A 72,089-nucleotide genomic window follows, 5' to 3' on the forward strand; every position below is an offset into this window, starting at 1 on the left:
ATTATTATTTATATCCTTCAATGGATGTTTGTTTTTTCTCTTGTATGATTGCATTATACTACGCTTGTACTGACACGTATACCACCTGTATATTGCCGTGTCTTCTTGTTTGTTTGTCTTGTTTAATGTGTGCAAAATCAATAAAAATGATTGAATTTAAAAAAACTATGAAGAAAGTGCAGTATCGATCGGTGATTAGATTCTTGTTTTTGGCTGGGAAGATGTGTGAGAGAATCAAGGAAATATTGAAAGCAGTTTATGGGGACCTTTCACCTTCAAAGAAAACCCATCAGATATTGGTTAAATTAATTTAAGTGTGGTCGTACATCTGTCCTCAATGAAGAACATCCAGGTCACCCAAATGAAGTGACTACAGATGAAATGGTCAACAAAATCCATGATATCGTATTGGCAGACTGGCGAGTGAAGATTAGAGAGATTGTTGCGATTGTAGGCATCTCATTTGTTTTTTTGGAGACAGTGATACAATAAACAGGGTATTTACAGACAGTCAAAAGGTAGGAGGGCCCTGCTCGTAAGCTTCTATAATAGGTGCAGTATGTGCGGTGCTCATTGGCCCTTGGGTCCAGGGGGAAGCACACTGCACATACTGCACCCAAACATTATACTTACCCCTCCAGAGTCTCGGCAAAAGAGAGACAAATCACTAGATAAATGGCTTCCATAGCCATTTCAGAGTGATTTGCGCATGCAGACTGGATATGTCCCTGGGAACAAATGAGATATGAGATATTTCATAGGAAGAGAAGATTTATTATAATAACTACAAATAAAATGTATCAATTAGTTGAAAATTGGGGTACTTGTTACCTAGAACGGCACCCACGATTTTGATCCTAGGCATCGCAAGGAAAAAAATCCCGTCGGTCGCATCGCATGCGTCCAAAAAATTGCATGCGATGCGACCGACACGATTACCGCGATTTTACATAGGGAACAATGTTAAATGGCCCAATTGACCCGATTTCACATAGGGAACAATGTTAAATGGCCCACAGACCCCAAATAGCTACCCTGAAGTGTGAAATGGCCCCCCCAATTGTTAACGCCACCCCACGATCAACGTCAACCCGAACCGTGGCGAGCGCAGCGAGCCCGCGAGGGGCGGCGGTACGCGTCCTCCGACCTTTTCATACCCCCACTATCCACGTCGGCGTGGAGTTGAGAATAGAAAATGTGGCGAGCGCAGCGAGCCACCGAGCCCGAAGCGTGGCGAGCGCAGCACGCCCCGCGAGTGGACGCGGATACCTTCACAGGTATCCGCGTCCCCTCGCGGGCTTCACAGGTATCCGCGTCCCCACGCGGGGCTCGCTGCGCTCGCCATGCTTCGGGCTCGGTGGCTCGCTGCGCTTGCCACACTTTCTATTCTCAACTCCACGCCGACGTGGATAGCGGAGGTATGAAAAGGTCGGAGGAGTGGCATTAACAATTGGGGGGCCATTTCACACTTCAGGGTGGCTATTTGGGGTCTGTGGGCCATTTAACATTGTTCCCTATGTGAAATCGGGTCAATTGGGCCATTTAACATTGTTCCCTATGTAAATCGTGGTAATCGCGTCGGTCGCATCGCATGCGTTTTTTGGCCGCATGCGATGCGACCAACGCGATTTACCTTTTACCATTCATTTCTATGTGAAATCGCGGGCATCGCATGTCATTAAAATGGCCCGCGATGGGCGCCATTCTAGGTAACAAGTACCAAAATTGGTTCTCCTTTAGCCAATCTCAGTCATGATCTTAAAAGAGATATTTTAATTCAGTGTGATGGCCATAATTTGCCATTCTGGTACAGCATATGAAAGCAATCAATATAGGCACACCCTGGTAGTATATAGGGGTGATTGATAAGTACCCGTGTTTGAAGACATCTTGTAGAGTTTTATTTTGTTTTTTGTTCGACACCTCAATAACAAATACAATACTCTGATTTCAGCCTGAGTGGTTAAATAGATATCCTGTTTATAATCAGCGTGGTGGGAGTGTACATTTCACTTATTATAAGACCATTACGAATATATTCCTATTCCTTTATATCGAACACCTACCCGAATGGAGCCTTTGGGTATTTCTGTTGGCAAAACCTATATAGGAATTATTATTTATATCCTGCAATGGATGTTTGTTTTTTCTCTTGTATGATTGCATTATACTACGCTTGTACTGACACGTATACCACCTGTATATTGCCGTGTCTTCTTGTTTGTTTGTCTTGTTTAATGTGTGCAAAATCAATAAAAATGATTGAATTTAAAAAAACTATGAAGAAAGTGCAGTATCGATCGGTGATTAGATTCTTGTTTTTGGCTGGGAAGATGTGTGAGAGAATCAAGGAAATATTGAAAGCAGTTTATGGGGACCTTTCACCTTCAAAGAAAACCCATCAGATATTGGTTAAATTAATTTAAGTGTGGTCGTACATCTGTCCTCAATGAAGAACATCCAGGTCACCCAAATGAAGTGACTACAGATGAAATGGTCAACAAAATCCATGATATCGTATTGGCAGACTGGCGAGTGAAGATTAGAGAGATTGTTGCGATTGTAGGCATCTCATTTGAATGTTTGCAGAATATGCTACATGAAAATGTGGGCATGACCAAGCTATCGGCAAGAGGGGTGTCGAGTTTGCTCACTGTGGACAACAAGCGGAATCGAATGACAACTTCAAAGCAGTGTTTGGACCTGTTTAAGTGCAATCTGAGTTTCTGCACCGTTATGTGACTGTTGATGAAACATGGATTCACCAATACATGCCAGAAATGAAGGAACAGTCAAAACAGTGGACTTCACAAATGGGTGTGGATCGTTTGGTCTACAACAACTAGGTCGACAAGCATTGGGTTGACACCACTAGGTCGACATGCAGCAAAGTCGACATCGGTTAAGGTTGACATGGGTTAAGGTCGACATGGGTCTAGGTCGACATGTGTTAAGGTCGACATGGGTCAATGTTGACATGGGTCTAGGTCGACGTGACATTAGGTCAACATGGGCTAGGTCGACAGTCAAACGGTCGACATGGGGTATTTCACTGTTTTTTGACCCGAATGTCGACACAGTCTACATGGACACAGTTTGAAGTGCACCGCATTCCCTCGCATCGTTCGCTTCGCTCGCAATGCTTCGCACACTATTTTGTTCTCCCACCACACCCTAGAGGATGGTAGAGCATGAAATACCGCCTGTTGGCACATGTCGGCTCAAAAAACAGTGAAAAACCCCATGTCGACCTTTTGACTGTTGACCTAGACCCATGTTGACCTTGACCCATGTCAAACTGTCAACCTTGCTGCATGTTGCCCTAGTGGTGTTGACCCAATGCTTGACCTAGTTGGTCCGAATCCCTTCACAAACTTGCACCAAACATGCACCAAAGAAGGCAAAGATTGTTCCATCGGCCAAAAAGGTTATGGCCACCTTCTGGGATTCCAAAGGTGTAATCTTCATCGACTATTTGGAAAAGGGGAGATCTATCACAGGGCAGTATTATGATGAATTATTGGGCTGATTTGAAGATACATTGAAGAGAAAAAGGCCCTACTTAGTGAAGGAAAAAGTGGCGTTCCACCACAACAATGCAGTGGCACACTCGTCCCACGTTGCCACAGTGAAATTGGTGAAATTGCACTATGAATTGCTGCCGCATCCACCGTATTCTCCAGATTTGGCCCCCTGCAACTTCTTCCTATTTCCCCCCCAAAAAAAGGCTCGGCGGATAGAGATTCACATCGAACGAGGAGGTCATCGCCAAAACTGAAGCATATTTCGCAGAGTACGACAAATCCTATATTTTGGAGGGCTTGAAAAAGTTGGAATATCGCTAAATAAATCAAAATCCACCCCAATTTATTTTATTTTTTTCGCCTAACACGGGTTCTTATCAGTCCCCATCTATAATCAAATATAGAGAATAATGAGAAACTGTGTATGGAACCTTCAAGAAATTAAGGGGACAATACTGTATGCAATTTTTTTAAGTACGTTTGAAGTTTGAAGTAAGCCTGTGCAGTTGAGGTGCTCAGGCATTAAGCCTTATGAGTCCCATACACTATGCGACTTCTTGCCTCGCAGAAGTCATATACAGTCTCTCTTGAAACATCCAGGACCTTCCCAGGCGGCAGGATCACATGCAGTACCTCTGCATAAGAAGTAACGCATGTGATCCCTGTTTCCTGCTGCCGGGAAGGGGCCCGACCTGGAGATTTTACATGCAGCACATATGGTCTCCTAATCCAATGCGCACAGGACCACAAATGATCACACTCATGCTATTTGGGATGATTTCACCTGCATTTCTTAGCCTGATCCGTCGGAATCAGGTGAAATCGGTCCCAAATCACATAATGTATGGGGGCCTTTAGGTTGGAGACTGATCCCTCTGTTGATATGACGTGCAAAGATGGCCCATACCCTACTCACTATTGGTGATGTTTTAGGATAAGTACTGGGCATTTATGTACAGCCATGATGTAAAGCAGCACATCACCCTGCATTGATTCAGCCCCACAGAATGATGTATTTAACATTAAGAGAGTAAAAACATTTGTATTTCCCATAGAGGTTAATTTACTAAGATGGGAGTTCTACTCAAGATGGGATGTTAAGGATAGCAACCAATCAGATCCTACTTCTTATTTATTTAGCACCTTCTAGAAGATGATAGAATCTTATTGGTTGCCCATAGCAACATCCCATCTTCAATAGAACTCCCATATTAGTAAATAAACCGATGACAGCATAAATCACTAATATCCACAATAAATCATGTATACCAGGGGTTCCCAAACTTTTTTGAATCACGGCACCCCGAAGCATCAGAAATATTTTTGCGGCACCCCTAGGCTAAAGGTTTCTCATTAAGAAAGTCAGAAACAAATATTAAGTTAGATAAATTGTATTTATATCTCATCCTTAGGGTCAGTTATGTGGTAATGGACAGTATTTTCTTCTGTTTGTCCATAATTTGACTATTATATTGGACATAAATAACTGGAATCCCGACTGCCGAAATCCCGACAAGGGGGGGACGTGGATCGCCCCCCCCCCCCCTTGCGGGCTCGCTGCACTCGCCACGCAGCGGCCCAGTGCCTCGCTACGCTCGGCACGCTAATTTATTCTCCCTCCAGGGGTGTCGTGGACACCCACGGAGGGAGAAGGTGTTGGGATTTCGGCGGTCGGGATTCCAGCGTCAGGATTCTGAACGCCGGGATCCCGACCGCCGGGATTTAAACTGCATCCCATTTAAAATGCTACATACTCCTCAGCGCTATGAGGTGAAGTACCACCACTGACCACTGGAGGCCACTCAACAAACCCTATTACTACTTTATGTGCTATAAGATAGAAAGCGAAAACAATTTTGCAGGGACACTGTTCTGTTTCAAACTTGCTGGATATGGAGAGAGGGAACTGTGAAGACAGATATTGGAGGTAGGAGCAGATTAGGGACTGGGGGTGGGGTGGAGAGATTGTTGGCTAAAAACGGTCACAGCTCAAAGTAAAAGTAAAAACTGTCACAGCTCAAAGTGAAAGTACATTGCATAAGCTTGACTGTCTGTAAATACCCTGTTTGTTGTATCACTGTCTCCTATTCCTCCACAATGGAATATGCTGCGCCTATATAAGAAACTGTTAATAAATAAATAAGCTGTGATTTTGGCGGGCTTTTAAATAGTGGGTAGAAAATGCAGCAGAATGACAGACTGAAAGATGACCGAATGATTTGTATTATAACTTTTGTTGTACACAATTTGTTTTAGTTAAATGCAAGATTAACTAAGCTCTATTTCCAGTTATAATAATGTAAATTTTGTCAGTATTTCAAACATATTATCATACAAATTTCAAAATATACAAATATTGTCCTTTTATTCCAGGCTTGCCTACCCTCCCAGAATTACTGGGGGGCTCCCGAAAATCGGGTCCCCCTCCCAGCCCCGGGAAGGTGGGCAATCCTCCCGCATAGGCCACGCAGCCCCCGCCCCCCCCCCCCCCCCTTCCGTACTGCCCTAAATACCAGATTCCATGGGTCCAAGGTGAGGGGCCGGGCTAAAATGCCGCGAATTGCGGTGTTTGCCTGTCATGGGGTGGGGCTTGATTACGTGCGACTCGCCCCGCCCCCTGAAAATACTACTACTGGCTTCTCCCCGAGAGGTGAAAACAAATGTCGGCAACTATTTTTTACACATAGGAAATGTAATGCCTGATATATATAACAGACAACAGATGTGACATTGTAATCATGCGGGGCCTCTAACCTCGGTGTAACAACAAGCACCTTCTCTAGTCTGTCTATTTCCAATTCTGCATTCATTTCTTTCTTGCAATTTGTAATCTTTCGTCATCACCCGGCTATTTTTCAATTTCCGTTACTCAGTCATCGATCTCTGTTAACTTTGCAGTGGTGTAGTCCATCTCATTTTTCTCACGCAGGTCTTTATCTTCTGCCCCAGTTTATGTACAATGTCTTTATGTGTCTTCATTTATCTTCAGAAGTAAACCATCTGAAGCATATCTTTTCTGGGATTTGGTTAAGGTTCAGCGCCTGCCGTATTCCGCGCATCCATTTGTAATTTCTGGAGAGGTACCAATCTGTCTTCATATTCCCCCTATTTGATGGTAGGAAACAGAAACAATTAGTTTCTTAGCCCTAGGAAGAGCGGAAAATACCCTTTTACAACATTTATTAATTCAACGTTTTAAAATCTGCCTGCAGGACAATAATGTAATAGGTGACTTGTTTATTAATAGAAGAAAATTCTCCTTTTTCTAATCCTGTTCTGGCCAGAAAACCTGAGTAAGAGACCCGAACCAGATTTATCTTGGCAATATGTTACCAACGAAACCACCCACGTTTTACTATATGAAAAAGTCTGCAGAATGCTTGCAAAGCTGAAACAATATTAATGACAATCCAGCATCACTGACATTTTTCTGTTATTTTAAAATGTAGATGATCTGAACGCTCTGAAGTCTCACTAGACAGTTGTAGTTTTAGTGTTTAGATCCAGCTCTGACCAGGCCCTGATTCATGTGATATACAATGGAGGTACAAGAGTCAGCGCTTTAGGTATTTCAGCACCGCCAATATTTGTGCTGGCGCTGCCACTAGGCATGTTTTTTCCAACGTTGGACTCCTAGGATGACTGTAGCTTAGAGCGCCAGAGCATGGATACAGCCGCAGTCTCACTGTACGGATAGCTTTGTGTGATGCATAGCTTAGTGGAACAAAAGGTCTACTTTTGGGAAGTATGTTTTGAATAATCAATGGAAGCAACACACGATTCAGCATCATTTTGTGGAGCAAAATTACACTTTTCAATGCAAGCTTACGTTATAAAGACTGTAAAACTGATCCCCTACACCAGGCATGTCCAAACTATGGCCCTCCAGCTGTGGTGAAACTACACATCCCAGAATGACTTGCCATAATTTTAGCATTCCCTAATAGCAAAACTGTGGCAAGGCATGATGGGACTTTTAGTTTCTCAACAGCTGGAGGGCCATAGTTTGGACATGCCTGCCCTACACATTATATTGTGTAATGCCAATAAATCATAAAATGACCAGCATGGCCATCCTATAGTTCTTAACCATCAGTTCTTGGGTTGGTTTCCAATTGAAACTTAGTTCCTTCCATCTAGAGCAGGCATGTCCAAATTGTAGACCTCCAGCTGTTGTGAAACCACACATCCCAGCACGCCTTGCCAGAGTCTTAGCATTCCCTAATAGCAAACCTGTGGCAAGGCATGGTGGGATTTGTAGTTTCACAACAGCTGGAGGGCCATACTTTGGACTTGCCTGATCTAGAGGAACACCTGTACTCTAATGATATTCCTATGCTTAGGCATTTCTATAATGCAGGCATGTCCAACCTGCGGCCCTCCAGCTGTTGTGAAACTACACATCCCAGCATGCCTTGCCATAGTTTTAGCATTCCCTAATATCAAAACTGTGGCAAGGCCTTCTGGGATTTGTAGTTTCACAACAGCTGGAGGGCCGCAGGTTGGACATGCCTGCTATAATGAATGCACTGTGTGCGCAGTGCACATGGGCCCCTGTGTCCAGGGGGCCCACACTGCACCCACATATTATACTTAACCCCTCCAGAGTCCTGCGTCGTCATCTCTGCACTGCAGACACAAATCACTGCTACAAGTTATTTTCCCAATGTGTACTGGAGATGTCCCTGGGAACAAGGGGTAGGCGCCATGTTCCAGTAGAACTGTGCATGCGCAAGTAGACTCTTGCATAATGCCAGAGTCTACTCGCCGTCAAAGAGGAGGACCACAGCGGAGGCTGCACTAGGTCCTCTCATCTCTTAAAATGCCCCTGCTCCTATATACCTCTCAGAGCCGGTGCTAGGGTGTCCGGCGCCCTCCTGCAAACCATAAATTTTGTGCCCTTTCACATTGCCATTGCAACAAGCGGCAGCCTGATTGTGGGAGCGTATGCAACATGCGATCCTATGGAGGATCTCGGGTGCATGTACATGTATGCATACACCATCTCACTGCTGTGTCCGCAAAATATTGCAGGCACTACAGGTGCCCATACATGCTGCGAGAATCGCATACGTTATGGGCTAGATTGCATCGCACGGCATGCATGCAATGTGTGTGCGATGCGATCCGAAAGCAGTACAAATAGTATGTGCAGCACACACTTTTTGTACTGTGCGATGCCCACAGGAGCGCACATCACACCTATTGCAGTGTGTATGGCCACCTTTAGACACATAACCCAGCCCATTATTTAAAAGTGTCTAAATTAATATAAAAAATCTACAATTATTAAAAAAATTGTTATAAACATGTATAATAAAAGACTCACTGTTCTTTTGCTGTTTAACTCTTGTGCAGTCCCTCCTCTTCTATCTGCGTAGGCAGGACACTGAGGACGCCATTACACCCCTCTTGTGGATGAGGGGGAAAGGAGGGGAGAGAAGGAGGAGATGGAAGAAGAGGAGAGGAGATAGGGGGGGCGGAGTGTTGAGGACTGGCAGTGGCACTGGCACAGCACACTGAGAAGAGGGAAGGAAGGGCAGCGCTGCTGCCTGTTCGTCATTTGATTGACAGCTGACAGGCGCAGGGGGCAATGGGTAGGGAGCGGATCCGAAAATGACATGTCATCCAGGCATTCACAAACAGCACTACATACCTCAGCGCAAGTGTCTGTGAGGAAGAGGGGGCAGGTCGCAGGAGGAGCACAGTGTGTGCGCGGTGCAGGGAGCTGCTCAGCCTCTCCATACTGCCGCCCGCTGTCAGACAGGCGGTGCGGGTGGCGTGCAGGAGGCAGTGACCGTGAGGGCTGAGGCAGCTTTAGCAGAGCAGGGAGGGAGACAGGGCTTTTTCAGCATGGCGCCTCCCTGCTTTGCAGGAGCTGCTGAGTGGGTAGCGGCGGCCCTGGTACCTCTTCTCCAGTGACCTTCACTCCTTAATTGGGTCTCCTTCTGCCTCTCTGCCATCTAATCCTAGATGTTAAACCATTTTCTCAAACATGTCCTAAACAGACCTCATTGTCTTCCGTTCATCCCCCTCTATTCTCCTGCCCTGCTGTCTTGAAGTCTGCTGCCTTTGGGAATTTGTCAACTCCTTATCCTTCAGACGTTAGGACTTGCTTCCACTTTTCCATATTTTGAGACTTTTCTGGCTCAACTGTATCATGATTTATAGTACTCATCCATAAATATGTGGCTTTCTGTTTCCCTATTCTTTAAATTAAGAAAACGTTTCAACTTTTCTTCTTTCTGTAAACAAATGAGCAGCCGACAGCAATTAATAAACTTTACATGTAAACAGCACAAACATCAACATATCATAAAATATTCATGCCATAAACAACCAAAGAAACGACATGATTCATCTTCATGCAATTTTCCCAATGTGTTCAGTATTAAATATCTCTTATGAGTTTTCAAAAACATAGAGCCAATGAGGACACTAACTACCCCATTAAAAGCCAACATAAACTTAAATGCAATTTGGTTTACAGGCTAAAAGTTTTAATAGCACTGCTAACCTTTCCTAGCAGTTTAGGATAATAATGTAACTACCTTGAGTATCCTGCTAACAGCATTCATGGGGATTAATACAGCAAAGTAGGTAAAGATGCAGCACTTTGTTTTATCAGTCTCTCCTAAAGTAATCCTTTAAGATGCTACAAGTCTTTCTCCCTCCCCTTTACATAACGGACACAAAGGAATCACTGATGAGTAATGTGTGTTTTTGATACAGGGATGCAATTAATACAGACGTGATAATGGCATTGATTTTGGAATTGTATTGATGCGGATGGGAAGCATGAGATGGAATATCAAAAGTCAGAGCAATGATAAACTGGAGGGGAAAGTGTGAATAGATTGTGATTAAACAATGAGGTACTGTATACCGAAAGTAAATATGGAGCAAGTATATAGCGATGTACAATCAATTTACAAGCAGGACCATGTATGTATGGATATGTAAGTGCTCCCAGTGTTTTTTTTATTGCTTTCCTTTAGGTGATCTAGTTTGTAAACAACAAGCACTACATCTGCTGTCTTTCACTCCTCCCCCGATTTTAGCTAGATTCGCCACTGCCTGTAACTGTGATGTCACATCGCCACCGCCAATGACTGTGATGTCATATTCTATTGGTAATGCTTTATGTCTCCCCCTGTCTCGTCAGATATATCCCCTACCCAGCTACTGTGCAATGAGAAAATGACCTTCAACTCACATTTACCACCAAACAATGGGAATAAATCTACCTTTCTTCCTTTTCAATATCAAAATGGGGTATGGATCATTGGATAGACACCAAATGGTTGACAAGCATTAGGTCGACACCACTAGGTCTGAAGGTCGACATGAAAGAAGGTCGACAGGGTCATTGGGTCGACACAAGCATTTGGTCGACATGGGGGTTTTCACTTTTTTTTTTACCTGAACGTGGACACAGTCAACATGTGCATCGCGTCCCCTCGCCATGCTTCGGGCACAGTGCCTCGCTATGCTCGACACACTATTTTATTCTCCTGCCACGCCTTAGAGGATGGTAGGGCATGAAATACCGCCTGTCGACCATGTCGGCTCAAAAAAAAGTGTCGATCTTTTGACTGTCGACCTTCTCCATGTCGACATAATACTTGTGTCGACCTAATGAACCTGTCGACCTAACCCATGTTGGCCTTCATACATGTTGACCTTCATACATGTCGACCTAGTGGTGTTGACCTAATGCTTGTTGACTTAATGCTTGTAGACCTAGTGACCGTATCCCATCAAAATGTACTAAGTGTATCATAATACACATTCAATTGTTGAAGAAGCTACTGTATGTTTGCCATTTGGAAGGTACAGTTTTAAACTTTTCTGGGATTGCCCTGGGATTAATTGGGTATGGGCAAAAAGCTTGGTGAACTCCTCCTGAGCACATCTAAACCTAAAGGTGCCCATACACTATACGACTTCTCCCCTCCGGAGACGTCGCATCCAATCTCCCTTCATCGCACGTGGCACTTCTGCATACAATGTATTGCATGCAATCCCCTTTCTCATCCCCTTCCACCACCCCCGGGAGGGGGTCTGACAAGGAGATCTTACATGCAGCATGTATGATCTCCGGCTCCGATCCGATGCACATGGGACATCAGATCGGATGTCACACACATATGGGCCGATTTCAATGGATTTCATGGCCCAATCTGCCGAATCTGGAGAATCCGGCCCAAATCGCATAGTGTATTAACACATTTGACAATTGCACTTCAACAAATGAATTGCTGATGGAAACAAACTATCATGCAATCAATTAGTGCAAGGCATCAGTTCTCTAAACCTTTTGTTAGATGGTAGTTTTACAAATAGCCAATGTGAATGACGGGGTCTCACATAATACTGCAGTCAATTTACCTACAATCAAAATCCCGACGGTCAAAATACCGACAACCGTTGACTGACGGTCAAAATACCAACAAGGTCAAAATACCAACATTTAAAATACTGACACGGTTAAAATACCAACATTTAAAATACCGACACGGTCAAAATACCGACACGGTCCAAATACCAACATTTAACTTGTTCATACTTTACCATCCCGGTGGACATGGAGGGGGAACATAATAGTGTGCCGAGCGTAGTGAGCCATGCGAGGGGATGCGGTACTACGTTTCACTGTCCATGTCGCACGACATGTGCCGGGAGGCAGAATTTCATGCCCTACCATCCGCTAGGGTGTGGAGGGAGAATAAAATAGTGTGTTGAGCGTAGCGAGGCACCGTGCCCGAAGCATGGCGAGCCATGCGAGGGGACGCGGTACACTCATGGATTTCATGTCGTCCTACGTCAACATACAGACCAAAAAAATTGTGAATAACTTTTGTATACTTTTCGACCCGTGCATATTTTAAATGTCGTTATTTTGACCTTGTCGGTATTTTGACCGTGTCGGTATTTTCAATGTCGGTATTTTGACCTTTTCTGTACTTTTGACTGTAGGTATATCATACCGAATCCCAAGACATTCTTGTCCCCTCTCTTCCCCGCAGTACAATTTCCAAACCACACAATTATTCCATATGTCAGAACACTCCCAATAGTGCAGCGATAGAAATTCCCGAGAGTGTCTCTACCCACAGCTGCCACCTTCAACCTTCTTCAAATAGAAGAGTCATTGCTGGACCTTTCTTTAAATGACAAAAAGTTTTGTTGACCACTTTATATTATTTGAGACCGTGGTGCTAAGAAACTTAAAAGATTCGACTATCCCAATATTAGTCTCCTCTATTGTCACTGACAACTTGGCAGGGCCAATACTCCTTCTAAAATCAATTATCATTTCTTTTGTTTTGGCACCGTTCAGGACAAGCTGATTTACACTACTCCAGTAAACTAACCTGGCTATATCAGTTCTATAAAAACTCTCATCCTCATTTCTGATTAACCCCACAACTACTACAAGTTACCGTGTCCATTAGCACAGATGGCCTGCAAATGCACATAAGCGAATATGCACATGCGCAGGCCATTACCATCTCTCATTGATACCATCATTCATCACTCATTTCAGAATGACTAGAATCAGTGCTGGTGCAAGCACTCTCACCGCCCCAGGCAAAATTGGGGGGGGGGGGGGGGGGGCAGCGTATTGACGGCGGCGCTGACTAGCTGGGGAGGGGGGGGCGCCACTCCCCGAAGATTGCTCCTAACACAGGCGACAGGCGGGCTCCAGGCAGGGGGGGCCGTGAGTTTAACGCAGCGAGGGAGTAACACAGGCGGGCTACAGGCAGGGGGAGGCGGGCGGGGGCCTACGGCTCACTCACCTGAATAGCAGAGTAACTGGTCTGGCAGATGCACCTTTATTCCTGCTGCTCTCCTCGCAGGAGCGTTCCTGCTGCTGCTGCTGCTCCTCCAGCAGCTCAGTACCGCCCTCCAGTGGCCGACGCCCTAGGCAAATGCCTAAAGCGGCCCTGACTAGAATGACCTCCAAAATTTATAGTGGATGTCTGTGAATGCCGAGTCTCTAGGGATGTGTAGTCAGGGGAGGCAGTGCCTTCCCTGTCATTAATGAGTAACATAATAAATACAAAGAAAATACTTATACTTATACTTAACACATATATTATCCTAATCATTTTACAAGTTTTTTTAAAATTGGTTTCGGAGGCACCAAGAGTGGTGCATCCCGCTGGCAATATTAAAGTACCAGAAAATGGGGACGGGCAGTGGGTGGGGCCATCAGCAGGCTGTAACAGCCCATTCAAAAAAGGTCTATAAGCGGCACATATAGAAGTGCCTCAGTGACAAGGATGTGCTTTCTGCCTATATGAAAGCACACCCCAGTCACTGAGGCAGATGTGATTGGGCACCCGGCAGTCTTGAGGCTTGTGTGTGTCCCTCCTCCTCTCCTCCCAGCACCTCATAACTGCTGCTGCTACTGGGCTGGCTGCTCCTTACCACAGATTGGCTGGTAGCTCAGCCTCCTCCAGCACAAGTGCTTCTTCAGCTCCTGCTCAGAAGCATTGGATCCAGACAGGGCCGGTGCAAGCCCCCCGCCCGCCCCAGGCAAAACCCCCCGCGCCACCTGCCGGGGGGGAGGGTGCAGACGATACTTCGGCAGGGGGGGGGGGGGGGGCGATACTGCGATATGGCAAGGGGGGGTGTGTGCGGGCGATACTGTGGCAGGCGATACTGCCGCACTGAAATCCCCCCAGCGGGGAGCGGGCGGCGGGCGGTGCGGGGGGCAGCATTGATTAACGGATAGGATGGGGGTCGAGGAGGGGACAGGGAGGATTACAGACTCACCTGCTCCCCGCTCCCTGCTTTCTGGTATCTCTCCATGGTACCTCGGCGGTTTAGTACCGCCCTCCAGTGGCCGGCGCCCTAGGCAAATGGATCCAGAGAAACCCTGACAGGACATACAGAAAGATGACTGGTTTTACATTTGTGTTAGGAAGGGTGCAGGGCTGGGTTTAAATGTGTGTTAGGAAGGGTGCAGGACTGGGTTTACATGTGTGTGTTAGGAAGGGTGCAGGGCTGGCGTACAGGTGTGTTAGTGAGCTGGGTGGGTGCAGCGTTGGAGTAAATGTGTGTTAGGAAGGGTGCAGGGCTGGGGTGCAGGTGTGTTAGGGAGTTAGATTTGTGCAGGGTTGGGGTCACTGGCTAATCTAGAACTTTGCTAATGGGTGGTCCCAGATTCAGCTCAATGCTGTACTAGGGCAGGGACTGCTGCGCGGCAAATGCCGAGCAAACTAAAAATGGGTGTGGTCTCATAGAAAGGGGCATGGCTAAGTGGGGATGCCGTTCCTGCAAGCCACTCCCTCGTTATACATGTAACAGGGGGGATAAAACAAACCTGCTTAACTACAGCAGCAATTTACCTGTTGTGACGGCAGCTTTACCCCCGCCCGCCGATTAGTTTCCGCTGGCTCAGCTACTGCACCGTGACCCAGCTTATTTCAGTCAGCTGCACAGCAGCAGCACAGGCGGGGCGGGCAGCCAGCGGTTGACTCAGTGGAGGAGAAGGACAGTCTTCCGGTGGCAGTTGATTTTATATAATGTGGCGAGCGCAGCGAGCCACCGAGCCCGAAGCGTGGCGAGGGGACGCGGAATACATGTAAAGTAATACGCGTCCCCTTGCGGGGCTCGCTGCGCTCACCACGCTTCGGGCTCGGTGGCTCGCTGCGCTCGCCACACTATATAAGATCAACTCCATGCCGACGTGGATAGTGGGGGTATGAAAAGGTCGGAGGACGCGTACCGCCGCCCCTCGCGGGCTCGCTGCGTTCGCCACGCTTCGGGTTCACGTTCATAGTGGGGGTGGCGTGGGGGTGCATTTAACATTGTAAGCCCCATTAGGGTGCTTATACAATTAAACATCGTATAGGGGGCTTATACAATTTTAAATCGCATCGCAGTGCATCAGGTGTATGCCATGCGATGCGATTATATGTTGTGCGACCAAATATCGTGGGCGCGCTAGTACACAAGTACCAAAAGTTATTTAATTAGAACATAATTCATATGTCATATATGCATATAATATAAAAATAATGATAAAACAACGCTGGGACCTGAATTAAGAAGGAATTTAAATTAACCTGCTCTGGACTGTCCAATTCCCAAGGTGGAGTCCAATTGTAATTCGATTGGGCCAATGAGGGCCAATGACAAGCTAAGAATCCACTCGAGGTGTCACTTGGGTTGGATGGATGGTGTAGTACAGTACCAGGGGGATCCTCTCTAGAGTGCAGTGTGCTTGGTTGAATGCCAAGAAGGCTGCTGGAGGTGTCCTGATCCAATGTGGACTGGTAAATCAAGAAGGGTCCTCTATAAAGTACACTTGTGCTTGAAGAAGATGAAGTGCTCCAAATGGGGGGACGGATGGATGAAAACGTCCAGAGGTTTACTGCTGGGACCTGTTTTGGACACTTTTCCTTTTCCTGCACAATTTTCTGGACGTTTTCATCCATCCGTCCCCCCATTTGGAGCACTTCATCTTCTTCAAGCACAAGTGTACTTTATAGAGGACCCTTCTTGATTTACCAGTCCACATTGGATCAGGACACCTCCAGCGGCCTTCTTGGCATTCAACCAAGCACACTGCACTCTAGAGAGGATCCCCCTGGTACTACACCATCCATCCACCACAAGGTACACCTCCAGTGGCTTCTTAGCTTGTCATTGGCCCTCATTGGCCCAATTGGATTACAATTGGACTCCACCTTGGGAATTGGACAGTCCAGAGCAGGTTAATTTAAATTCCTTCTTAATTCAGGTCCCAGCGTTGTTTTATCGTTGTTTTTATATTATATGCATATATGACATATTAATTATGTTCTAATTAAATAATTTTTTAACATATCTTTTATATATATATATTCATATATATATATATATATATATATATACAGTGTCCTTTATTGAACAAATCCAAAGTGTATATGTACATTATAGATGCATAGTTTCCATTTCAGTATGTTTACTGCTTTGAGCAGAGGGTGCCTGAGCCAACTGTCTGCTTGGTGCCTGCTTTCTATCATAAAACATTTGCTGCAGATGATGACAGATGTATACGAGAGACAGTTACCTATCGAGATACCATAAAGAGATGCTTGGTGATATTTTGCAGGTCTCCATGAGCTGGAGTGAGGTGTATGTGTATATATAACATACTCCATGTCATCTTTTCTTTTTACTTGCATGTATGCATGAGTTATTACATTATAATATTAATATGAATGTGACAGGCCCTCCTCAAGCTTAAATCATTGTTTAAAGTTGTATTTTTTATATCAAAAACAACAATTATAGAGTTAGAAAATCTGTGACATTTACATACTGCTTAATTACCATTGTGCTGTAACACTGTGATGAGATGTATTAGAAAAGTATTCTATCTAACCACAGGATGGTGTCTATCTTTTCATAAGACCACCACAATCCTAGAATGGTGACAGGTTTTATATGCTCATCAGGGGCGTAACTAACTATTCAGCGCCCCCCCGCCGCACGTTTATTCGGCGCCCCCCACCTTACCTGCCCCCCCTTCTTACCCGGTCTGCGTCGTCTCGCCCGGCTCTCTGTCGGGACCTTCCTGACGTCACGGTCCCGGCCGGCTCCTGCTGCTACAATGAAAACGGACTCTTAGAAAATGGCTGCCCCCATACTGCAGACAGAAAATTGTCTGCAGTATGGGGGCAGCCATTTTCTAATTGTCAGTTTTCATTGCAGCAGGAGCCGGCCAGGACCGTGACGTCAGGAAGGTCCCGACAGAGAGCCGGGCGAGACGCAGACCGCGGGTAACTATAGCCCCGCAGCCCCCCCCGGCGGCGCCCCCAATTTCTCTGCGCCCCCCCGCCACCGCGGGGGCTGCGGAGCTATAGTTACGCCACTGATGCTCATAGCAATCTTAACTGATAATCATCAACAATTATCTGTGAAAAATCATCGGCCGCTATAAACTGGAGTTTTTTATGACTTTCCCTGAAGTCTCAGCGATATTTTTTCCACACAGTCCTATTAGGTTGCCTGACAAACAATCCATTCTCTTGCAAAAACACACTGCTTCATTAAAAAGATGTGTTTTCATGTTCGTGTCCCCAAAAAGGCATTTATTAAGGATTTTGTTTAGGCTGGCTGTGGCAGGTTAAGGAAGGTCCCAGATAAGTTGCAGCTTGCAAGGACTTTTCGAGGATATAATTACTTGGGGTAAATCCCCAGAGGAAATTGTATACCCCTCATTGGGATAAAGATGGGAGTTCTATTGAAGATGGAATGTTGCTCATAGCAACCAATCAGATTCTATCTATTATCTTCTAGAAGGTTCTAAATAAATAGTACCGTAGATTCTGATTGGTTGCTATAAGCGACAGCCAATCTTCAATAGAACTCCCATCTTATTAAATCTACCCCAATGTGTCTATTACATTTAGTAATGAATGATTTTTTTATATTAGTTTTTAAATGTTAATAAATGGGAAGCCCTGGAAGGTCAACATCGATTGCGATTGACCTGAAATGAATCAAAATTGATTAAAATTGACCTTTAGTAAAAAAAATACCCTCTTCCCCGACTATATGGGCACAATAACCATGCTGCAGTGAGATCTTTGTTCATCCTATTCCCTTGGATATTTCTACCAGTTACTTCATGCTAGATCCCTGTAACCCTGTGAGAATGTATTTACACTACATACATACCCAGCTTCTCTTCTCACACGGTCTGCCGGTCTGTTTTTAGATCCTGTTTATCTGTCTGGCTTTTATTATCTGAATTATACAAACTGATCTGTCCATGGTATCTGCATGGAGTACATTCTTTCTGTCAGTCTGTTTTAACATTCACTCTCTCCCTGTGTCTTTGTCTCTCCCCCTTTGTCTCTGTAAACACTGTTCTATTAGTCTTTTTCCAGGGATGTTCTTTTCTGTCTGCCCTGATGGATCCAGGATTTTATCTGTGCTTTCTATTATATTGTATTACTATCAGTTTGTGCCTTCCTTATTTGACCGAGCATTAAAGATTTGCCCATGATATACGTTTTCTCCCATTCCTTATTTATTTCTCTTGTAGAATTGTCCTTTTTAGCATCTCTGTCTCACGTTTCCATCCATTTCTCCATTCTATATCAGTCTTTTATTTGACTCTGTCACTAGAACAATGATTTCTGTCCTGTTCTCTCATTCGCTACGTCCTTGCTCCCTTCTTTCATCCTCCCAGGTTCTCATTGCCTTGCTTGCTTGACCTCTTTCCATCTCTGCTGAGCAATGCATGCGTATTCCCATGATATTCCTAATCTAAAGTATGTTCTCTTTCCGCCTTTAGCGTTTCTTCTCCTCATTTCCCCTTTTGTGTATGTTATAATTTCCTAATTTGTTCATGTCATCCTGGAACCTCTCTTTCTTCTTTATTTCTGTCAGATTTGATATTTGTTTTAATCTAATAGTTTCCCATCCACAATGGCACACTGGTTAATTTGTATTGTTTTGTGCAGTCACACTTGGTGTCTGGCAAGCTTGAGGTTAATGTCCAGACGGGGCTCTGTGACCTTTCTGCAATCTGGATATGGCGAGTGGAGGATGGGACGAATGACAGACATCTGGCTGCAGTTCGTTCTTTATGCTGTGTTCTGTTCACATTGCTACTGAACTCTGGGACATGTTGCCAGATTTTTGTAACTGTTTACTGATGAAGTTCAGGGTGCTGTAAACTGACAGGGCCACTTTCATCCCCAGTCTGCTAAGGGGCAAGTAATATATATATATAGAGGAATGCAAGGTATTTCTGTTACCTCAGAGTGCTTGAAACTGAGTGCTAGTAAGGCAAAATCAAACAACTCTCTATATAATAAGGGAGAACATGTTTGTTTGTTTGTTTGTTTGTGTATGTGTGTGTGTGTGTGTGTGTTTGTCCTTTATGTTTTCTACCAAGCTCCACTAAATTTAGCATGGTGGTTTAGTTTGACCAGGAATAGGTTGAACTTTGTAGAGGCCTTGCAGGTCTACATAATGGCCACCAACTAGGCCGCAGAGTCTCTGTATTAAATTTTTTGTTTAAGCATCTTGCTCAGGATGTCTCTCAGTGCTAAAAATGCCACTGATCTGAAGCAGGCTGATGTGTACCAGAGGGAGAAAGAAGAGCTCCAACGGTAGAGCAGTAAGCTGGAGGACACCTGTCTCCCTGCACCTGCAATGACAGTTACTAGCCACGGTCTCCAATGTTGGTCTGCAGAGATTTCTGCTCACCAATGATTTCTGTTCTGCAGAACCATAGGGATTTTGGAAGCTGTACTGATTTGTGTTCTGTTAGTCAATCTGCTCCTGATATTCCCCATTCCAAACAGTGGGGCAGATGTATTAAGCCTGGTGAAGAGATAAAGTGGAGATAAAGAGGAAGGCACAAGCCAACTGTTAAATGTGATGTTTGAAACATAGCTGATTGGCTGGTGTGTTATCACCTTCTACTTTATCTCCACTTTTTCTCTTCACTAGGCTTAATACATCTGCCCCATTCATTGTAATCCAGGTGTGAATGACTTCTGTGTTCCTTCTCAAAGCTTTCCCCCATTAGCTTTCCACATATCAGCCTTCAAATGTGCTGTCCTTTTCTGGACCACTCACTGCTAAAGCACACCTACAGACTTAAGCTGGCCATACATCTACAGATCGATTGTCAGATTGGGATGGTTGGAACAAAATCCTGGTAATGGATGAGAGCAAATGACAGTTGACCATTTGCTTTGAAATGCTGGAAAACTGCCAAAAACTGTCATTCAGATATTACCAGGTGTTTGTTCCAACTGGCCCAATCTGACAATCGATCTGTAGATGTATGGCCACCATTAGTTTCAGAAAAGCCATATAAGGTTCCAGTGTGGGTCGCAGCTCTACAGCTGCTAGAAGTAAAAGAGTAGCAAGACATGAGAAGACTTCAGTGATGTACAAGCACGCTTGGCAGCTCAATAACAAAGACAAGTAGCCACTCAAGAGAGATAATCACTCAATGCAAGGCTAGCTCAAAAATCTTCTGATGAGACTAGGCATGCAGCATCCAGGGCTGCCGTGGAGTCCCCAGCTGCAAGCCAAACATGTCAATCAGATGATCTTGCTAGACATGCAGCCTCAAGGGCCATGGAGTCAGCAGCTGCAAGGAAAACCTGCAAGTCAATAACACAATATTGGAGGAGCTGGCAGGTCAGTTTTTCAATTATAGGTCAGTTGGCACTGGCACTAACCCAGGCCAAACTGCATTATCTAGCTGTATTTTTGAAATGTCACGAAACACCAGCGATGACCCTGCGCAAATAATTTTTGAAAGTCGGTGTGCCAATCATTAGAAACCTGGATGCTCCAAAACTTTGCAATGGTACAAGACATTGAAAAACCTTTCAAAGGCCATGTCATTGAAGCCATTACCATAACAGAATGTGGTAAAGGAGAAGATACAGCATGTTCATTCTACACATCTCTCAAATAACAAACAGACATGCCATTTGAATTCAAGAGATTGCCTTTTCCAATGATGCTATCTTTTGCAATTACTATCAATAAGGCCCATAGTAAACCTTTGAAGGTAACAGGTGTTGATCTGAATACTCCTTGCTTTCCCCATGGACAGTTGTGTGTGGCAAGTTTAAAAGTTGGGGCTCCCAACAGCCGTTTCATTCTGTCTCCTAATGGAAAAACCCACAACATTGTTTATGGAAAACTGTCTAAATACTCTGTAGTAATGGCTATACAGAATAGTTATAACCATGTAAGTAAAGAGTGGGGTTCTTCTCGTGATCAATGGAATGGGGTTATATGCGAGGACAATATATAAAAATGAAGGCTGCAGATATACCTCAAGGTCCATTCTTCAACCCGAGCAATGCCGGCTATTCCAGATGGTGTCTAATATAACAGGCATTAGTTTAGGCAATTAGTATTAGTTTACTTAGACAAAGGCAATTTCATAAGGGCTGTATGCATTCCTGAATGTTGGGTTCCTATAAGCAATCTCATAATTGGGACAGCTATAATTTTGATATTGTATGTTCATATCCCCAATAAATATAGTATCATGTAGATTATTATGGTTCAAAGAAGGGCTAATTCTTAGCAATAGGAGGACATCAGTGAAGCAGAGGCAAATTTGCTTAGGAGATGTGAGGGGTCTTGTTGCTCTACACAGAAAGGATGACAATACATAGAGATCATTGATAGTGTTGAAGACAATCTGCATGGCATTTTTTAAACATGTATATGCTATACAATATTCATATGGCCATATACTGGATGGACCCGATAATCAGAATGGTAGATATAAAAAATGCATTCATATGTGCTGCATGGATTGGGATCATTTGGTCTACAGCATGATGGTCGACAGTCATTAGGTCGACACCACTAGGTCGACATGGTTCTAGGTCTACTTGGGAAAAGGTTGACATGGTTTTAGGTCGAAAGGTCATTAGTTCGACAGGTCGTTAGTTCGACAATGTCTAGGTCGACAGTCAAAAGGTCCACCTGGGGTTTTTCACTGTTTTTTGACCTGGATGTCCACACAGTCGACATGGAAACAGTTTCAAGTGCACCACGTTCCCTCGCAATGCTCGCTGCGCTCGCGATGCATCAGGCACGGTGCCTCGCTACGCTCGACACACTATTTTATTCTTCTCCCACCACGCCCTAGTGGATGGTAGGGCATGAAATACCACCTGTCGGCACATGTCTGCTCAAAAAACAGTGAAAAACCCCATGTCGACATTTTGACTGTCGACCTTTTCCCATGTCGACCTAATGGTGTCGACCTAATGACTGTCGACGGTCATGACCGCATCCCGTGCTGCATTATGCCCAATTGTACATATTTATATGACTCAACACACTGTTCTCTGTCCAGCCCAATTGATCATATGGGACATACAGTATGGTTGAAATTATGGTTTATTGCCAAACTAGTCTATATGGAAATGCTTTGAAAACAGATACAATAACCAAAAATGGACCAGACGTCAACTATTAGGCAATGTATTTCATGCCGTGCTGAATATTATCAACATTTGTTATTGATTTCTTTATTTACTGCTATGAATTATGGTCCAGAAAGCAAGTACTGGGCTTAGTATCCTCTTTGTTCCTCCCCTTGACCTATGTACCTGTCAGTGGTGATGTCCCATTCCCAGTGGTTGTGTATAATTACATTGAAGAACACAAGTCATGGCTGAAAGCCAGTGCTATACATAAAAAAAGCCAAACCTTTGTTGCTTTGCTAGCTAAAGGCTGCTGGAACAAAGCACCTATAGTATATAGATCTCAGACAAATTAATTAAAATAAACTATGTGCTATTATTTATGTGGTATATTTACTGTGAAAAAGCCAATATTCAGAAATCATTGTGTTTATATAGAAGTTAACTTCACTCCCTGTCATTAATCACGAGCTGTTTTACTCAAGGATTTCCAAAGAATTATTGGTGTTTATGAAAATATACTGACTACAATAACCTGATTCGATATAAATTCCTGCTCTTCACAGAAAAAGGATATTGCCGGAGTTAACTGGAGCTTCCCTATCATAAATAATTCTCCAGGACACTTCCATGACTAACCCGAGCGGGAGCACTACAGTGTTTCTTTGTGGGGATCATACTGTACTTTGCGATTTTTTTCTATCATCTTTCAAAAATTATACCGGACCTCCTTTCAAGGCTGCGGCTGAGCCTTGTACTGTTGACTGGTCTTCAGAATACTTTTTAAAAGGGGCAACCCCCTCCTAAACCTGGCTTTCACGTGTAGAGAATAAGATCCATCTTTCCATTGAATCACAGAGCGTGGTCTTGCCAAGCTTCTCAGTGCTGAAGTTTGAATTGGCCCATGGTGCTTGAAAAGAGTTCTGTGGAAAAAAAAGCATCATGAAAGTACCAAGACAACATTGATCCACAGGTATAAGGGAAAGTTCCCAGGGATGTGGAAAATAAGTTTATTCATAAGTCGACAACTCGTTTAATTCAATAGCACCATTCCATAAGCACAAGATTACTTTCCATAACACTAAGATGTCAACGACACGAAATTGGTGCCTATAACGAACCATTTAGACTATCTAGTCAAGAGGTTGACTCGGTCCTCAGGACCCCACACAGTTCAGGTTTTCCAGATCACCCGGCAGGTGCACAGGTGCATTCATTACTCATTGACAGAATTTAAATGATCCACAGGTGGAGCTAATTATTTCACTGTGAGGAGACAAGCAAAACATGCACAGTGTGGGGTCCTGAGGACCGAGTTTGAGAACCTGTGATCTAGTCCATGTTGTAGATGAACTAGAATAAGATGTTAACATCTAGTGATAAAGCAGACTTAAAATGTTACCCTCTCATATCTGTTCCTGGAGACCTTTGTGTGCAGTTGCTTAAAAAAAGACCCTACTCAGGCGTTTATTTACTAAGATTGGAGTTCTATTAAAGAAGAGATGTTGCTATGGGCAACCAACCAGATTCTATCTATTAACTTCTAGAATGTGCTAAATAAATAGGAAGTAAATTCTGATATCAAATGATGATCACATGTTATGACCTGTATAACAATCAGATCATGATTAGGGAGATCTGTACATTTTAGGCCAACACAAAGGATAGTACCCGAAGCATCTAAGCTGGCCAGTAACATCACCAGGGTTCTGGCCAGTGAAAATATTCAAAATATTTGTCACTCGTCTAAAGGCAGGGCCGGATTATAATGGGGGCACAAGTTGTCAGAACCCCTGGGCCCCCCTCTAGCTAGGGGCCCCCTGTGGTTGGCATGTATTTAACAAAATATATATATATATATTATTATTATTATTATTATTATTATTATAAAAAAAAAATGTAAGCTAAAGGTTTTGTGCATGGGAGTGGGGTAGTGCTGCAGCTTCACCTATCTGCCAATGTGACAATGATTAATGGTGCTGAGCATCGGGAGCCAAGGCACACTGATTGCACAAGTGTGCAGTGCATTACTGGGAGTTGACTAAGTCCCATGACACTTTGCACCAGAGGGCAGAGGCTGAGATGTTTGTGCTGAGCTCTGATTGGTGGAGCTCATTACATGCTTCTCAGGCCCATGGAGAACAGCAGTAGCAGCCAAGTCATGGGAGGGTTTTTAATCAGAGGCAGCACTGGGACTGTGAGGTCTCCTACAGAGTAAGGTGCAGAGGGACAAACACAGGCTTTTCATGTGGTATGTATTTATGTGTATGTGTGTGTATGTATATATATATAATATATATATATATATATATATATATATATATATATATATATATATCCCCTGTAGTTACCCATTGACCAAGTTTATACTGCCTTTACTCTGTGTTTTGACACATGCAGTTTGTGGCCAGTAATGACAAGTGCAAGGGGGCCCGCTGTCTAAAGTGCCCCGGGCCCCCCGAAGGCTTAATCTGGCACTACCTAAAGGCAATGAATTATAAGCACTATCTACATAATGTCAAAATTATCACGTTTCTGTCTCCATAGATTACTTATTTATACAGGGCCGTTTCTAGAGGCGGACAAGCCATGCAGCAGCCCGGGGTGCCACACGGCTTGTCCGCCTCTGTTAACAGCTAGGGCGCCCGGCAGCTCCCCCCAACGCTGCTGCCGCCTCAATTCCTCCCCCTCTCCCCGGCCGCCTCGACAAGATCAGGCGCTCACTCACTAATTTCCCAGGGAAGGGGAGGGGAGCGGAACGCATCTTGCGTCTCTCCTTCCCCTCGCTCACTGGGGCCTGGCTGTCAGCCAATCAGAGAGCGCTCGCGGGCCGACAGCCAATCAGGAGCCAGCCCGCGAGGCATGAAATATGGCTAGCGGCTCAGGGACAAGGGGAAGGAGAGACGCGCGATGCGCTCCCCTCCCATGGAAAGAAGAAGAAGCAGCATCAGCAGCACCACCACCAACACCAGCGATGGCTGCAGCGGGGGACTGGAGGGGGAGACCCAGGGCCACAGTAAGTTGTGGCACTTGGGGGCATATGTGTGGCACTGTGGGGGCATATCTGTGGCACTGTGGGGGCATATCTGGCACTGTAGGGGCAAATGTGTGGCACTGTGAAGACATACAGTATCTGTGGCACTGTGGGGGCATATTTGGCATTGTGGGGGCATATTTGGCATTGTGGGGGTATATCTGTAGCACTGTGGGGGCATATCTGTGGCACTGTGGGGGCATATCTGGCACTGTAGGGGCATATCTGTGGCACTGTGAAGGCATATCTGTGGCACTGTGGGGGCATATTTGGCATTGTGGGGGCATATATGTGTCACTGTGGGGGCATATCTGTGGCACTGTGGGGGCATATCTAGCACTGTGGGGGCATATGTGTGGCACTGTGGGGGTATATCTGTGGCACTGTGGGGGCATATGTGTGGCACTGTGGGGGTATATCTGTGGCACTGTGGGGGTATATCTGTGGCACTGTGGGGGCATATATGTATGGCACTGTGGGGGCATTTCTGGCACTGTGGGGGCATATTAGTAAATGGCATCAGTTGTACGGCAGCGGCGCCTGGGGCATAATGTGTAATAGGCATTACGGTGTGGGGAGTATTGTGTAATTGCCATCACAGTGTGGGGTATAATGGGCATCACAGTGTGGGGTATAATGGGCATCACAGTGTGGGATCTAATGGGCATTATCGTGTGCGACATAATGTGTAATTGTCATCATGGTGTGCGGCGTAATATGTAATTGTCATCACAGTGTGCGGCGTAATGTGTAATTGTCATCACAGTGTGCGGCGTAATGTGTAATTGTCATCACAGTGTGCGGCGTAATGTGTAATTGTCATCACAGTGTGCGGCATAATGTGTAATTGGCATCACTGATAAATAGTGTATAATGATTTAAGTAGTCTGTCATTGTTTGGCCTTGATCTGTGAGGCGTCTAGGTCACTGTGTGGGCCTTTTTATTTTTATGTCACTGTGTGGCCTTCAGCCCGCCAACTTAAGTGCGGGAGGACAATGACAATTCCTGCGGTAACCAATGTAGGTTGCAAAAGTGAGATGTAAGGTAATTGTTTTCCTGCTAGACCACGCCCTTATATTAAGCCACACCCCTTTAAAAATAAACCATGCCCCCTATTTCGCCGCGCGCGCAATTTCTTCTGTATATTTTGGGGGGGGGGGGGCATTTTTATTTCTTTGCCCTGGGAGCTAAATTGTCTAGAAACGGCCCTGTATTTATTATATACAAAGGGTTCATATTAATTTTGCCAACCCTTCCACTCAGCAGCATCATTATACTTGGTTGCACTGTACAGTGAGACCACAACTCTGCTATACATGTATGTGTATTGCTAGAACAATTATTTTCAGTAGCCCTGAGAATGAAGCCTTTGTTTTGCTATGTGTGGTGGTTGCTCTTGGCTTCCTGGTGCTGTTTTATGGATGCAGTTAATTATGATTTAGTAACCTCTGCTTTTGTTGCTCGCTAACATAACTCAACTGTAATCCTTTCAATCCCATCACAAATTATACTATAAACTGTCCTCTTACAATGAAGTATATAGCTCTTTGTCACCGTGCTACAACACCAGAAGTATGCCCAACACTTGAGGAGATCTGATCTAGGATCACAATTACTTCCTCCACGTGCCTGGTACATCACTGATTATACCGACTGCTCTCGATACAAATAATGTTTACGAATAATGTATTCTGAGCTGTACTCGATCCATTGGAACAAAGTTCCCTGCAGGGTTTTTTTTTTTTTGCAAAGCTCTGCAGTCCGTTTCACTGCAAAGCCTCCCCCTCCCAAACCCTCGTTCTGTGTAATGTGGAAAATAACATTGGCAAAGAGGCGCTGAGATGTGAGCAGAATATTTTTTTGCCATAAACGCACCTGCAGTTTGTCCGCAGAAAGCCTCAGGGATGGGAGGATGCAAGTGGAGGAGGAGGGGGGGAGGGGGGGGGGGGCAGCCTCAGCTTTATTTATTTACATTGTGCAGATGCTAAGATGTAGCCAGGAAAAAATGTGAGACACAGAAGAGAACTAAAAGGAGAAAATGGAAGAAACTGGAGGGGAAGAGCTACCGGTGTGAAACTGTCAAAGGCAGCAGCGGACATACTAAAAATGTACTTTACAGAGGAGGTATATATCTCTCTCTAAGAAAACAATAGGCAGATGAATTGAAGAAGAAAAGATTGAATGAATAGAGACCAAAAAGAAAGGAACATAAAAAAAGAGCGACAGATGAGAAGGAGAATGAAGCAGGCTGAGCGATGACGGTATTGAGCAGAGGAGATAAGGTTATTGTGGAGGGAACAGGCACAAAGGATGAAAAAAAGTACTGACATAATGAAATGAGCGCGCTAGTAAAGAGCCGACGTACTGTTAAGTAGACATTGAAAGCTATAGCGCAATGTATACGTTCTGGTCCTTTTTATAGACCACAAAGGATGAAACCTCTTTTACATGGACCAAAATGTGCCATTATTATACGGCTGATACAATAAATCTGAGGTGGCATTATATATTGATTAAATGACTCTAAAGTAACAATCACAGAAGTTTCCCCCATCACAATAACTATATTCCTGCTCTTCACTTACAGTCAGCTAAGAGCGCTAAATCCAGTAGGGATTACAATCAAAAGTTAATGTGTGTGACAAATAAACAGTAAATGATATGCATTGCCGCGCAATCCCCCCCCCCCCCGCCACGCACACCCCCCCACACACACACACACACACACAACAGGGGACTCATCAGTCAGGTGTGCAATGGCACGCTAGGCTGACCATATTTTGAAGCCCTCCCCTCTTCCTGTCTCTATGGAAGGGGGCGGCATGCCAAAGGAATCCATTGGTTGCAGATCATGATATTTGTCTTATGCAATTAATCACACTCACCATCCAACTAGTTGTCATTAATGTAGCTGTAGCCCAGCCCCAATGACACTGAGGAACATTCTGGGGTCTCCAGCTCAGGCAGCAATATTATCATGTGTCCGCCAAAGTCATTGTCAGACTTTGACTTTTTATGTTTGTAATGGTGATTTGGCAAGATACTGTAAATGTTTAATTGCATGCCATGCTCTTTGGCCAATACCGTCTAAAGACCCTTAACTATCACCCAAATTCAAATACCATTAGCTTTCTCGTCTCAAGGAGTGATAAAGTGATTTTAAGGCTGTCAAACTGTACGGGACCACTTCTCTTCTTCTTGCTGTTACGTTAACCATGGGGTCAGTCCATGGGTGCCGATTTATGTTTTTGCTGGTGGGTGCTCAAGACAAAAATATAGGGGAGTGGCTTCATGGGGAAGGGGCGTGGCCACCAAATAATCCCGTCACATATATTAGATTTATTTAGTGAGACACCCACCTATCAATGATTACTGTTAATGTGGAAGACTTGCGGGCAGCTGCGGCTACTGGCCGTGCAGGCAGGTGCCCCGCCGCCGGGCAGCACACTGGCAGGCACAGCACAGTGAGTTCTGGGGGTTGCACTCAGGATTATTTGCTGCCACACCCCTGGGTGGGGTTTGGGTGGCCCGTGGATGCTGAACAATTTCGGTTGGTGCTCAGGCTCCAGAGCACCCACAGAATCGGCGCCTATGGGTCACTCCATTTATGTATGAGTTTCCTGGCACTGTGAATCAGTGCGGAAATAATAACCACACATTACGGCAACCAGAACTCGCAGGTCCGCAAGGGGTGCTGTTGTCGGCAGTGAAGCATCATAGCAACTCCAACTCTTCACAGTGTCCTCTCATTTGGCCAGATGTATTATTATTTCCAGCATATTTTTGGACAGTAACATGTGCATGGCTGTGAATACATTTGCAGGTGTGCCCCTTTATATTTGGGTGGGCTGTGTTGAAACTGAAACCTAAATTGCAGTGTAAAAATAAAGCAGCCAGTATTTACCATGCACAGAAACAAAATAACACCCAACACCCAATTCTAACTCTCTCTGCACATGTTACATTTGCCTCACCTCACAGTGCATACACTTTTAGAACAAATTTGTCCTGCGATCATGTCTGAATTAGGCCCAATGTGTGTGAATTCTAAAACTTTTGGGATGAGACCTCCCTCTCAGCTATAGTACAGGCTGCTGTCTCGGTGGCTGTCAGTGGTGAGTGAGCAGTGGCAGAGCAAGAGGACAACGCTGGAGAAGGTGAGTATGTGTGTAAAATGTACTGCTCTGGGTATTCTTTTTAAAGGTGAACTACGAGATCCAGGGGGCACATTAATGCCCCCTATGCTGAGTCTTGTAGTTCTCCTGTAAAAAGCTATGTGATTTTATCTATCTTTTAAACACAACAGCCCATGGTCCACCGCCCCGCCACACCCGGGACAACCCCAGGGTTCAGCCATGGACGGGTGAAGCCTGGGGGGACCCCGTTATTGAGGGGTTCCCACTCTCCCAGGTCCCCTGTCCAGGGCTGACCAAGCATGGTGCTCATGTGAAGGCATGACACCGCTGGCTGTTGGAGTCTGGTGCTGGTTCCAAAATATGGGGCACCCCTATGTTTTTTGACCCCCTTATTTTTGGAAACAGGACCAGTCCAAGAGCCTGGTGCTGGTTTCTGAAATACCAGGGATCCCTATGATTTTCTCTCCCATATTTGGGGAACCAGGACCGGCTCAATGAGCCCCGGACTGGTTATGCTTGGGGGGGGGGGACCCCACGCTGTTTTTTTTTTTACAAGATACCGAACACTTCCATGTCTAATAAATCGCAAATTATCATTACTAAAAACTGCACATGTCTAACAAAAAAATATGCTTATAAATCGCACTAAAGCGCATGCAAATTCCAACTTTATCTATAAATATTAAATCGCAAATGTGACATACATATGGTGCGATCTTTTTTTAGGCACCTAAATAATTGCACCCTATTACATTTCAGCCTTTTTTCTCTTATCTTTTAGAAGATGCTAAGTAAATAAGTAAGTAGATTTTGATTGGTTGCTCGTAGCAACATCCGATCTTCAGACCCGGTTCCCTGCATTGCATACTCTGCTTGTTCAATGCACAAAAATAATGAAGGAGACCTAACATATATAATAATTTCATATTTTATTGTCAACATCTTCCGCATAGTGAACAATATTTCGGAATCAGCATGCTGATGTTCATAGTGCTATAGAAAAGCAAATATAACATTCATCAAAATACCATTGCAAATTATTTATTATTATTATTTTGGTTTAAATAATGCAATGTGAATCAATAAAACCATGTCTCTTGTGGTTTTCCAAGCATAGATGTTTATATATTGGCTTGTACTGCTGCTCCATCAAATGAATAGGTTGTATGTGCTGGCTAACTAGCCATAACACCATTTCATAGTGTCTCTAACATTCCTTGCAACCCCAGAAAATCACAATGTACAGTGGAACTCCTATGGTTATGTGTATACCAAGATGTCTAATAGTAATAACTATATCTTTATAATGTGTTTAGGATCTCAAAAGTGACATTGTGTAAATTAATCTTTACCTTCAGCAAACTGATACTGTAACTAATGCACACATTTATGCAGCCAGAGAGCGGCGGGCGCGTAGCTTACAGAAAGAGGGGTAAAATGACTCGGAATCTTTTATACAACATACAATCCGCAATTCCAAGAAGAATCGGTAATGATGATTCATGGCTATAAATTGTAAGCTTTTGTATGTTTTTTAACCACATGCGATCGCTCGCAATGCGATAGGCTGGTGGCAGGTGCGATGGCGGTAGTTGGTGTGTGCAGGTGGGCGTTGGGGGTTAGCGGCGGTGACCAAATTTGGAAAAAACATTTGAAACACTGGGCGGCTCTCTCAGACAATCATGTCTGAATGTGAGGCCTCTTGAGCACCATAAGATGCAATTGGATGCGATGGGACAATGCGTGCCGCATTGCAGAGCCGCCAAATTCCCGCAACAAGGTACCTCTGTACCTGGTGGTGTGCACCTCAAAGCCACATTGGACAGATACACACAACACACACACACACACATACATAACACACCACATGCAGTACAACACACACTACAGCACACACCCAAAAACAGTTCAACGCACACAAACACACAGAACACACACATGTAAACACTGCACAGATACAGAAACACACAGAACACACACACTTAAACATTGCACAGATGCACACAGCACACTACACACACACACATATATATATACCTCACACACTTACACATTGGCATATGCACACAACACATGCATAACACATCACACACACCTACATACACTGCAACACACACAAAAACAGTACAACATAAACAAACACACAAAACTCAATGCATCATACAGTAGGTGCTACATCTCAGGAGTGGATGTAAATTCATCAACACACACAAGCTATCAAGTCAGGAGCTGTGTGTTTCAAACAATACCACCACACCTGATTTCATTGATATCATTGAGTATCAATGCAAAAACATTCTAACATTATGATGGAGGTGTTAGCAAATGACAAACTTGGGACTTTGGGCAGTATTCAATGAAAATATTCTCCGTGCACGGCGAGCATTTTTTTTTGCTCGCCGTGCACTCTCCGTGTTCCGGAGGGCTCGCTGCCACTCCTGCTCCCACTATTCAACGTTTTTAAGACTCGCCGCCACTCGCGGCGAGTCTTAACCCCTGCAGCGGACGAGCGTCCGCGGCAGGGAGCTGTCAGGGAGCCGGGGGACGTAGCAGCCAAGAGAGATTAAAGTCTCTCTTGGCTGCTGCAGGGGATATGGGGTGGGGAGCAGGGCTCCCCTGGACCCAGGCAGCACAGGCTGCCCCCCCTATAGCCAGCGGGGGACCCAGTATTCACTGTACCCGAACGTGCTTCGGGTGCAGTGAATATATGAATATCTAATGAGCGGCTCGAGCGCTCCGGCCCCCTGCTGGCTGCACTGTGTAAAAAAAAAAAAAAAAAATGTAAAAAAATATTTTTTTAAAAATTAAAAATATATTCATGTGCTATAGGCACATGAATAAAAATAACATGGCCCTTCACAGAAAAAAAAACCTGATTTTTTGACACCAAAATTAAAAAAAACACCCTTTTAGTTTAAAAGTTCACATTCCTGCTCTCCATCAAAAGATGGAGAATTTCTACACGGAGAGAGACGGCGAGAATCACTTAGAAAGACGGAGAATATTTCACATTGAATAGGGTGGCTCGCCTTTGGAGAAAAAAAACCTCTCTCCACCGCGTGAAAAGCACAAACTCTCCAGAAATCACAGCGAATTTTTCTCATTGAATACTGCCCTTTGGCACAGCATAAGGCGAAACAGTAATTTTGGAAACTAAAAAAACCCACAAGGTTTTCCCGGGCAACGTCGGGCAGGTCATCTAGTAAATAATAACTTAATAGTTTTATACTGCAATACTGTGCAATGATACAAACTGAGCAGCATAGTAACCAGCATACTGTACTTATGCATAATTACAACCAAAATAATTGCATATACTTAATGGTATATTAACATTAGATATAATCAGAATCAGAAAAATACGAGGAAGGATGAGACAAGAGCATTTGTATGTCATGGGGTTTATGCATTAAGATATGAAGAGAGAGATAAAGTGGAGAGAGATAGTACCAGTCAATCAGCCCCTAACTGTCAGTTTTTGAGAGGAAAAAATTACAGCAGCTGATTGGTTGGCATTTTATATATCTGCAGAGCTTAGTGCATAGGCCCCAATGGGTTCTAAGGCTTACATTTATAAGTTATAAAGTGATAGGCTAAAACTGTAACTAAAATGTGTCCAACAACTATGCTTGTTATTAAGCCCTGCCATAAACAGTTAAGCCATAAACAGTTGGCACAACAGTGTTAAAAGTAGTATATTGCCAGGCAGCCATGTTGGTATAATGTAGACTTCCTTGACAGCAAAGAGGCTTCAAACTTTATGATGGGGGTATTCCAAAAGAGTGACCGGGGCACCCTCACTTTGGGTGAGAGGTAGAATATATGCATTCATCCTGTAGTATAGATCACAACCTTTCATCTGCACATTCTCTTTCCCCCCACATCCCCGGGGGCCGCTGGAGGGAATTTCCCCCTCATGTCCCTCCCTCATCTTTTCTGGCTACCCACCCCTTGTCTCCCCCTTCCTCTGGCCCAGCATGCTGTTACTGTCAAACTGCTTGTTCTTCTGCCATCCCTGGAGGCACCTTAACAACACAAGAATGTGCTTCCCAGGCCCTGTCAGATGGGGAAAACAGCCTTTGATTAACAATGACTGTAATTAGGCTTCAGCCAGCTGCTGCAGCTATCTCAGCTCCCATGGCAATGGGCCTGCTCCTGACGAGAGGTGGGCCTCATGTGCTGGAGAGGGGGGCATGCCACAGGAAGAGAGGATGCTGGGAATGAGACTAATGGAGGCCAGTGTTGATGTTGCCATTAGAGAGTCTCCTGAGACTGGGCAGCTACAAGTAGCTTAAACGTTTTAAAAATGCTGCTCTGTGGAGAATACGCTGCATTATCTTAGGATTTCGGAATAAACAGGGTGTGTGTTAAGTAAATGAAATAAAGGATGTTTAGCAATTACAGTATTTTTGCCCATTGTGGGTGTGTTTTTTATTGGGATGTCATATTTTCAGTCTTAGCACTAGCTGATGCAGAGTTCGATGTACCCTCATTGGTAGAATGTATTTTGCATGAATTTGAACTGCACAAGATACTCAACAGGTCATTAAAGGGTGTTTATGCCACTCTGGTTGTATGCAGGCCAAAATGTAAATACACCTTTTGGAGTTTACCTTAGAATTTCTTATCGCTGTTATTCACACCAATAAGAAATGAACATTCGCATGAATATACAAAAAATCACATGCAGAGACTAGGGCACCAAGAGGAGCCTTTCCTAGTACTTTGTAAAGAAAGGAAATGATCGCAAAAGCAATAATTTCAATTCAACGACAGGAGCGGGGGCAGTACTGTGCCTAATGGCGTGAGGGCCACACAACCTGCTTTATTATTTGTCATCACTTACTTTTCTATGTATTGGGTGCTAAATCTACTACATCCTTTAAACTGGAAAAGTGGGAGTGTTACCCATCGCAACCAGATATACATATATATATATATATCAGCTACCTATCCATTTATCTAGTATATTTTAGAAAATGAAAGCGGAAATCTGCTGTTGCTGTGGACAGTACCTCCTCTATCTAAGGTGTGCTCTGGGATGGCACTTACAGGGAAGGGGGGACTCTGAACTGGCCAGGAAGGGGGAAATGCATATGGAGAAGTACTTAGGATGCTACATAAGGAGTGGAACTTTGTTCAATTAGGGCCACTACTGTGTGGCATATTATCAGTTGGGGACACTGCTTTGTGGCATATTATCATTTGGAGATGCTACTTTGTGGCATATTATCAGTTGAGGACACTGCATTGTGGCATTATATGCATTGTTCAAGCTTGCGAGCAGAGCCCTCCTACCTATGTGTTGGTTTGTTTCTACCTAGTTTGTTTAATTACTGTTGTTTCCAATTGTAAAGTGCAACGGAATATGCTGCACTATATAAGAAACTGTAAATAAATAAATAGTATAACAGTAAAATCATACAAAATACATTTATTTCAAGATATTTTCAGTAGCATTAAAGTTTCTTAGATTAAGATGTATTCCAGGCCCCCTCCTCTCTGCCTTAAAGTGCTATAGAGCCTAAACACTACAGGGTTTAGCCTCGCATGTGCAGCTCTACGGAAAAATAATCAAGGGCCCAAATTGACTCAAGGGCCCACACTGCAGCCATAAAAAATATTCCACATCAGCAAAGAACCCTTGCTGGGAGGCAAACTGTAATAAACTATTTTATGGCCAACCGTCCAAAGCCAACTTCTTAATATGGCACGCCAAGAAAAAAGTTTGTATCCCCTGCTTTATCCCCTCCTCCAAATAAGTGTGGAAAGGGGTAGTTATCACATATACAGAATATATCATAAACGACTTGTAAAAAGGGAAACATTCAGTGTTATTTTAAATGAGGAAATGTTTTACACAACAGACTTTATATGCACAAATGATGTCGATAGCTCAACAGTCATAAGGGCCTACACTGACACTACAAATAATCAGCAATGCTTGTCATTCATCATTCTACAATGCAATAAATTACTTCTTCCTTTATAGGAATACATGACATTGAAAAATATACAACAGTTGTCTAGACTGCATATCAGAACCTATCAAAAGAATGTACTTGTTCCACAGTCTACATGAGGAAATGCCACTGTGTGAATTTCCGTCACCAGAAGAGATCATAAATAGTATGCCCTGTCTTGGCTGCTGTCTTTGGTAAAATAAAAATAGAGCTATGGTGATGGGAAAGGGACTGTTCCCACCCTACCAATCTAGGCCATTGCTGCAACAGGGACTTGCCTTTCCGCAAGTCAATTGCTGCTTTGTGGTAGACAGAGTAAACCCCCTATATATACATACTCAGCCCAGCTAGGTACCGGCATCGGAAGGTACATACACACTTGCCTATGCCGGCAGGGAAGGGAGCGGGGGCGGCAGGGGGCGGACTCCCTTGTCTGTACATGTTCAGATGATGGAGGGGGTCTTTAACAGCACGTGGGAACGCACATCGGTAAGAATATTGAGTGTACACACTATATGATATTGTGAACAATATCGCTCAGAAGCCCCTTTCTGGATGATATTGTTCACAATATCATCTAGTATGTATGGTGCCTAAGCCTTATAATATTTAGTTGGTTTTCCTAATCTGGGAAATCCAACCAATTAAAAACCAATGGGTTGGAGTCCAAATATGCAGGATGCCAGATGATCTTAGACTTTTTTCTTAAGGGGCAATAATTTACAAGGTGAAACCATGCCTTATAAATGATTGCCCCTTTTAAAAAATGTCTGGCATAGGCTGGCATCCAGCACGTCCGATCTCAGCCCAATGTGTTTTTTTTAGTGGCTATCAGTATTAGCTGCACTTCCATTCACCCTACAGTCCTGATGTTTGCTGGACAGTCTGAAATGTAGGGAGAAAAAGGGGGAGTGGTTTGGTTAATCAGTTAAAAAGGGAGGGGCATTAAAGGGTGTTTCATTCATTTTTTTTTGTTTCCAAACCTTTTCCTTGAAGAGTTGGCAGGTATAACATGTAGCTAGATTTTTCTGTATGGTTCACTAAAGTACAAATTTACAGTGGATGAAATTGGCAATACTGTATTTTATTACCATGGGGAAGTCCGGTTGCCTCCAAAACAATTTTACCCTATAAACTCATATGACCTAAGAAAGAAACCAAAACATATTCTATAGATTTATTTATTTATTATTTGAATACTGTTAATGTCCACATAGTGTTGTGAGCAGTATATGCCATACTTCTTTTGCAGAGAGCTAATCAAAGGGTTTAAATGAAAATTATGTGCCGTGGACCAATAAATGCTTTTTTATTTCATGTGTAATTGTGTCATATATTATTTTTTATATTTCCTTCTATAAAGCTCTGCATGATTTTCAATCCACAGGGGTCAAAGGATTAGTTCCCAGATTGAAATTAGCCAAGGTCGTAGCTATCATAGGTGCAGGGAGCTGCTATGGGGCCCAGAGCTGAGAAGGGCCACCCTCCTTTTTTTCCCAAATAATTTTTATTCAGGATTGAGCATTATAGTATTACAATCGATCGAATACAATTGAATTGATAACGGTAAAAAGAAAGAATATGACATACTGTAAATTCCGATTACAATAGAATACGTTATCATTTCCATTTTCTCTTTTCCTTAGCAACAGATATCAAAGATTCGGACGAATACAGCCCAAAGGCCACCAAAACTTTAAAACCATCATTGGCATGTCGAAAGATCTATAGGGGCGTCACCCAAGAGATTTCTGGTTTCGTACCATTGTGTGGATCTAAAACATTTATCGATCTGTATTTTGAGATCACTTGATAGAGAATCAATAAAACCTTCCCATATTTGAAAGAATTTCTCTGTGCGGTCTTCCTTTTGGAGGGATGTCTCTATCCATTCCATATGAAAGACATGGAATAGTTTTGCCCTAAATAATTGAATGGATGGAGGGTCCGCGTGAATCCACTGATGCAAAACACATTTGCGGGCCACTGAGGGCCACCCTCCTTGTCACATGTCACATGTGTTATATACATTTTGCACTATTGGGTTGTGTATAGGAGCCCTACCAAAGCCTTCAGGACTACAATATATCTAGTTAAGCCTCTGAACCTAGTTATTGTAATGGGATATAAAATGAACTGGAGGGCATTATAATGTTACATAATATGAACTGGGGAACTGTAATGTGGCACAATATGAACTGGGGACATTGTAATGTATCATAATATGAACTGGAGGTACTGTATCTCGTAATGTAAATTGTGGGTACTGTTTGGCATACTGTGTACTGGCAACACCTACAGTGTGACATAACATTACCTAGGCATAAAACTGTTGTGGAGAGGTCTCTTTAGAAGTATTGAGACAGGGGCCCCTTTAATATGTTGATATGGGGCCCACAAAGTTACTCATAGACTTAGCTTAGGGTTTAAATTATTATAAAGACATATACTTGTTTTGATGTAACCGGTGGCGTAACTAGAACTCTTGCACCCCCTGCCAAAACAGTTTCTGATTTTTTCAGCATAAATCTCAGGCAAAATACTGTATGGTCTAAAAGAGGCATAACTGTTGCTCAGTCTTCCAGATGTTTAAGAAAGCAAAGTTATAAAAACAAAATTTAATGCAATTCATTCATTTTTATTAGTATTTCCTATCAGCTAATTAAAATAAAAAAAATGAAAGAACCTTTTTAGCTTTAGCCATATCATACTGTAGTTTTAAACTGTTACATCAGAGCATGTTCCCTTGTACTACGATGCTGCTTGAAATAAAGTATTCATAAGTATGCAGGTCATTTTAAGATCTTATTGCCTTAAAGTTTTTAATACCTCAGTTCACTGGGGCATTTTTTTTTATATTTTTTTCCATTTTTCCATTGTACAGTGCAAAATGTTCTGCCCATTTTTTTTTTTTTATATCATTGCAAATACTACAAATGTTAACCCCATTGATTTAATTAATGTCACTCTTTAGGTTTTAAACTTGTGCTTTGATATGACTAGGAAACCGCAGTTACCATTATCTTGTGGCGTGACTGTACATAACGTCACAGGTAGATCCTGCTCATTAATGTCAAGTTGTAGTGACAAAAAGAATCACCAGGCCTCTGGTGAGCTTCATTACACCAACAGCCTATCCTGAAGAGTCTAGCAATCCCCCTGATTTCACCTCCTAGCACACTTTAAGCAGCGGTTACATTTTTGGGGGATAAAAGAAATCCAATATATATATATATATATATATATATATATATATATATATATATATATATATATATATATATATAATATACTGTATATATATATAAATATACTGTATATATATATATATATATATATATATATATATATATATAAAATGCAGGAACAGATGGGCGTCACTCTGGGTCTCATGCAAACAGGTGATACTTTAATGTGTTAAAACGGTCAACGCCGTTTCAGGATTACTCCCGTCGTCAGGACCAGGTGTTGGGAACAGTAAATAAATGTCTTTGCTGGTCTCTGCTGGTCTATGATATTTCAATATTATCCATACAGTATTTATAGGGGAGATGCATGGACCCCTATCCTCAAAATAGTAGATAATTCACTTGGCTTGAATGGCCAGTTAAGTATCCAACATAATGGTCCCTCCTTACTATCAGTGCATGTGCACCAAACAGTGTCCAAACACATGTGAACTTATGAGATTTGTATAAAAATCATACCCCTGATAAAGTCTCGTTGAGACGAAACACGTTGGGTACATGTTCTTTCCGAGAATTAAGGAACTCCAGTAAACCAAGAACTGATGAGAAAAATGTATTTTATTTATTAAACACAGAGTTTTAATAAATGTTTTTTTATACATGTTTTTGTAAGGAGTTGAAAGACAGAAATTATCTATCAATTATCATATTAGAGCGCTACAATAACACTATTGAGGGTGATATATATATATATATATATATATATATATATACATTTAAATGGCAGAGGCATTTCCCTGCATTGGTTATAAAGCTAGTGGGGTAGATGTATTAAGCCTGGTAAAGTGGTTAGAAAGTGACATACTATACCCTACAACTGTACCATTTTAGCCAGTACAGTACCATTTTTATGGTCTGGACTGGCTAAATCCAATGTACCATATTCAAGAGTGTTGCAGGGCCATAAAGCCCCTCCCCCCCCCCTCATGAGCTGAACACACATGATAACAATGTTTCTAGTTTGCAGCAGCTGCAGGACATCACCCCACCCTCTGTCTGTTCACCCACCTGGCTGCAGCGCCTCTGTCCGGCCCGACATGCCCAGAAGCCCGAGTTGGGGGAGCGACTGCAGTATGTGTGCCAGCTGGGAGGTAATGCTTCTGCTGCTGTATGGTGGGTTACTGGTACCAAATGGGGGTGAGCTGCAGGGCATTGCCTAATTACTACTCACCACTAGGGGTCTGCATTAGGAATGGGGACCAGTGGATGGGGTGCTCTTCCAGATAGCTGTGGTTGCCACCTGCTTACATGGCCACACCCCCTTTACCTGTGGCCATGCACCCTCACCCAATTTGTCCCAATTCTAATGTGGGAGCACCACCAGCCAAACACTGCCATTATATATCCAAAAAAGAGCAGTAACTACGCTGGTTCTCTATATCTAATACCACTATACAATTGTTACTCAATGTATATTTCAAACCAGTGCCAATCCTTCTTTCAAAATGTACCCAATTCTAATGTATCAGATGTTAAGCAGTATAAAGCGGTGATAAAGTGGAAGGTGATAACGCACCAGCTAATTAGCTGTGTTTGGAAAATGACAGTTAGGAGTTGATTGGCTGGTGCATTATCACCTCCCACTTTATAACTGCTTTATCACTTTACCAGGCTTAATACATCTGCGACACTGATCCCATGGCTACTGTACATGCATTTTAAATAAGATTTTGCGTGGCCACTTACATGTAAACACAATATATGAACAAGCCCCGACACGTATCAGAGACTTTTCTTCAACAAATACAGTAGATCTTACTCGCTGATTTGGGGCTCATCTAAATTAGGATGGAAGTCACATTATGATGCGCCTCTGAGATGTAGCAGTACCAGAATCAGCTTTATTGGCCAGGTATACTGGCCTATATGCTAGGATTTTTTTTTTTTTTGTTTGCTGTGCAGCAGCCAGGGTGGGAACAAGTAAACAGGTAAACAGTATATAATATGAACAATATAAACAGGTGTGGGAACACGTACATGTGTTTCAAATTATGTGCAATGGGTTATGGCACGACTAGACAGTGAGATGTTCCAAAGTTCACATGTCAGCAGGTGAAACGCTTGAGGGAAGAAACTTTTTAGGCTTCTGGTGGACCTGGTGGGCATGGCCATGTAGTGTCTGCCTGATGGCCAGGATGTAGTTGGTCCTTGAAGATTTTCATTGCCCGATTTTTTGCTCTGGACAGGTACAAGTCCTGGACAGAGGGAAGGTCTGCCCCGATGATCTTCTCTGCAGTTCTGACTACCTTTTGGATTCTGCATTTTTCTCTCTCGCTGGTGGAGCCATACCAGACCAGTATGGAGAAGCACAGTACAGACTCCATAATCGCTGAATAGAAGATGCACAGAAGCTTCTGCGGGATGTTGAACTTCCTCAGTTGCCTAAGGAAGAACAGCCTCTGCTGCGCTTTTCCAACAATAGTATGAGGTTGGACCTCCATTTAACGTCCCGGGAGATTGTGTTCCCCAACTTGTACAACCTTCACAATCTCCCTGATATGCTTTTTCATAAGTAGGCAAGTATGCTATATACATTCATACGGAAATGAACAGGACTGAAACAAATGAATCAAAAAGACCCCTGCTGGTCACTCTGCTTAATCATCTCCTAAACTGACCTTGGACCACATCGCCTAGGTTCACTGGAGGTAAAAGTTTTTAATTAGGAGTCCAGGTCTCTAAAAATGTGCAGTGTATGGAGCCGAGTCTCCCTAGAGAGATGTATAAAGTAGTAGACATCTAGTCAGCTAGCGGTGGAGCTGTGTGATCGGCCCAGGAAAGTTTATGCTTTGACACAAGAATGTAGGAATTCGGTATGTTCCCCTCAGCTACCCCTGATGTTTTACAACTTGTGTGAATTATCGAAGGGTCTGAAGTATGTGCATTTGTTTCAGAAGACTGTGCACAACAGCAGGGAGTAAAAATATAACCCATTGTTCCCTATAACCTCTTGAAACAGTATATCCTCTTTCTAAAGAGCTAATTCTGTTCTGTCCAGTTGAAACATGTAAAACTTTCAAACAATGTTCATTTTAAATACATGGCTAACATAAGACGTTGGTGACTTGTCATTTGTGCAAAATAGAGCTGAATCAGCAGATACACAGAGGCCAGAGATATATATTCTGTAAGTATCATCTACTGGTATTATTTATTAGATAAACCTCTGCATGGAGGAGGTCCAGTAGGAACAGTGGCAGCTGTGAAATGGAGTATAATGCGGTAGCATAGGGACTACAGAGGAAGAACTAATGTACATTATTTCAAACTCGTGTAAATGACGTAAATAATGTATCTAGGCAACAAGTCATTTTTGATAAATATTTTGTTTTAAAGAAAGACAAATTGGCTGGAACGGGAGATACACTAGGTCTTAATTCCACTGTACGCTGCTATAGTTCAATCTTATTTACAGTATTGTGTTAAGTTTTGCCAAGAGTTTGCCTCCGGATGGACATTAAACAATGCATGATCATTGACACCAAGCTTACTATTAAGAACTTGGAGCACACCTTAGACTGAGGATCAAACTAGAATAGTGAAATTATTGTAGCATTCATGAAAGTGAAGAGCTTCCGCACATTTCGGAAGGGGCGTATTTTCTGGAAGTAGAAAAAACAAAAACAATTGTACTGTAGCACAGGGAATTGGCTTGAAAGGTCACTTGTGAAAATAGAAAATAACATTTTACTCATCCTGGGCCACTATCACCCAGAATTGGAGCCCACATCCCCTATTTTATTGGTCAGGTCATTTTAACCCTTGGAGTGCCAAGGAAATTTGTTGAACCTGGTGTGAAAATTGGCAAGCAAATACTTTTATTCAACATAATGACCTATAGTGTTCACCTTATATAAGAAATATAATTTCTTTTTACACCACATTTTTTATTTCAATTTATAAAGCAAATGTGAGCGACGCTGGAATTTTAGCCGATATTGTGCACATCTTGGCATTTTTAGTGGATATTTTTGCGCACCTCTCACAGAGATGTTGGCACTCAAAGGGTTAAATACTATCATGTTAAAAAAAGTAAATTCTGGAGGTTCCATATTCTACTAACCCCTCTTGCACTATTATGGAGTATGGAGCACCTGCACATCACTGCAGTCAAAGGCGCTTCCTGCCTCCCTCCGTTAATCTGAACACACCCCCTAAAGGTGGGCCTGGCTATAATACTTTAGCTGTTTTATACGTGCATTTGCTTGTACTGTATTCTGTGTTGATCTTGGCATCTGATCTTTTTTTTTATTGTAAACTTAATGTATGGGTGTGCATTCTCTCCCCCTTGTCTGTTTTCCTTACCCTTTCTCCCGTTTCATGTTCTATATCCCATTCTTTTAAATTCTCCATAAAAATAAAGTTATATTTTACTGAAAGAGTAGGGGAATGACAAAAAATTTAAATGAAGGAAGGTAAATATCATTTGGTTAGACATAGATCTGCACTGACTGTGGCCCTTATTCTGATTGAGTCGGATGGCTGCGTGTTCAGTTGGACGGCCGATGTATTGTGTTTGCTCATGTGCAGAGGCGTGAATTCCGTACAGAAAATGATCGGTCGGAACAATCCGAGCAGGGGGTGGAGAGGGACGTGAAGGGCTGTTTGGGAACATTACCATATGCGTACGCCCCACGTTTCATGGGCGTTCCTATAAAAACACTGGGTGTACGTACGGTGTACGTACGGTAATCCGTCCATGACGCACGTGTGGGGGGGCGGACAGCTGACATAGCCGGATGTCAGCTGCCCGCCCATATCCCTGCTTTCGCACAGAGAAATGTCTGAGTGGTATGGAGCAATCGGAGCTGTCTGACCGCTCGGTCCATCATTCGTGGTAGGCAACCATCGGAGGATGGGGGAGGTTCCCACAGATGGGGGAGTTGTTCACATGAAACATCCATTCGCGGTCCGTTCGCTCGGCGTCTTACCACATTCGGACGGTGTGACCGATCCGTACGGTAGGCTGGGCGGAGCCACCACTGTGATGATCTGTTTAGGGGCATGGCTAGCTCGATCGCGTCATTTTAGCCACACACCCGCCTTGCAATGCCAGTATTTCAGGAATTACACTGCGGGGGGCGGGGCTAAAATGCATCGATTGCGTCATTTTAGCCATGGACCCCCCTGCCGAGGGGCAGTTTGCAGGAGATGGGGTATTATGCGGGAGGGTTGCCCCCCCGGGGGTCGGGGAGGGGGGCCGGGAGGGGGACCCAATTTCCGGGACCCTCCCGGCCATTCCGGGAGGGTAGGCAACCCTGAAATAAGCGCAAAAAGGATTTGATCTTATCCTACTATGTGGGAACTTTATTTTAGTTTAGAGCACAACATTATGGCTTCAGGATAAATCCATGACCACTGTTCCTCGCTGCTCTGAGCAGACCAGCAGTGAATAGAGGCTGTTTGCATGCACTCAGCCTCTATTCATAGGCATGCAAAGCACATTTCATTAGGGGGTGCACATTTCATTGGGGGGTGTCTTACACGCCCATTGGGTGTGTCTAACACCACCAACCAGACGTGTCTACCATCAGCTGTTCGCACTCGCTACAATATAAAACGTCTCTCAGCCGCACCATAATTTTCTGCCTAGTTCAGTTTTAATCTTCTAATTACTCTGTGTAACAGTACATGCAAATAGTCATAAACGTATATGGATGACGCAGGTATGTAGTGATATGACAATGGTCTAGTACAATTAACAATGCATAACACACCTACTTGATTGATGGGCGCTTGTTTTAATGGTATACCAGTTCTAAAAAGCAAAAGTATATAAGTGTGGACACAGCATTAGGGGGTGCCTGTGCCCACCTAACACTCTATGTGCGCACGCCTATGCCTCTATTCAAAAAGACAGAGGGGACTTGTGGCATTCCCTGCAGTTCACAGAGCACCTCCATAGTGATGGCAAACTGGCATGGCTCACGATTGCAGTATTGCCACAAAGTCATGCCCCTTTTCAGAGGATTGTGTTACAGGAGTCCTGATTCGATTAATTGAAATGTTGGGAGGTTTGCCTTATGTTACACAAGATTTCCTAATGAACATTGAAGTGAAGACATGAGACTGCGGCATTTATGCAGTAATTGCTTCTATGTTATATTGTATGTAAATAAACAATACTGTATGTAATAACATAAATGTTTACCCACATGATCTACGTTTCCTGGTTCTTACTTGTCTTGTCTTGTGTATAGTCTTTGCTGCAATCTGTAGCTTTAAATAAAACTCTTGTGATGTCATTTCATTAATCCTGGGCCTCTCACTGTATATCTAGACAAGAAACAGACTGGAAAATGTGTAACGTTTCTTTTTAAAGCTCCCCCACTTCAAATCCTTGCTTATCCTACTTCTCCAAACACTTTCATATTTACTGTAAATACAAGAACTGGGGGTTACACCAAGCACAAGTTTGACATGCAACACAGCAAATATTTAGACATTTCTGTGTTCAGCTCCATCTAACAATAAATCTGTTGATATTCCATGGTATATATATATAGTATGACAGGAAGAGTAAGCTACATCTGAGCTGTCAATGTTTATCACCAGTAAGAAAAATGTTATAAAGATAATGGGCCAGATTCTCTAAGCTTCAAAAGTGATAAAATGGAGAGTGATAAACAGCCAGCCAATCAGCTCCTCCCTGACATTTTTCAAACACAGTCTGTGACATGGCAGGTAGGAGCTGATTGGCTGGCTGTTTATCACTCTCCATTTTATCACTTTTGAAGCTTAGAGAATCTGGCCCAATGTATTTTAAGGTGTTTTATCATGTTCTCCTTTAAGTTTGTATGTGCAGCCATTATCCTGATGTTCCATGAATGATCTCTCTCAGCCCTATTTGATAATCTCCAATGCAGTGAGGAGGACTGGCAGTGGCAAACGCAGGATTTCTAGAGGGGGGATTCCAAATACAGTACACAAATTACCACTCTGTGGAACATTGGAGCAAGAGCGGGAGTCTAGAGGAGCGCTAGAAGAACCTAGTAACGACCACCGGCATTAGTGTACACACTGGTATTTTTATATACCTGATACTGTATGGAATACAGTATCAATATTTAACACTATATTTATGTCTATACTATATTATAGGCTGTATAAAACTTTGAATAATATAAATAAGTTGTCAGAAAAAGGTTAAACATACCATAATGAATAAATATACAAACATAATAAAACCAGTACTGCACTTTCTAAGTACACATTCTCCCACCTCATGGTAAGGCTCCTGTCCCTTCTCCCTGGTGCACTGATTGAGAACTCGGATACACACACACACACTCAGTAAACTTGGTAGAAGCTGCTACCACTGGGCAGGTGCAGCAGTTCTGCTCTGTCCTTTACACTGCTTTATGTGTTGGCTGCTCTAGTATCATATTATATACCATTGATAGATATTGTCATAATTTGAACCACCTGCCACTGCATTTGCCTATGACTGGGTGGCTTCTGTTGCAATCACGAGGAGGAATCACATTGATCACAGCTTCTGATTCTTCATGCACACTTATCCCAACTCCGGCAATTTAAAATTATACCAGTTACCTTCAAAATTCCTCTTTTGCAGTACCAAGGTTGTCACACACAGGGCCGGCGCAAGCCATGTCAGCGCCCCAGGTGACCCCCCGACTGTCTCCCCCCCCCCCGACTGTCTCTCCCACCCCCCCCCCCCAAGCATCTCCTGGGTCTGTCCCCATATACAGCGACCGTGTGCCCGCCCAGCGTCCGCCTCACCTTGTAGGTGTTCTCAGTGATCACGGATTCGGGGTCCCGGGACATGGCTCCGGCTGTCTCTTGGTCACACGCAGTCACACGGGCATGATGCAGTTCCCCACACAGGCTCTCATAGAAGCCCCGGCAGCAGCAGCTCTCCCTCCCTGGGCTGTTCCCGGACTCTCAGCAGCACACCTGGCTCTGCCCTGCGCCCCGCACCATGCCCCGCCTCAGACGCTCTAGCTCCCGGGTCCTCACTGTCACAGCAGCGGGACCGACTGGCGGCTGCGGAGAGCGCTCAAAGAGATGGTCCCCAATAGCAGCAATGTAGCATCCAGGGCAGGTGCAAGCCCTGTCAGCGACCCCCCCTCTCCCCTTAGCTCACCAGCAAATACCCGATCCACAACCTGTGGATTACCGCACTCTAGGGGGGGCAGCCACGAAGATTTCCACTAACTAGCTCAAAGGGCGGGCTCCAGGGGGGGAGGGTGCCGGCGCTACCCGCGCCAAAGATTTCTGCTGATGCGGACGACCAGCACAGGGAAGGGGGGGGGCAGCGGGTTTAATCCTGATCCACGGGCGGGATCCAGGCTGGGGTGGGGGGCGTACGGCTAAACTTCTCCCTGCTGGGTACCATACAGGATTTCTTCCTACTCTCCTCGGCGGCTCAGTTCCGCCCTCAAGTGGCCGGCGCCCTAGGCAAATGCCTAAAGCTGCCTAGTGGTGGCGCCGGCCCTGGTCACACATCGTAGACAACAAGGATTATGAGGAGAAACCCGAATAATATTATGCAGCTACACCAGGCAAGTGGTTAAGGAGATTTAAAAGGAGCCCAGGAAAAGTCTGTATACATACTGCAAAAGGATCTGTACATTTCTTAGTAAATTGCAGAAAGTTTTATTCTTCCATGTGTTTGGATCTCAGACGGGAAGGAAGAGAGCCCACACCACTATCACTAAGCAGCAATGGAAAATCAATGTTAATGCAGAATTTTGATAGGGACATTAGATAAGTTTGTGATTCTCTTGAATACATTTATCATGCAAACACAGAAAAAGACATTTGCAGTAACATCTATCAGTGCATAACTGCTAACAGGCCGGATTGTTATAGTCAAATACAGGTATGGCTTTCCCATGAATAGGCAAGCTGCCTGCATATCTAGATGTGGTTCACATGGATTGCAGCTTCGCCTTATATGTCCTGATGATCCAAACAGATATGAAATGAATTATTGTAACATCCCTCCCTGTAGACAGCATTGTAGTCAATGCTGTATAGATGAGAGAACTGCAAAATGCCAGCACCATGCATAGCCATTGGTGGACACCTCCTGTCCTGGGGCCCAAACCTTGGCAATCCACCTTCTATCCCTCCATGGGCTTTGCATGGAAACCCGAAAAGGGTGTCATCAAGCACTTTGTATGTGTGATCTACAATAGGAAAGGATGAATTTTATATAATTGCAGCCACAAAGGACATGTTTAGTGGATGAAACCACTGAGCAACCCTTAAAGTACACAAGCTTAGAACCACAGATGCAGTTGTGCTTGTACTCTCCATCACACACTGGTGCACAGAGAAGGAGTATTATTGCTTATTATTGCTTCAACAGTAGCCGGTACAGGTTGAGTATCCCGTATCTGAATTATTCCGAAAACCATACATTCCAGAAAGTGGAACAAAACAGCACTACTGAGGACATGATATGTAACTGGCACTATATATGTACAAGAAAATGATTGCTTGGCCTTCAAATTCAATATCTGAGATAGTACACAAATTTTGCTTCATGTTTTGAAACCTTGTTTTTTGAACAAATAAAATATATTTGTGTGTATTTTATGTGGTAATAAAATATATTTGTGTGTATATTATGTGTTTATACAGCATAAATGCAAGATACTTCAAAATACATCATTGAAATATTAAAATATTCCGAAATACGGAATAATCCGTTATCCAAAATTCTCCTGGTCCCGAGCATTTTCGATACGGGATACTCAACCTGTATTGCAAATTTAAAGTGTCTGCCTCTGCATACGGACCACAGTCATGTTCCTGGGGACCACAATCTCCAGGGACCTTACATGGGGGCCCAACACTGATACTATTGTTGGATAAGCGCAGCAGAGGCTATCCTTCCTTAGGCAACTGAGGAAGTTCAACATCCCACAGAAGCTTCTGTGCCTCTTCTACTCCGCGATTGTGGAGTCTGTACTGTGCTCCTCGATACTGGTTTGGAACAGCTCCAGAGACAAATGCAGACTCCAAAAGGTAGTCCGAACTGCAGAGAAGATCATCAGGGCGGAACTTCCCTCTCCCTCTAACCAGGACCTGTACCTGTCCAGAGCAAAATGGCTGTTTCCCACCTGTTTATATTGTTTATATTGTATACTGTTTACCTGTTTACTTGTTCCCACCCTGACTGTTGCACAGCAAACCGAAAAACAAATTCCTAGTATATGCAAGAATACCTGGCCAATAAAGCTGATTCAGAATTCTGATTTACAGCAGCACACACCGAATATGTAGGGTCAGTGCTATTCATATGGATAAAACAGACAGTCACAAGATCACTTAACAATGCATTACAAGATGTAAAGAAAATTTCATCCTGGAACAGTATGTCACTGTCAGCTCTGAAAACTCCCAAGGAGCATACTGGAAAGAAAACATCCAACTGAAACCAGAGCCAGTTGGAGAATGTAGATCCAAGTGTAGTAATTCAGGGAAATCACTGACAACATTTAAATGCTATTTAAATTTATGATCCCTTTGTTGCCACTCTTGCCTGGGAGCCAAGGCTTCTATATATCATGCATGGTGCTCATTGTATGTATAGTGACTCACAATAAAAATATACAAGCAGTATTAGAAGGAATATATCACCGTTAAATTATTAAAACATAAGCATGGATTGAGAGGGGTACTCTGCTTTTGACATATATTTACTTAGAGTGTTAATAAAAACACAAATCAGTCTCAGAATTCTAAAAGTAAATTCAATATATTTACACATTTCATGACTGAAAGTACATATATATAATGTAAATAATACACCAGGCTGTATTTCAAGATCTGATATCAAGTGAATCAGGTTGGGGCGCAGATCTTAGAGCTGGGTTGCAAGTAGCTGCAGTACAAATATTTATTTCAAGATCACTTGTCAGACCAAAGTTCAGTGGTTAATGTTGTATCTGGACTAGAACATTGGGGCTGATTCAGAGGAGGACTGCGCATACACATGGGGGGTTATTCTGGTTCACTCGCAAAGGCACAATCACTCTCTGATGGACAAAAACATATGCACTGCAGGTGGGGCTGATTTAACATGTGCAGAGATTTAGAGAGTTAGATTTGGGTGGGGTTTGTACTTCAAACTGATATCTACATTGCACTGTAAAAAAAAAAGCAGCCAGTATTTACCCTCCACAGAAACAATAAAACACCCAAATGTAACTCTCTCTGCACATGTTTCATCAGCCCCACCTGCAGTGCATATGGTTTTGTCCATTAGAGAGTGATTGTGCCTTTGCGAGTGAACTAGAATAACCCCCATGGTCTGCTGTGCTCATACGTGAGCCCACTGTGCTTGCACAGGCTCTGAACGCCTGTGCTCACACGCTGCCTGCTGTTTGATTGACAGCAGGTGCCCGTTTGGGGGTGTGCCGCCAGCATTTTCCAGGAGTGTTCAGGAAAACGCAGGTGTTCCCTGGCCGACGGGAGGGAGGACCTTTGATGTCATCAACAACCTCCTTCTCCCCACGGCCTTCGCAGCGCCGAGTGAGTCCTGGCTAGGGAGGGTCCATTTTATCCTATGCTGTCCTCCTGCCACCACACAGCACCATCTCCATTAAATTAGGCCATGTAATCTTCTCTGACTATTATCTTTTTTGCCAGAGCACTCCCAGTTGGTGCTACTGCTGATACTGCAATGGAAGAAAATCAAAAGATTAAAAACAATGAGAAGTTTATCAAGTAAAGGCCCCCATCCACTAATGAGATCTCTTTCAGCAATAAGTTTGATAGTTTCTCCCTGCAATCTGGGCGGTACCTTCCCGGGAGACCTGCGATTGTGATTTGCTACTTGCGTGGTAATTTTACATCAGATTTATCACATGCAATCTATCCTATTATGATCCATCTGATGTGAGAAATCTGAAAGGACATTTTTACCTGCGATGTACACATGCGATTCATCAGGTGGGATGGACTATTACCATACATAAACTTTCCTCCGAGTAATTGCATGCGATCGCATCTCAGGTGTACAAATGCACTGCAGTGTGCACCTATTCATGTACGATTGCGAGAAATATTCATGCCCGCCCGTCTGATCTACGATTGAGATGCGAGGTGCACAGGAGTGCACCTGTCAGTGCAATCGCAGTAAAAGGACATGCGATGTGCCAGTTTTCATGCAATCCATCGCAGCAATGCATTTGAATCACATGAAAACAGTCCATAGACCCTTAAAATAAAGAGCCTCTCCATATGACATTATCTATTGTATTGCTTAAGCCAGTGGTAGCCAACTCCAACCCTCAAGAGCTACCAACAGTTCACATTTTCCAGGCAACTTAGCTGCTGCACAGGTGCACTCATTACTCACTAACACATTGGAAAAGATCCACAGGTGGAGCTAATTACTTCACTAGTGGTTCTGTGAGGAGATCTGGAAAACATTAGCTGTTGGTAGCTCTCGAGGACTGGAGTTGGCTACCCCAGGCTTAAGAGTTAAGACCAATTTGGGGAACCACAAACGTCCCATACCTATGCAGTACCATGGTTACCTTCCGTAACCAAGACCTTAGCAAACTACATACATTGGACAACCAAGAATTCCTACTTACCCTGACAGTATACCTGTTCCTAAACCACCATGATACATAAACACAAGAAACCTCGTTACAGCACTCTAATTCTCAATATTAAGCTTGAATACTCCAGGAAGCAATGCAGCTACCAGAGTGACTCTTGAACTTAGTATAATCGAAATTACTATTATAGAGAAATAAGATCCATGGGGCCAAATGTAATAGGGTGATAGTTTCAGAAAGTGAGAGATTTTGTGAGAGTTTTTCCCATTTTTTTAAAGCAGCAATCATTTACATGGCAAAATCAACCTGGTTTTGCAGTGTAAATGATTGCCACTTTAAAACAAATGGGAAAACTCTCCCAAAATATCTCACTTTCTGAAACTATCACCCTATTACATTTGGCCCATGGTTGCTAACTCCGGAGATTAACTCCTTTGGAGCCAGAGCAGACACAGTGAAACACAACATTTGTAGAGCCAAGGCAAAGCAGACTGAGTTGGAGGTGTATCAAACCTTGGAGATAGTGATAATCAACCAGCCCATGGCTGTCACTTCGACAGCCTGTAAAATGATTAAGAAGTGGACTGGTTGGCACTTTATCATCCCCCGTCTTACCTGTCTCCAATGCCTGGTACATCTCCCCCGCAGAAATCCTGGATATGTATTCTGAAACAAAAAGAGCAAACAGACTTTGTTGGGCTTGGATCTACTGTAGTTTAATGTGTGAATACGAAACATCCCTCAGACACTTTAAAGCGCAATCCTGTCCTACATATTAGAATGTCTCTTCTAACAATAACTTCCTGTAACATCTATAGCTTTCCGCTGACGCAGGAAAAACTTACTTTCATTGGTAGAAAACTCCCTAGTGGTCCCCTGAACAATCTAAATGATTAGGATCTGAACCCAGCTATGTTGAAGAAACAACAATTTTATTAATGCAATCACATAAGACAATTCCCATTTCCTTGTAGCACTTGTAGCACAAGGCCTTGCCCTCCATGACATTGCAAATGGGTATCTCTGTTGTTCTGGTTGGACCAGAGAAAAAAATTATATAAGGGGTGAAATTTAATGGGATGAGAGAATTAGAAAGTGAGAGGTTTGGTAAGAAATCTCCATTTTTTTTTTAAAGCGGCAATCATTTACACTGCAAAACCAAACTGGTTTTGCAGTGTAAATGAAAAGGTTAAGGGGTAGATTTATTAAGCTCGGTGAAGTGATAAACTGTCTGTTTTTTTTATCACCGGCCAATCAGCTCCTACCTGTGACGTTACAGGCTTGGTTTGAAACATGACAGGTAGGAGCTGATTGGCCAGTGATAAAAACTGGACAATTCATCACTTCACCGAGCTTAATACATCTACCCCTAAGAGAGAGATAAGCAACAAAATTGATTAAGGGTTTAGAGCAGGAGTTGGCAATACAGATGTTATAGAACTACACATCCCATTATGTCCTTCAACCATTTTAGCATGGCCAAATAGCATTACTATGGCAGGGCATGCTGGGATGTGTAGTTATGCAACAGCAGCTGGAGCGTCTAAGAGGGCATATGATTACTATATACAAATACATAAAGGATCAATACAGCAAACTATCTGGTGATCTGTTTACCAAGAGGACTGTACACAGGACACACGGTCACCTCCAAAGGTTAGAGGAGAGGAACTTTCTCACCCAGGATATGAAGGGTTTCTTCACAGTAACAGAAGTTAAGATATGGAATACTCTGCCAGAAAAGGCTGTGATAGTAGACTCAATTGATACATTTAAAAATGGGTTAGACATCCAGGGGTATAATCATTAATTATCATCAGGGTTGCCGACCTGACCCTCTCCTTCAGGAAGAAAATGCTCTGTGCCTGGACATCCCTGGTAATGTATGATTGCCATCACCTGTGGGGAGCTAGGTAATTGATAAGAAAGGTGTTTCACCACAGGTGATGGCAATCCTACATTACCAGGGAAGTCCAGGAACAGAGTATTTTCTTCCTGAAGGTCAGGTAGGCAACATAAATTATAATGTACTATAGTGAACTCAGATTGGACAACCACTTTGAGAAATCCGGGACTCTGGTTTATAACATATAGTTGGTAGATCACCGCATGAGATCAGTTACTGTATACTGTAGGTTGAACTTGACAAAGGTCTTTTTTAAACCTCACAAACTATGTTACTATGTTAGATGATAACTGTTCATATACTGCAGCAATTATCTCCTAATTATCACATACTTCAGTAATATTCCCACAAAAATCAGTATGGTTTTTACATTTTAAATAACAGTCAACAATGTCGTAGGCTCTTAGATTTAATCTGGTCTCCAGATATGTTCCAGTTTTTCCTTTTGCTTTGCTAATAATCTACTATTATTATTCAGGAAAAAAAAATAGCTTCAACCTGGCACTGCAAAAACAACAGATCTGTTTAGCAATTTGCAATCATTTTCTACTTAGACAGGCAATACATGCATTACTTAGCGATACTCTCCAGCCAGAGGACAACAATGCAGCTGATCCAGGTAACTTTAATTTGAGAGTTATGGAACTCTGGTCATCGTCAGCAGCAGATGCGGAAAATTCCCTTTTTATAGCTCACTGGATTGCCTAATAGCTCAGGTGGGTATTTATGAAGTGTCTGAGAAACAAACTACAGATCTGGCTCAGTGAACTTTGGGTGGCTTAAATGTTTTTGGAAGATGTAAATAATATCAAAATAACTTACCTTCCGTTCCAGTCTGTGTTTCTGTATTGTTATGGTATATGCAGTCAGTATGTGGTGGCGCTATATAAACAATGACAGGTAATAACCCAGTCACTTGCAATGCGGTGTCACCACTATAGAAGCAGATTCCTGAAACCAAGCACTTTCAGTATGGTGCCAAATTAGTCACTGATCTGGTTGTAAAATAGAAGAAATGCATTATGGGCCTGATTCAGACTAGTTCACTAGGCAGCATGTAATCTCAGGCTAGCGAACAGGTAAATGGCGCCGGAATGACGCCCTCTAGCCGAGCACCCACATCCCCTCGCATGCGGCCGAACGGGAAAGAAATCATTCGACGGTCACTGACCATCCAATGATTTTTCTCCTCTCCGGGAACAAGTGTCAGTCTCTAGACTGACTTTTATTCCGGCTCTTATTCGCCAAATACGGGGTTGGGCGCTGACATCATGTGCCGCCAGCCACGAGCAGGCAACACCACCCCGCCATTCTCAGTGGAATGCCCGGTGCTTTTATGGAGACGCCAAAAAAAACCGCTGAACATTCCCCTGCCCGCCCCCGACCCTCCCTTCCTGGAGCAAATAGCTCGGCAAGCATGCGCAAACCCTGAACATCAGGGACGGGGACGAATTAGGACCCAAACGAACAAGTCTGAATCACTGAATCGGCCCCTATGTGTATGGAAATTTTGCTATATGTATTGTTATCTATTTTGATTGAAATGGTATTATAATAATAATAATAATAATAATAATAATAATAATAAAATATAACATGGTATGATTAGAGATGCTTGAAATTTGGAAACCACTTGAATTCCATTTTGTTCACTGGCCAAATAAAGTTTGCAATTTGCAGTTTGAAATTAGCCGCTCGCATTAAATGTTAACTGCAAGCCTTCAGATTCCCTGGTGGAAGTTTGCATTTGCAATCCTTTTCTTTCAAAGCTCTCTTAAAATAATAAAGAAAGGGATTGCTACAGCGCTCAAAGTTTAAATTTTGCTGTTCTCTTTCCAGATTCACTCTTTGCCATTAATAACTTACACTTTATAAGTTTTAGCTCTGTGTGAACTAACTTGAACATGGTTGAACTGGTTAATATTTGGCCAAGACTTCTCCAGCTATGATGTTAGAATTGTTAAATTGTTGTTTTGTCGAATCATTTAGAAAAATGATTTCAAACTGAATTCTATCGAATGTCATGCTTAATATTACATAAATATTATTTTACCTTACTATTGATGTATAATATAAGGTGTAAAGCCTTCTTTACAGGTTTTCTGGCAGTTTTATAAAGAAGAAAAAAAGAAAGTAGACTTTTATCCAGGAAAAACCATTATGTAGAGAACATAGTATTAGTGTAAGAATAACAGGTAACTTTTTTGGAAAGCATCAAAAGCTTTACTGCAGTGAATATACTAATGCTCCATGTTCCCAAGGTGAAAATTCACCTAATGTTCTTCTGTGGAAAGTATGCACCAGTCACAACCACGGAAATCGATGGAGACTGTATCTGTCTTCTGTGTCAGACTTTATATCAAGTTCATGTTGGAGGAGGTAGAGGAAAGTTACATGTATATCATTATGGAATGTTTCCAATCCTACACCGGGGACCCACGCACATTTCTGCCTTTCTAGCGTCTGACATTGCCAAGTTGGACATTGTGAAAACTGCTCTGATTAATGCAGTCAAATATAAGAAATGAGACTGACATGTTGAATTTGATATAAACTGGAAGCTAATCACAGTCCACAGACCTAAATGAATTAGCTAGAATGATGTTTAGCGCTGCTGCCCTAGGCTAATTTGAAATAGAGTGCATTAAATGAGTGATTTTATGGTATGTACGTTCTTGCAGACCAGTGAAGAATTTACTCCCCAAGAAGGATTATGTTTGCAAGTATACATTTATGTTAATCTTTACCTCTTAAGATGTCTTTTTTATATATATCATAGCCGTTTGCCCAATCCAATTCCATAATTCTACTCCTCTGCCCCATCAAACACCCCATAGACCCCTGGTTTATCTGCCACTCTATTTAGATATAACCTACCGTCTGCCACCCCCTGTTTTCCAGGGAAACATTCTAGCATAGCATTGCGTATGAAGCTCGAGCTTCAGTCGCACACAGAATACATTATAGCTACAGTACATATGATTTTAATCAGCGAGATCTGCTTGTGCATCTTTTTTACATAGACACATTTTATTGGAAAAAGCTGCACAACAGATGATCAACACTACTGAGTCACACCACAGTATGGCGTGACTCTTCTAGTCACGCCATACTGTGGTGTGACTCAGTAGTGTTGATCATCTGTTGTGCAGCTTTTTCCAATAAAATGTGTCTATGTAAAAAAGATGCACAAGCAGATCTCGCTGATTAAAATCATGATGAACAAAAAAGGAGAAGATGTTGATCGCACAGGAAAGTAACGTGGATATATGTTTCAATAGACCCCTTAGATAATTAATTGAGAATAGTCAATATAATGGATAAGGGTGTGCTACCACTGGGCATTAATTTTGGAACAAACAGGGATTTTTTCAAGATAGAAAAAAGAGAAGTATGCCTCTTTGTCGTGCACCAAATAAAGGATACATAAAATCTAACTTTTATTTAAGTCTAGATAAAAAAGGCGAAATAAAAACAGACACAATACACATACAGACAAATCATGATGTGCTAGGAGGCTAGATGTATGGGGACACATCAGTATAATGCAGTCTTTTCAGAGAATACAGGTACAATAAGTTGAGGGGACAGCAGACGGGAGGTAGAGTGATAACTGTACAAATAGCAATATATCTCACTAAATGGTAAACGATTGTTGCATCCACAAGTAGCCAGATTGAGGGGCTCACATTGCAAATAGTTAGGAATGGTGTATGGACTACTGATGTTTGGTGTGATAATAGCATAGTCACAGTAAGGGTTCTGTGGGGTCTATATATTAGTATATGTCAGGGAATTGTCCACTCAGCCGTATGAAGATGCTCTTTAGCTGAGCTACCCCCTATTTTAAGGTGCCAAGTAGGCCCAGATTTATGTTGGATGAAGCATTAGCTTCCCCTGCTGCTATGCCGCTAGAGATGGGGTTGAAAATGTTAGTAGTCATTAAGACAGTGGCATTATCCTACTTATATACACTATAACAATGAAAAATCACAAGAGTACTGGGCAAAAACACCTTCATGGTCCAGATGGTATTCTTCCCCAGGTTCTAAATGACAACAGTTCCTGTGCTCCACTGACACGTTTCAACTTGGTCAGTCTTTATTTAAAGTGTCCAATGGTTCATCAATGGTCAAAAACTGATTGGTGGAGTTATCTAAGTATAAAAAGATATTTACCTAAGTTGGGAGCACTTTTTCAGGAGCATGTATATGGTGAAAAGAATTGTCATCCTGATCATATGGGGAGTTAGGGTTAGGTTGCAGGGTGGGGGGGGGCTAAGGGAAGGCAGGCACTGAAAATGGGGGTGGATATGGTTAGGCAAGAGGGGGAGGTTAGGCTTTGGGGGCGTTAGGGTTAGACACTAATGGGGATGGATAGGGTTAGGCTGCGGAGAGGAAGGGTTGGATTAGGCTAGGGGGAGAGGGTAAGTATACTTTTTTCTGTTTAGCAGAATGCTACTTTCAGTCTTCTGACTGATAAAATCCTGTCCGCCAGTCACAGGTATGTATTCCGTCACAACCTGCGTGTACAAGATACGCTTCCGTCTTTTTGTCACTTTATAACTTTGGTTTTCTGTTCACTCAGAACTTTGTGGACCATTTTAACGAGTTTGAATTGCTTTTTACAATGAGACATAATAAAAAACATTAAATAAAAAGTTACCAAAAAAAGATAAGAAAATGCTGTTTTAGGAAGAAAGAAGATTGCATATTTCACAACAAATTATCTATAAAAAGCAAAATTTTTGTCATATAATGTTTCTATAGTTTATCTAGTGTTCTAGATTCCCGCAGCGCGTAACTTGGCATTTTCTTATACAAGTAATGGGTTTGCTGTGTACTTCTTTATTATAGGGTATAAAATCAAAATAAATGCTGTGCATGTATCTGGCATTGTTTGCCTTCACGCGGCTTCTAAAATAACTTTTCATAAGCAATTGCAATTTAGACTGTTAAACCTGCATGCAATTCACCGATGATGGGTTGTAATTTCAACCAGTGTCAACAAACAGGAATGACAATAAACATAAAAATAAAATTAAAAAGCTGTGTTACATGACACGTTACACTAGGGAAACATTGTGTACAGTTAGCAAGAGTGAAAAAAAAAATACCTTCAGGCAATGTCACAGCAAATGGCAATGAGAGTCTCAGTAGTTCTAACGTTACCAGGTAATCTGATGACCCGAGGCAAAGCCATGTAATATAATGTCATTCTATCTTTTTGTTAATTGGAAAGATCGTGCTGTTTCTGTGCTTTTCATTTAGCATGGAAAGCGAGTGATTTACATTGGTGTCTATTTAACAGAAAAAGTGACTGTAATTCTGAAATGGCAGCAGCTCCTTGTATACATTATAGTACTCGTCTTTCTGTTTCATATTTATTCTGTGATATGTGTTGAGCACCTTACAGAGAACATAAGGTTGCTCACTTCAAAGGATCAGAAATGTAGGGAACACACACCAGCCTCCCCCATCCCTCCCGTTCTTTCACCTTCCTATGCGAGGAAGGTGAAACCTGGAATTGTGCACATGGAACTGCTGCTAATTAATGTCCATGGGCCTTAATTAGCTGAGGCTCATTACTTATTATCCTGTCAGATTCCAAGCTAGAGTCCAGAGGAATAATTCTTACCTCAGCTCTCTCTCTCCGGGTCTGCAGAACATGAAGGGAATCAGCACTGAAGCAGCCACATTTTGTATTTTATTTAGAAAATGTAATCAGACTGCCTTGGAAAGAAGAGGCCATGTGATACATCTACAAGTGTAATTATCTTTTATAAAGAGCTGATAGTTTATGTACAGTATATTGTACAGTATATTGCTGATTATTAAGAGACAAATGTATGACTTACAAAGACATGAAATGGAAGGGTGATGATTTCTCCAGGGCTAGCAAATATAAGACAGTGGAGACTGACTAAAGACAGTGGAGACTGACTTATACTTGCGGGCTTCCGGCAGAAGACAGGGCAGGCGGCATGTGATGTTATCCCCGGCACACCTCCTCCCACCTGCATCCCCATGGGAACACCCAGCGTGTTGATGGGGACGCCCATGAAACACTGGTTGTTCACATGGGTGACACTTGTCCCAGCCGCAGCACACCCTCGGGCCGCACCGCTCTGTGCAAACGGCCCAGCGACTATGCAAGTTACCGTAGCCGTTTGCACAGGGACACTGCAAATGCACATAAACCATTATGCGTATGTGCAGTAAAAAAAAATTGATCCCCCGTGCGGGTGGGGGACCGAAGCAATCTGAATATGTGAATATTGATAAAACGGCACCAGAGGCACAAAGCTTGACCCCCAGATAAGTTCAGGGAGATTCTAGGTACTGTTACTAGTCCTTCAACTACAGATCTAAGTAATCCAGAGGGGCCACATGGAATCAGAAGCTGCTTCAAATACTTTGGGCTCTGGTCATGTAGCGCTTTGAAAGTAAGACAATCTTGAAGATGATTTACCATTTTATAGGCAGCCAGTGAAGGGAGTAGAAAATGGATGTAATGTGGCTGGAGCTTATATTTAAGAGTCCAGCCACTGTCCAGATCAATGCCAAGATTCTGTACATGTCCAGTGTATTTTAGTATTGAACCTCCAAGTGTAAGTGCTTTTGGTTGGCTATGCTGCAGTCTTGTCCTGTGACCTATCATAAGGATCTCTGTTTTATCAGGGTTCAGACACAGCTAACTGGCACTCATCTACTCCTGGAGCTCAGCTAGACAGCCATTTCGGGTTTTATTGGGTGCAGAGAAGATCATCGGGGTGGACATTCCCTCTGTCCAGGACCTGTACCTGTCCAGAGCAAAAAAGCCAGCAACGAAGATAGTCAAGGACCAACTACATCCTGGCCATGGCTTGTTTAACCTGCTGCCATCAGGCAAACACTACAGGGCCATTCCCACCAGGTCCACCAGAAGCTTAAAAAGTTTCTTCCATCAAGCGGTTCACCTGGTGACATGTGAACTTCTGAACATCTCACTGTCTAGTCGCACCATAACCCTTTGCACATAATTTAACACTGTGTCCCCATGGAATATCTTTCTGTATGACTGTACATGTTCCCCCACCGTTTATATTGTATACTGTTCAGTGGCGTAAGTTAGTTCATGCAGCCCGGAGGCAAGATAAAAGTTAGTGCCCCCCCCCCCCCTGCCGAGAGAGAGAATGAATGAATGAGAAAAAGAAGTGCCAGAGAAAGAATGAATGTTAGGGAGAGAGAGGATTTTTACAGACTCACCCTCACCGTCTGCCGCTGCAGCGCCTCCCACTCAGATCCCGGCTCTTAGTTTGCGCGTGGACTGTCTCCCGTCTCTTCATCACTGACATTGTTAGCAGGCTGGCTGGTTGGCTTTCTCAGCCTCAGGCAGGCCGACTTCCGCCCCAGCTAAGTGACAGGGTGGAGTGGTGACGTCGCCGCGGCCGCATGCACGCAATGGTACAGGGAAGGGGACGGGGCCACCAGCATGCACCACTACCACTGCACACAAGGGTACGGGGAGCAGGGGGGATTGCCCACCCGCACCACACAAGGTTACGGGGAGGGGGCCGCACGTCCGCACCACTGCGCACAAGGCTACGGAGGAGGGGGGCCACACTGTGCTGCATAATATAGCCGCATGTCACTGAATAAGATAAGTGCGACAGGCGGCAGCGACTATGTTATGCAACACAGCGCGGGGCCCCCCTCCCCCGTAGCCTTGTGCGCAGTGGTGCTGAAGACCTATAAGAACTGTTCTGGTGTATGTTCTGGTCTTCTCCCAGAGCCCCCCAATGTAATCAGGAGCAGAACCTTGAGTCTCTTCATCACAGCCGTGCAGTGGCGGAACATCGGAGGCAATGGAGCTACTGCCCCCTTTAAGCCTGGCACCCGGCGACAGATGACTCCATTGCCTCCGGGAGTTCCGCCACTGATACTGTTTACTTGTTCCCACACTGGCTGTTGCTATGCAAACAGAAAACAAATTCCTAGTGTATGCAAGTATACCTGGCCATTAAAGCTGATTCTGAAGCTCAATACCTGGAGCAAAAGACAGGTACAGTTGTGTATCATCTGCATAGCTGTGGTAGACCAAGCCATTACATCTGATTTAGTCACCCAGTGGTACCATGTATATTGCAAAAAGTATGGGAGATAGTAAAGAACACTGTGGGACACCAAATGGCAGTTGAGCTGAATACGATCAGTATGCTCCTAAAACAATTGCTTCTTATAGTAGTTATGGAAAAATGCAAAGATCATTGAACTATTTTTTGCAAATATAGGGTTAATCATGGCCATACCCCCTATTAAAAAGCTTGGCTGGGGTAGGGTCCAAGTTACACATTAGTGTAATTTCAGCAATGTCTTTTACATCCCCATTTAGTCAAAACTATTCCATGGAGGATGGAAGCTTACATTAGCAGGCTTGGTAGATTGGTACTCCTTTGGTTGCACTGTGGGGATTCCAGCTCATGTGCTAGGCATAAAAGGTCCAGCCATCTCCACTGGACATGCGCAAGATCTCCTGTGCAGCCCGAAGCCAGCAGATGTTGCAACCAGGGACAGTGATGTCCTTGCTGCGGTGCATGGGCAAAGACACCCGCATGGCTATCAGCATGGTATCTTGGCGGTAGCGGCCCCAATAATGACAGGTGACTATAGCGCCCCTGTCACAAAGGGCCTAATTCAGACCTGTTAGCTAGGCTGCAATTTTTGCAGATGGACAAAACCATGTGCACTGCAGGTGGGGCAGATGTAAAATTTTCAGAGAGAGTTAGAATTGGGTGGAGTGTGTTCAAACTCAAATCTATAAAGCAGCCAATATTTACTCTGCACAGAAACAAAATAACCCCCCCAAATCTAACTCTCTCTGGACATGTTACATCTGCCCCACCTGCACTGCACATGGTTTTGTCCATCTGCAAAAATTGTAGCTTTGCTAAAAGATCCGCTTCTCCTCCTTCATACACAGGAGAGAAGTAGTATGAGTGCAAATAAGGGCACCGCTTCTCCCCCATATCGACACTTCTTACATTTACCTCTCAGTTAGAGAACCACGGCCCTAGGGAACCAACACTGAGGTAAAGGTTGAGTATCCCGTATCCAAAATGCTCGGGACCAGGAGAATTTTGGATAACGGATTATTCCGTATTTCGGAATATTTTAATATTTCAATTATGTATTTTGAAGTATCTTGCATTTATGCTGTATAAAAACATAAAATACACACATATATATTTTATTACCACATAAAATACACACAAATATATTTTATATGTTCAAAAAACAAGGTTTCAAAACATGAAACAAAATTGGTGTACTATCTCAGATATTGAATTTGAATGCCAAGCAATCATTTTCTTGCACATATATAGTGCCAGTTACATGTCATGTCACCAGTAGTGCTGTTACAAATGTCCCCAGTGAGTTTTTAGCAAAAAAAAATATTTTTTTTCACTTTCTGGAATGTGTGGTTTTCGGAATAATTCGGATAACGGATACTCGGATACGGGATACTCAACCTGTACTGCATTGAGTCTCAATTGTGTAAGAGCAGCCTACAGGTGTGTACATTAATATAATGATCATAATTGTCATTGTTAAGAGTAGTATGATATTGTTCTAAAATAAATGTTCTATTCCACCATGTCAGCAGACCTAACATTACTCTCTGAGCTAGTAAGTTCTTTTAGTTTAGCACTTCATTTACTACCTACTTCACCAGTCACCCATCGTTCTTGTAACGCTCATATTGGGGTAGATGTATGAAGCTGTGATAAGGGAGGAGAATGATAAAGTGCCTGATACTTTATCACCAGCCAATCATCTCCCAACTGTCCATTTTCAAACCCAGCCTGTAACTTAACAGTCAGTACCAGGCACTTTATCACTTCCGTTATCACTGCTTCATACATCTACCCCATTGTTCTGTAACACTGGCAGCAGCAAGCTTCATAATATTTTTTGGCACAAAGTTACTCACTTTATCATTGTAGCTCAAGATAATGTGGTCTCACAGCTAAGACCATAAGCTACAGTAAGTTCATGATTCATGAACAGGTCCCTTAGAATCCTAGTTGTAATGGAAAGTCCTGCTGGAAGTCCCCGTTCCACGTTACTGTAGGGAAACCTAGTTGGCAGCTGATGTTCTTGATTCAATGGAAATGTTTTTTTTTTCCATTCAATGCCAGAATTGTTAAACTTAATAACATCACGTCCATCTTTTCAGTGGCTCATCCGATGGCTGATGATCTTCATGCTGCTGGGAAACAGTATCGAGGAGTATTTGCAGCAATGCAGCTTTATGTGTGAGAGAACATCAATGGACAACTGCTCATATGCTCTAATTAGCCATTGAGTGGTTATCTTGTGATGCCTACATGGCATCTACAATGCAGAATGTGATGGCGGCAACTCTACAGTACTAATACAGTTCTCAACTGCTGCACCACCAAGTGTTCTGAGAGCTGAAGTCCAAATGCTCTCTTGCAGCAGGACAATATGCCTATTACAGAATAAATAAAGGAACATTACACCGGCTGCAAAGTACCGATGTACCTCAGACTAGCTGTCTTCTCATTTTATGCTGTAGATGGTTTTTTAACCCTTTGAGTACCAAGCGAATTTGTCAAAATAGGTGTGAAATTGGCAAGCAAACCTTTTTATTCATCATAATGATCTGTCATGTTTACCTCATATAGGAAATATAATCTTTCTTTACAAAACATTTTTTATTTGAATTTATATAACATATGTGAGCGATGCCGGCAATTTTAGCGGATATTTTTCACATCTCTCACAGAGATGGCGGCACTCTAAGGGTTAAACTTAGGGCCCAATATAAAGCAAGTTAGAGCCCATTACTTTAAAATTTTGACTTCACATAGACAGAGACATGTGCTCTTTTTTTAGAGTGGCACCATATGTAATTATGATATATATTGCATATAAGCTAGAACACAAAGCAGCATGAGCTGAGATTTAGGTGTACAGAGGGAATAGCAGTAAACACACAAGTAATGGCTGTCCCTCCAACACGGGAAAGATGAATCACCTCATCTGGTCACCTCCATTCTGACTTCTGTGGATGCAAAGTGGCAGAGCGCAGAGATATCCTGCTGTCCACAACATTCCTCAAGCAGCATCCCGTGACTACCACGTGGCATCATGACATCACATAGACCCGCCCACACTCCCAAAGTCCCTTTGATAGGATAAAAAATGTTTGGACACACAAATCCACTATATTCAGTTTACTTTAAATGTGACACAGGTAGTAAGCCTACTTCCAAAAAGACCTAGAGCCTTATTCTGATTTGTAGGCAATGCCGATGTTCGTGCAACCGAGTATTTATCGGTAGACTGTGCACACGCCATGGTAATCTATAGATGCTGCCTGCAATCAGCAGTGCTATGGATTGTTGGAGGGAGGCAAGCCCCAAACCGATATCTTGCCTAGGCCCCCAAGAGGTCTAAGGGGGAGATTCTCTAAGAATCTCCGCCCCCCTTCGCCGCCCATCGCATATTTAATTACTGCATATGCTGTAACATATGCGATAATTAAGGCAAAGGACAGCTCTTGCGTTAAGAGCTGTCCTTTGCGGTGAGAGTCGCCGGGTCCCAGCAGGTCCCGGCGGCTCTGCCCTCCCTCCCACACCCGGCGCTGCTGCTGCTGCGCCGGGCTCTCCTCCTCCCTGCACCCGGAAGAGGATCAGTGCAGGGAGGAGGTCACAGGTCCGGGCAGCACTGCGCTGTGCTGCCCGGACACAGGTGAGGGGGGAGGGGGCGATGCGGGGCGGCGGGGGGTCGGCGCGGGGCGGCGGAGGATTGCGATAGAAGCCCATTGGCTTCTATGGGGCATCGCCAGATTTTTCTGGCGATGCCCCCCGGCGGGGGATACTTACAGCATCCCAAAATGCGGTAAAAACCCAGATAACGGGTTTTTACCGCATTTTTAGCTTAGAGAATCTCCCCCTTTATCCGCTCTGGCAGAGTGGAGGCAAGTTTTGAGAACATAGTGAAAAATGTATCTATTTGTTTAGTACATGCACTACTAGTGGGGCACTTTTAAAAAGGAGGGATCCCAAGTGTAGTCTCCATGCGGGTCCCTCCCCTCTCGCAATGCAGTAGCAAGCAGACTCTGAAACTTTGCCAGTATCTATTAAGCATGGGCAATGTCTCTGGGAACATGACATCCTTACCATTTTCCTGGTGATTTCTGCATTGCTGATTCCAGACTCGGAAGGAGGTGAGTATAAAGTGAGTATAATGCAGAATGTGCGGTGTGTGCCGCCTGGACTCAGGATGCCATCTGTACCACACACCCTGCACCCATTATATAGTAGATACACCACTGACCACTAAGTATTTTAAACATTTAATTCTAGATTTGAAAAAATCTAACTGTAAAACTTTCAATTTGATATTAAATTTTTCTCCGGTAAAATATAGTCATAACTTGTTAATAGATTCAGTTTGCTTTGGGAAGTCCCTCAACCTGCTAAAGTACTTATATCTGTAAAGCAGGGAGATTTAGACACTTGGCAGTGTGTATACGTGCTTACTTTATTGCAGCATATTCATTAGTGAACCATGAGGACCTTGCACAAATTAAATCACTTTTAGATCACATATTGGCAGATCTGTCTCAATCTGTTTTGGACTTAAACACTAAATCCTTCGCTGCTGTAATCTTTTGTCATTGGATTGTAGAATGTTACACGCATATACGACAGATAAAAACTTCTCTTTCTCTATGAGTTACTTTAACAATGTCTCCCGGAGAATATGGACATTTTCATTATCTATCATTTTGCCGACATTAAAGTGGAACTAAAACCAAAAAAGTAATAATAAAACTCCATATATTTTTAGTATTTTATATTGACTGTATCAGTTTTATAATCTTGGACTTGGTGAACGGGGGCTACCATGGATGGACTTTCACTATATTTTGATCTCTTAGTAAATGTTATAATGAAAATGCATTCCTCTGTTCCCATTAGTTTCCATTAGGTCGACAGCGTCTACTGTAGGTCGGCAGTCAAAAGGTCGACCTCTATTGGTCAACAGGTAGAAGGTCGACACGGGGAAAAGGTCGACATGTTGGCTTAACTGTTATTACTACACACTACAGTGAGCTCTACTGTATCTAGTTGTATTGGTTGTGGAGCATAATGGCATTTAAATTACAACTTTGTTTGGTACTTGTTTCCTAGCACGGCGCCACCGATTTTGATTGTGAGCATCGCGTCGGAAAAAATCGTGTTGATCGCATCGCATGCCAACCAAATCGCATGTGATGCAATCGACGCAATTTTGCATTAATTTTAATGTGAAATGACCCAAAACACCCCATTGTATATAGAAAACCCCCCCTGATGTATGAAATGGACCCCAATTTTAACGCCACCCCACTATAGACGCGAACCCGAATCGTGGCGAGCACAGCGAGCCCGCGAGGGGCAGCGGTACACGTCCTCCGACCTTTTCATACCCCTACTATCCACGTCGGCGTGGAGTTGAGAATAGAAAGTGTGCCGAGCGCAGAAAGCCACCGAGCCCGAAGCGTGGCGAGCGGACGCGGATACCTTCACAGGTATCGCGGCCCATCACGGGCTTCACAGGTATCCGCGTCCGCTCGCCACGCTTCGGGCTCAGTGGCTCGCTGCGCTCTCCACACTTTCTATTCTCAACTCCACGCCGACGTGGATAGTAGGGGTATGAAAAGGTCGGAGGACGCGTACTGCCGCCCCTCGCGGGCTCGCTGCGCTCGCCACGCTTCGGGTTGGCGTCAATAGCGGGGTGGCGTTTAAAATTGGGGGAGGCCATTAACCATGCTTTTTTAACAATGTCACCTATGTGAAATCGGGTTGATCGCATCGCGGGCCATTATAATGGCCTGCGACGGACGCGATCAACCTGATTTTCACTTTAACATTGTTCCCTATGGGGAAATCGCGTTGATCGCGTCGGTCGCGTCGCGGCACCTTATTAGGGGCCGCGATGGACCCGATCAACGCGATTTTCACTTTTACCGGCAATTGAGCCAGTTAAAGACAGAAAATCGGGTCCATCGCCTCCATCGCATGCCTTAAGTACCTTAACTTCAGGCATGCCATGTACCACGACGGGCGCCGTGCTAGGAAACAAGTACCATTTGTTTTGTGTTGCATTATCTGACACATAATGGGGGCGGGGATAAAAAGACGCAAATCATGTCATTTGCTTACACAAAGCCCCTGCCATGTGCGGGGGCGGGGGGGGGGGGCGGGGGGGGGTGTCACGGGAGGCTTTCCGGATTCTGGGAGGCTTGCCTACCTTTCCAGGGGGGGGGGGGGGGGGGGGGGGGCAGGAGGATGACCCAATTTCCGGGACCCTCCAGGCCATTCCGGGAGGGTAGGCAACCCTGAGTAAGGAGTGTAATCAACACTGAGGAATGGGAAGAGTTTGGTGCAATCCTTAAAAAAAAAGCAAGAGTGGTTTGTGATAGAGAATCAACATTTTGTTGTATTCCTATGTGTGATGTGTTTTTTTAAAGGATTGCACTAGGAGGGAGAGTTACTGATTGTTGTACTTGAACAATTCTACATCAATTCAAAATCTGTAGCTAAGTATTATGTATAATGTGTTGTATTGTGTGTATATTTGACTTCACTTAATACTTCACTGCACTCCTGAAACTCTACCCTATAATCTGATAAACACTTTTAGTCGCCTAAATAAGTGTTGTTAAGTACAGTACATATAGTTGTTCAGAATTAGTGGAAAATCCAGCAAAATGTGCAAATTTGCACCCTCACAAACAATACCCCCACTACGCATCCAGACACCGTGGGAAAATGAAGGACTTGACAATCTCAAACCTGTTCTAAGTTGAGTCACAACATGATACTGCATTTGTGGCCCACAACATGGTGGAGGTAATGTGACAGAGGCCCTTATTCTGGTCGGTGCGGATATATCCGCGTGCGTTCGGCCCGCCGATGTTTTGTGTCTGCGCATGTGCAGAGGCGTCTCTGCGCATGTGCGAGCGGGGCGTACGGCCAAATCCCGCATGATATGTGAACACTCCGAACAGGGGGTGGAGAGGGGCGTGAAGGGCTACTTGGGCTCATTAAATATGTATACGCCCCACGTTTCATGGGCGTTCCCATGCAAACGCTGGGCGTACGTATGGTAATGCGGCCGTGACGCACGTGTAGGGGGCGGACATATGACATCGCCGGATGTCAGCTGCCCGCCCAGATCCCTGCTTTTGCACGGAAAAATGTCCGTGTGGTCTGAGGTTGCGGGAGCTGGTGGAGCACTCGCTCCTGCATTCGATGGTCTGCGACCATCGAATGATGGGGGAGGTTCCCTTAGATGGAGGAGGCGTATTCCGTGAAAAATACACGTGCGGTCCGTTCGGCCAGCTTCTTACCGCGTACGGACGGAGTTGGCGATCCGTATGGAAGGCGGGGTTTCGCACGCACGGTCCTGGCCGCATAATCGGATCCGGCCGCACCGATCAGAATAAGGGCCAGAGTCGGGAGCTGGAAGATAGACAGTCATTGGGCCAACACAAGATGGTCAAACGTCAGTAGGTTTATACAGTCAAAAGTTGAATGGTTGCCATAGACATAGGGTCAAAAGATTGATAGGGTCAAAAGTTCAACATGCAAATGGTTAACACAAAAAATGTGTTTCATGATCTTTCATGATTTATAGGATTAAGGTTAGGGGAGGGTTAGCCTGCTTGATGGGAAGGTTAAGCACTTGGCTGAGGGTTAGGCTACAGTAGGGGACAGCCAGGGCTAGGCACTAGGGGGAGGGTTAAGTTGGGCAACAGGTGATAGAATGCAGGTGAGGTTCAGGGTTAGGATTAAGGTGAAAATAATACAAAAAACATGTATTGACTTTTTTTACCCTAATATCGTAAGTCCATGTCAAACATTTACCGGATGACCTTTTCACCATGTCAATCTTTTAACTGTTGACCATCTGTTGTCAATTTATTTACTGTCAATCTTTTAATCCACACCTCAGTAGCTTCGCCCTCAACTGGCATCACTGGTGAGTTCCATCCCAGCCAACTGGTTCACATACAGCACCATGTTGTCATTTAATGGTTGCAGGTAAAATGTTTCCCATAAATAATGGGTAGGGTTTTTTCCACTGGGATTTCAAGGTCAGCTAGAATGCAATACCTCACCCAGCAACTCTATATCTATCTGCTCATTTTATATTTGCATAGTCACAGCACAACATGGTTCTGCCAGAGTTCAAAATTGCACCTCTTAGCTTGATTTAAACCTGACTCCATAAGTGGATTTCGGAAAGGGGGCATTTTTATGGAGTTAGGCCGAGTTTAGTGGCGGGCAAGCAGGACATGCTAATTCTAATCTGACGGTGCCTGTCTGCTTTTTGCTCACCGCCATATTTTATACATTTTGCAGCTGCTGCCAGGCAGCTTTTCTCTCCCACCTTCCCAGAATGCCAGGGCAGGTGAAACATAATTGCGCACCACATTGGGCGGTATTCAATGAGCTGAATCGTTTGTCACAGCGATTCAGTTTTTTCATTCGCCAGCCAATCGCCGGTTTTTTGTTGCCAATCGCCATGCATGGGGATTCGTGTGGAGTCGCCGAGTCACCCTATTCAACGTGGCTGAGAATCGCCGGCCCTAACGGCGATTCTCAGCCAACCCTGCGTTTCCCAAAACAGCGTCAGTAATGTCGTCAGTGTTTAAAAAAATGCAGTGAAATGCAAGAGAAATGCTATTTACCCTGAATAAACGCTTCCAATACTGCAGCCGGCAAAATCGGGGTAATCTGCACAAAGGGCAAACGAAGGAGTGAGGTGGGGAGGAGAATCATGGGTAAGTGAGGTGCACCATGGGTAAGAACAGTGCTTTGTGGGAGAAAAAAAAATACCTCAAAAAATTAAATATATATTTGTATAGCACTTCTACGACCATCACATCACACAAGGGCAGCAAATAATAATACATTACACTTGCACAGTTAAATAGAACACTTAAAACCAATTATTTGACATGTTCCTATCAAAGTTCACCAGAAAAAAATGACGAGGGACACTCGGTGAGGAACGGCGATATGTAACAAGAAAAAGGAATCGCCAACTTCACATTGAATACACTTTTGGCGATTCCCCTCGACTACCGTCGATTCCCCATGCAAAATCCTATAGACTAAAAACGGCGATTTTTAGAGAATTACATTTGGCGATTGGTGCTTCATTCACCGGTCCTCAACGGCGATTATAGGTCATTGAATAGGGTGATTCGCTTATACAGCTCATAAAATCGCCGGCACACATGAAAAAAACACAGAATCGCCATAAAACTTGGCGATTCTGGCTCATTGAATACCGCCCATTGTGGGAACGGTCCCAGGGAAAAGAAGAGATTTTCTTTATGTGCCCCGGAAAATAGCCAGTTTCAATCCTGCATCTGCCTGCGTGAGCCCCTATCCCTGAGGACACCCATCACATAGCCGAAACCATAACCCAGCCCCCAGCAGAAAAATGGTCAGCTGTCCAGACGCAGCATTTTATCCTCCCATGAGACCCTATCAACATGGGGCATTCACACCTATTTTAGTATAATGGACTAGATCAGGAATAGGAAACAGGTGGCCCTCCGTCTGTTTTTAACTACACAACCCAGCATGCCTTGCTACAGTTTTGCTATTTGGCAATGCTAAAACTGTTGCAAGGCATGCTTAAATGTGTAGTTCAACAACAGCTGGAGGGCCAAAGGTTTCCCATCCTCTTTTGTATACAGTATGTAACTACTTACTTTTTTTCAAGATTTTCACATTTGCAACGTCTATCCTTCTTCACCGTCTTTCACCACCGATGTATTCCTTTGTTTCTTGGTAGACCTTTGACACTTCTTTGTGCTTCTCTACAAATATTCAATTTGAGTTATACTATAAAATGAATGTCAGCAATTTCCTGTTCATATCATAACCAATATAAAAAATATGATTCAAATTTTGCTGCAAACATATACTTTTATTGGAGAACATACTTTACTTGGAAATGGGTCTGACAATAACCACATTTCCAATTTAATAAAATAGCTTCAGCAATTTGTGGCCAAGTTTCAGAAATTCTTCCAAAAATGAAAATCACCTGTTTTACATTTGTAGATACATTTTCCCTTATTTATGTTTAATCCTATGAATGTTCTATGTTTGTCTTTCCTCTGCCCCTTCTAAACCCCCTCCCTTCATAGTTATATAGTCTAGTCATTATCTTCCTCTTTTTTCCACTAGAGAAAATATCAATCAAATCTTTTTCTACTGTGCATCCACGTGTATATTGCCTGTGAATGTTATCTTTTCTGTGATACTGTAGGTACATACAGTAGTTGTCTCATCAATTAGATAATACCATTCACATTTTCTCTTTTAATCATCTCATATTAAATTAACTAATTTCCACATAATGTGTAATTACATTCAGTGGTATAAGTTCATCCGAGTTGCCCGGAGGCAAGATAAATATTGGTGCCCCCCCCCGACACACACACCACTTTACATAAATATATGTATGTATATTATGGAAATTATGTTTCAAATAAAGATAATGTGACATCTATGGTCCTGCTAGGAGGGGAAGTCAGCTACAGAAGTGAAGCTGATGGCTTTTAATGAACTGATTCAAACTTGCAGTGGAGGAGAGGTGCCCCCTTGGGAGCAGGAGCCCAGTGGCCGATGACTCCTTTGCCTCCCAGAGTTACACCTCTGTTTACATTGATAAAATGTCTTCTTTGTGCCCGTCAAATCATTAAATTGCAGCAAT

At 43.5% G+C, this 72,089-nt stretch overlaps 1 long non-coding RNA gene across 6 annotated transcripts; it reads right to left on the reverse strand.

Annotated features, from left to right (window-relative positions):
* Nucleotides 1-5,261: 5,261 nt before the first annotated feature.
* LOC146057820 (uncharacterized) lies at nucleotides 5,262-59,016 on the reverse strand. 6 transcript variants are annotated; one of them, XR_014469787.1, is made up of 5 exons: nucleotides 58,927-59,016; nucleotides 51,999-52,049; nucleotides 23,184-23,379; nucleotides 9,535-9,769; nucleotides 5,262-6,629 (listed from the first exon to the last, which is right to left on the reverse strand). It is a non-coding gene; the product is annotated as an uncharacterized LOC146057820 (long non-coding RNA). The 6 variants fall into 6 exon arrangements; XR_014469782.1 differs by having other exon boundaries at nucleotides 8,854-9,769; nucleotides 58,927-59,010; XR_014469783.1 differs by lacking the exon at nucleotides 9,535-9,769 and adding an exon at nucleotides 21,346-21,667 and having other exon boundaries at nucleotides 58,927-59,010.
* Between the last annotated feature and the right edge of the window lie 13,073 nt (nucleotides 59,017-72,089).

This window comes from Crinia signifera, chromosome 2 (genome assembly GCF_055691185.1).
Source record: "Crinia signifera chromosome 2, ASM5569118v1, whole genome shotgun sequence".
Classification (NCBI taxonomy): domain Eukaryota; kingdom Metazoa; phylum Chordata; class Amphibia; order Anura; family Myobatrachidae; genus Crinia; species Crinia signifera.